Source organism: Scardinius erythrophthalmus (assembly GCF_964197995.2).
Source record: "Scardinius erythrophthalmus genome assembly, chromosome: 2".
Classification (NCBI taxonomy): domain Eukaryota; kingdom Metazoa; phylum Chordata; class Actinopteri; order Cypriniformes; family Leuciscidae; genus Scardinius; species Scardinius erythrophthalmus.
In genome coordinates, this window is record NC_138222.1 from 10,718,749 (window position 1) to 10,777,231 (window position 58,483).

A 58,483-nucleotide genomic window follows, 5' to 3' on the forward strand; every position below is an offset into this window, starting at 1 on the left:
ATTTGATTGAAATGTGTGCTACAATATAAACGTATATTGTAGGCTGTTAACATGAAAATCACTGCTCTGTGTTATTTTTATTTACAGTAGATCGACTGTAATATTTTGTAATAAAATAAAATCATAGTCTTGTTTTTTATGTGTTGATTCTGAAGAGTTAACATCTGATGAGTGATTTGAGTTTCTTCAATAGCTTGACTTTTCACAACGGTCCATATCTCAATATCATATCAATTTGTTGTTTGTGCATGTGCACAAAGTATTGAGAGTATTGTTCTGATATAGAATGTGAGCAACAGTTGGAGAATATGATTACATTTCTTGGTTCTAGTGAGAACTCTAGCTTCTGCATTTTAAATGAAATTCATGAATTAGCTTTTCGCTTTAGAAATAGAGAGTATATGCATAATGTTTTGCTACAAATGCTGTTCTTAGGAGATAATGAAAATCTGGACCAGTATGAAAGTGAAAAACATGGTGAAACAACAATAACTGAGATGTTGCAGTTTTGCTGATTGTCAGTAATATATTCATCACTCAAGTGTTTGGATGTATATTTTATTTAATCACAAATAAACATGCAGATTACATATTCAAAACATTTACATGTGAAATTAAATTCAGTGATATTTAATAAATCTTGCACTGTATTATTCTAGTATTCAATTAAATGTTAATGTAGCACTACTTGTATTGTCGCCTCTCTTATAATTGATTCTGTTTGTTTTATTTTGAAAGCTGCTGGCTAAATCATTTGCTAAATGAATAAACATCTATGTAACATGTACTGCAAACTTAGTGCACTGCGTTTAAGTGCTTTTAGCAACAGACGTAAAGGATATAACGCTTTCATTAGGTGGATCCTACAATGAAATAAAACTTAGCGAGGGGGAATAACGTAATTTTGTGCATAATAAGACCAGAAATATGCACTAAAAGTAAAAAGTGTCTATTTTTATTTCATGTTGACATCAAAGCACTACGATACCACTAATGAGACATGGTGATGGAAAGATTATGAGATGGGATAAGAAATGATTTTGCATTTTCCTGTAAAAATATTGCTTTCACTCATTCTTCCACAAAACGATTGCATTCCCCAGAGAAACTTTGCATTCTTTCACAAAATTATTGCATTCCTCAGAGAAACTTGGCGTTTGCTTTCAAAAGTATTGCATTCCCCCAAGAAACTTTGCGTTTGCTTGCAAAACTTTGCGTTCTTTCGTAACACTATTGCGTTCATCGGGGAAACGTTTAGGTTACGTATGTAGCCCTGGTTCCCTAAGAAGGGGAACGAAATGCCACATCTGCTAAAGACGCTATGGGGAACGCCATCAGCATGACCGGTGTTTGAAGCATGAGTGACAAACATGCCAATTTATTGGCTGTCCATGACGTCACAAGTGGGGCACCTGTAAGTATAAAAGGGTGCCTTTAATACACGTCATCAACTCTTTTGTCTGAAGGAGACTTGCAGGCAAGCCCTAAGCATGGCAACGAGACGCAGTGTCTTGTTCCTCTTCTCAGGGAACCAGGGTTTCATGTGTAACCTAGACATTCCCTTTTGAAGTGGAACTTCAATGCCGCATCTGTTGAAGGCGCTATGAGCATAGCATGATTGACTTTACGGATACTAAGCCGGAGTCAGAGCTTGTCAACCCCGAGGTGATCCTGAGGACTTACATAGACTGTATTGTGGTATTACACCCTAGGCCAATAGCTTCTAATAGTAGGACATGATCCCCAAGATTCTATGCTCTATAGCCAGGGTGTCCAATCCTGTTCCCTGGAGATCTACCGTCCTGCAAAGTTCCGCTCCAACCCTGATCAAACACGCATGAACCCACTGATTAAGATCTTCAGGAACACTTGATAATTACAGACAGATGTGTTGGAGCAAGGCTGGAACTGAACTCTGCAGGTACTGTAGGTAGATCTCCAGGAACAGGATCGGGCACCCCTGTTCTATAGCAAGGGGAGTCCCGGCCTTTACAACCTTCCTCCCTCCATCACGGAACAGGAATAGCCTTATAAGCCCCCGAGAGCAGACCTCTATAGGAATAATGGCTAAGCTATGTCAGCTTCTTCTTTATCTATAATATATAGATAAAGCTCTTAGGAAGAACCAACCAAAGGGAGAATATCAACTTGACCTTTAGTAATACCACTACATCCAGGGGGAGATTGCAACCTTCATTTTAATCCACAAGGAGGAGTGCAAATACAAGAACGGCATAGTATAAATGCCAAATGTTCTTGCCATCTAAACTTAACCCACTATAGGGAACCTGCAGGGGAGAGCACTCACTCCCTGCACGCAAACATCTCCTGGATTGATAAAAGACTCCATTCACTCATATAATTTATAAATACATAATTTATAGCCAACAAAGGGGAGATATGTCTCACAACCTTCATAATAGCCACTGTTGGAAAAAAGGGGGGAATACTATTTCACTTCCATATGAAAAAAGGAAGCAATGAGATCAGGATAAATGCAGTTTACCACTGTCCAAAGTTACTGCCGGATTAGAGGACGGCAAAGACAATGCATCCTGATCCAACTGATCACTCAAGCCCATTACAGAGGAATGAGAAAGATCAATCCTCCTGTCATATTCCTCTGCCAGCTTGACCTGTGAACCACATGACTTTAGCCTTCGCTGAGCCATGAGGCGCAGACGCTCGTTCCTGATTCCTCGAGAAGAGGGCCATCACTATGTCCCTTTAGGGGCTCCGTAAAGCACTGATGAACAGATAGTTAACATGCTAAACCAGGCATTTGAGAAGAAACGCATCAAATAACCTCTAAAACAATAACTAACGTGGTTACAATCCCTATACCAAGTGCTACAACAACAATACAGTTAAACCGTGTCCTCAAGCATTTTTAAGCATCTTTCATTTCACACACATTTCAATCCTCGTTTGCAGTTTCAAGAGCTGCTGTAGTTTCCTCTGGGCTGGGCTCCGGTTCGGATGAAGATGTGGTTTCCGGTGCAGTTGTAGAAACAGGTACATCAACATGGTCAGTGTGATGTATGGCTTCAACCGCCTCTGTAAAAGTGGTATTATCTGATTTAGACGCAGAGTCTGTATGAAACAAAACCTGTAAATTACACCTTCCCCAACAAACACTCACTTTCACACACAAAGCCACATATATGGTTTGTCAGGATGTATGTAATAGGTTTATGTATGTCTGTATGTCTTGTGTATTTCTGCACCTTTTCTCACCTTCCAGCATTGCTGTTATCGTCTTATCGTCCATTGAGATATTTGCAGATTTCTCACCTGGTGTGGGAGTGAAGGGTTCAGGAGTGGATGTATTTGAGATTGAGGAAGTCAGATTAGCTGGGTGTTGGAGAATAGGGGTATCTGAGGTTTGATTTTCAGGGGCTGGGGAACCTGGGGATTGATTTTCTGGGATTTGAGTTGGTGGGGTTGATGGAGTTGGTGTACTTGGGGTTTGATTTTCAGGGGTCGGGGTATCTGTAGTTTTATTTTGAGGGTTTGGATTAGCTGGGGTTGGTGTTTGAGTTGGAGTGACTGGGGTGGGTGTTGTGGGAATTGATCTGGTTGAAGGCTTTGTTGAATGAGAAGTGGGTGCAGGAGTCCCAGGTCCAATAATCACGATTCCATCAGCATCAGCCAGATATGACATCACACCATAATCACCCATGTTTTCAATCGCATTCAACTGGCAAGAGCAAGAAGCACAAATTACATGGATGTACATTATGATTAAATACTATAAATGATTAATCCACATTACCATGAAAGTGTCAATTATTTTGGGGTAATAGTGAAGACCTAGTATATATGTATGTGTGTGTGTGTGTGTGTGTGTGATCTAAATAATATCACTTACCAAGTTTACATAAATATAAAAAGTTGAGAAAATGAGTTACATTATTGCAAATCTAACCCTACGTCTGTGTTTTTATGAAAAAGTATCAATCACTGTTATTGACAGTTGTGTGAATATTTAACCGAACCAATAAACTATAGTGTTAGGTGCAAATTATTTACATATTCACACTTAACTATTGCCCGGCTTCACAGTTAAGGCTTAAGCCTAGTCTCAGACTAAAATGCATGTTTGAGGTGTTTAACCTGAAAGCAACTTGCACTGTCATATCTTAAAATATGTCCGTGCCATTGTTTTGTCTCAAGATGCACATCAGTATTGTTTTTTTCTAAGGCTTATTTATAAGTTACTTAAATGTCCTAATTGAACTAAGGCCTAATCCTGGCTTAATCTAAACCCTGTCTGTGAAACCAGGCCTAACACTCTTACTAAAGGCTGCTTAAACTCAGATTTTTGCCTTGAATTACAATTTTGAGTCAATGCCATTTCCCACAAGTCAGAGCCAGTCTGCAGATTTCACTTAAAATAGTGTAGTGTATATTGGGCACAGATTTTTTTTTTTCTATTCAACCAGAGGAAATCAAACATGTTGGACTGTTACTTTGATCTGATCTCATGCGTCTCCTAACACAAGTTTGTTGTTGGGAAGTTGGGAAGAACTTGAAAGTAATGTAGTGTGTGATCAGTTGTTTAGTTGTAGTGTATGATGGTTTTCTCTTTAACCATTTATAAAGTTGTTAAGTGTGATGCCTAGTGTTTCAAAATCTGTTCAGATTTGAAAAGTCGTGTAGTGTATTCCAGACTTTTTCCCCCAGATTTTCATGACTTGAATTTAGGGATGCACAAATCAAAGTGTTTTTAATTGTGTCATAAATTATTATTTAAAATTAGACCCTTGTATGTTTTTTTTTCAATGCACTAAAAAAGTTTTGCACAATATCCACTTGGATGTTAATAAAAACTAATATTATGAGTATGTTACATGTAGTATTGTTCCTATGCTGTTCTACAAAGTAGTTATTTACCTCAAATTTATTCTGAACATTTCTATTAGGCTATGAAAACGAAATCAGTATTTGTGAACTCAGTTTCTGTGAGAGTGGGCAGGTTAGGTCTGCAGTTGAGGGTAAAGTTAGTGACCGTGTTTAGGTTGGTCCAGGTGTTCAGACGACGAGACAACATCAGCATCTCAGATGCAGGATTCAGGAAGGAGGGATGTGAAAGACGAGGACAGTGCGGAGAAGAAACAAGGGACACACTGAAACCACACAGAGAGGGAGTTGAGAGAATATGTGCTCCGTTTATTGGAAATAACACAGGAAGTCATATCATTATCTGTGAGGTAAAACAGGAGGTGAAGTCATAACTGCTATGCACAATGGGATCATACGTGCAGTGATTTATTAGCAGTGTGAAGTATCCATAGAAACCTTGAAGCAGGGCCAATGATTCATTTAAACAACATTTAAAGTCGTCTTTACAGCATTCATTGTAATGAGAACTATTTAGTGTTTTTTTGTGAATCTAAGCCCCTGCTTTTCAGGACAGAATAATGATAAACTGTACAAAAACGGAGCATCCATTTTTCCCTCAATTCAAAACTGTTGATCTTTTCTGCACATCAGTGCATCGGTTTCTTCTTACAGTAAAACTACATACGGAAAGCCACTCACAATACAACCTGCAGTCAGAACGGCATTCATTTTCAAATCTGGGCTTTAAACTATTTTACTAACACTACAATGGAGAAACGGTCAAGTAAATAATGCTGGTTGACAATTATTATGAAGCTAGATCTATACAGAAAAAGATTGATTAAAACAGTTTGTTTCCAATTAGAGCACTATTTGTAAATGTGGGTACTGGTGGATTAAAACTTGGACCAACACTTTTCAATCTGCAACCAAGATATTAGCACCATTTTGTACACTCCACTAAGGATATAAAACAGTCAAAAGTTCAGAATGCTGATTTTTTACAAACATTTTTGAGCATTGTCTGATCAAAATACAGTAAAGATTATTTGATGTAAGGATCATGTGACACTGAAGACACATCACAGGAATAAATTACTTTTTATAAAAATATATTTCTATAGGTTCTTTAAAATTGTAATAATATTTCAAAATATTACTTAGTTTTTACTGTGTGCTTTGATCAAGTAAATGCAGCCTTGGTGAGCAGAAGAGACTTCTATCAAAAACATTCAAAAATCAGAATTATTCCAAACGTTTGACTGAGTGTACCTTGAGATATTCAATATAATAGGGCGTTATTGTTAAAACTTGTTCTAAATCTTTCAGAATCCTTTCAAATCTTTCATTAATCTTATTGATTTTGTGATTTTCTTTATTTTTTCTTGCCGTGTTCCTCGTCTGGGATGAAGACACTTACGGTGAAATCGCCGCTCTCCGTACCGTACTTGTTCTTTACCAGGATGCTGTACTTTCCGGAGTCAGCCGTATTGACGCCGGTGATGGTGAAACTGGCAAACTTGCCTGACTCAAACTTCAGAATGTAGTGATCGTCCGACACCATCTCACGTTCATTCTTCAGCCAAGTGACCTCTGGTACAGGGTCACCCGAGATATTGCAGGTCAAGTTCAAAGCCTATGAGAGAGAAGGGAAGAGAGACAGATGGAGTGATACTGAAAACAGAACTTTTTTTGTTGTTGTTGCTGTTGTTTTTGTGGGAAAATTCTCTGTGGAGCTGTGCAGAAATGTTGTGGAGAACCATGTACAGTACCTTGCCCTCTTGGATGGTCACAACATCAGGCAGACCACCTGCCACACGAGCACGATCTGAGGAAAACACAAAGATTACAAATATCCGCTACACTCACACCACCTTTCAGAAGATACAGTTAAATTGATGTGTTAAACAAGCATGCATTTCTCCATTCATCTACTCACTTCTTTCTGCGATAGCTGCAGCCCTAAGGAAAAAAATTGAAGAAAATATTTGTCGTTATTCAATTTAGTTCTTCAGTCAGTCAAGCTGAATATTATTCATCACAAATCACAAACCATTTCCAGCTTAAAGGCACTTACTTGAGTCTTTGAAACTCAGCATATGCATCGTCAAATGCTGAAAAGAAAAAAATGTAATGTATATGCATCATTATTTATTATAAAATTTGTTTTATTCCTCATTGGAGCCACAACTTATCGGACACTTTTGCACACTTAACAAATGAAACATGGTTGATGGCAAATAGCAGATTTCTACAACACTGAGAACATCTTGAGACCTTCAGGTGCATCCCATAAATGAAACTTAAATGTCATGTATTTGTTTTGAACATATTTGTTATTACACATTTGTAATGATAAAGTTGCAATTTAATACATTTAAAATATATTACCTGTAATGTAATATCAAATAACACACTATAGTTAAAATTATAATCAAGTACTTAAATGTGCATAAGTATGTTAATCAACACATCAAAATAAGCACCACAAATACACAGTGCTGGGTAGTAACTGATTAAATGTAATCCGGATAACGTAATCAGATTGAAGTACCAGAATGAAGTATTTGTTATTACATTTTAAAGGGACAATAAGTAACTTTTTAGGTATTTTATTATCTAAAATCAATATTTTTTTTCATAAATATGTCCTCAATGGTGTCCAAATACCTCTGCCAATGATCTGACTTATCCTCGTAAACGAAGAATTTATTATCTTTATATACATGGGACGGGTAGGTCCACGGAGGCTTCCATGTAGTTCCGCCATCTTGAAAAACTATAATAGCAGAGAGGGACAAAAAGTACTAGGCCAACGCGTTTCCACAACGCGTTTTCGTTCAGAGCCCGCGTCAAGTGACTGAAACCAGCAGAAACGGAGCAGAGCAGTGAGAGGCGCTTTTGTCACTGCCCCGGCAAGTTTAAAAGGCTGCACTGCACGGTTAAGTCACAGGATAACGAGTCCTCTTAGTCGAAAAACTCCACAATAAGACCGTAAAGGGAAACGTGATCGGAGATTACAAAAACAAGGGTTATTAGCTATCATGTCGGGATAGCTAATGCAGGAGAAAGCTTTCAAAAGAGACGCTGAAGTTGCCTGCTTTCTTCTCGACAGGTAAGTCAATGTTAAGGTCTTAATTACAGGCTTTTTATTTTTTTATTAGCCTATATAGACCAGCGTTTCCCAGCGGGAAACTGTGTAAAAAAAAACAAATCTTTACCATCAATCTCGGATCGTCGGAAGTCTCTAATAACAACAAATAATGCGCACAAATTTATAATACAAATGCAAATCATAAGTTTTTGGCGTTGAATTGCGGAGGTTGCGCTTGCATGTGATTTTATTCCCGTGCGTCATTCATTCCCAGTGCGTCCACATAAAGCTGCCTATTTTTCATTGATGCGCTTACAGTCAAATACACACGAATTGTCACAACGTCCGTCTTGCCGCGTATTCACATCGGTTGTGCTGCTGTCAACGCAACGCGTGCGATTAATATTTTTCAATTTAACACGTTAAAAATATTTAACGCAATTAAAGCAGCATTTTTTTCTGTCATCCTTTGGCTAGCGTTACATTATATAATCACGTTCTTCTTCATGCAAATGCTTCAAACCATGCAAGCGAGAAAATACAAAAGAGAATGCGCTGTCCTGTGATGCTGACACGACGCGCGCCAGACTCGACTTCTCTTTCGAGCTTTCGCTTTGAGTATCCTCATGAGAGCAGTCTTAAATTAGTTAAATAAAGTCTTAAATGAACGTTAAGAGTTGTGAGAAAATGGGACGCGTGTGGGATCCACATGTGACAGTGCAGCAGTGACATCAGAATCAAATAACACTTCATTCATAAAAAGATGCCATTAAACAATTATTTGAAATATACTGTCTTTATGATGTTTCTACATTAATTTGGAGATTTACTGTGAAATTATTAGGCTACATAAAATATAGTAAAAACAAGCTATCTTGTGCAATTATAACAAAATTATATATTATATAAAATTAAAAATGTTTAATTCATTCATTCATTTGTAACATGCATGAACGAAGAAAAAAAAAGGAACAGGAAGAAGAAAATCTTATGGTAGCCTACCTGTCATTTATTTGTGCACATCAAAAAAAAAACAAAAAAAAAAACAAAACCAGCACATTTCAAAGTATAGTATCAAAGTAGTATCGTGACAACACTAGTGTAGGGTGCCACACATTTTTTTTTAAATTTCAAAGGGTGCCTTGACTGAAAAAAGGTTGGGAAACACTGATATAGACAGTAGAACATAGTTAAAGTTAAACAGGCTCTTTGATGAATAGCAGCTATTGAGTAAAGTAGAGATGGTCCTATAAACAAGGTTGTAAGTTTTGTTTGTTCAAAACTGTAACATTCGTTTGTTCGTTGTGTCAAGTTGTAGTTTGTTTGAAATAACAAACCAGTTCACCAGAAGGAAAACTCGACGAGGTGCTATTAGAAGACATCCTGTCAAAGCTTTTTGGTACATATCGCTTACCGTAGATGCAACGCGCATTTGAAAACGCGAGGCGCTGGAGAGCAAAATTAGTTTGATTGCAAAATACAAATTCACCACTAGATGGGAGTAATTCTTACTTACTGCCCCTTTAAAATCAGACTACAGTTATTGATTGCATTATTACATGGTATTCTCACAATGGCAGTGAATTATTCATCATTTATTGATTCTCCCTGCTACTACTTTTTAATATTTTAGAAATTTAAATGTAATTCTAAAAAGCCTACTGCTTATAGATCTTCAGAAAATTGTGATATGATATTTTTCATATCTATTAGACATCAAAGCGTGTGCCTAGTTTTTGGCACAGAGCTATTATATAGTGTGTGTATGAGCATGCGTTTCCTCACCTTGTCCAGCCAGTTCCACAGTTCTGCGCAAACCTCCTTTCCCGTCGAAGAACTCAATGGCATATTTGCCTTTATCTTTCTCGGTGGGCTCAGAGATCTGCAGCCACAGCTGCTCACCCACCACACCACTCTTAATGCGCTCGGTGAATGCGATCGCAGCATCTCTATAATAAAGCACACGTACACACGCACACAGTAAAAACTATACTCTGTCTCAGTCACCAGTAAAACCATGGGTAAAGCGTGTATAATATACAGTAATTACAGTAACATTGCTTGATGAGACTCTTACTTGTGATGCCAGGTGACGTGCAGCTCGTCGTTGTAGTAGTTGACGAAGGAGTAGATCCTGATTCCCTCCTCTGTGCTCTGGATCTTCAGTTGAGTGGAAGAGTTTGCTGGACAAAATGAAAGTCAACATTTGTCCTGCATTGCTAAAACTACATGTTTAAAGGGATACTCCACTTTTTTTGGAAATAGGCTCATTTTACACCTCCCCCAGAGTTAAACAGTTGAGTTTTACCGTTTTCGAATCCATTCAGCTGAACTTCGGGTCTGGCGGTACCACTTTTAGCATAGCTTAGCATCCATCATTGAATCGGACAGGACCATTAGCATCTCTCTCAAAAAAATGACCAAAGAGTTTCGATATTTGTCCTATTTAAAACTTGACTCTTCTGCAGTTACATCGTGTACTAAGACCGACGGAAAATGAAAAGTTGCAATTTTCTAAGCTGATATGGCTAGGAACTATACTCTGCGTAATAATCAAGAAACTTTACTGCCGTACCATGGGTGCAGCAGGCGTAATGATATGACGCAGCGCCTGAAAATAGTCCCCAGCTCTGTAACATCCAACGTGACCGGGACTAAGTTTGTCTAACCTATTAGACCTATTTTCAGGCGCTGTGTCATATCATTACGCCTGCTGCACCCATGGCACGGCAGCAAAGTTTCTTGATTATTACACAGGAATGAGAGTATAGTTCCTAGCCATATCAGCCTAGAAAATCGCAACTTTACATTTTCCGTCAGTCTTAGTACACGATGTAACTACAGAAGAGTCAAGTTTTAAATAGGAAAAATATCTAAACTCTTTTTTTTGAGAGAGATGCTAATGGTCCTGTCCGATTCAATGATGTATGCTAAGCTATGCTAAAAGTGGTACCGCCAGACCCGGAGTTCAGCTGGAACTGAATGGATTCGAAAACGGTAAAACTCAACTGTTTAACTCTAGGGGAGTAGTAAAATGAGCCTATTTCCAAAAAAAGTGGAGTATCCCTTTAAATGTAAAGATGTACTGTGGAGATTTAGAAGACATTTTTTAATTATGTTTACTATGTCCTCATAAAGATCATTTACGCTTGAAAATGAGGTTGTAAATCTTACCGATAACACTGAAAACCTGATTCATCAGGTCTTTGAATCCTGGAAAACAGAAGTTAGACATTTATTTACAAAAGATCGAGTATTATTAGCATCTTTAACATACAGATAAAATCAAGAAAAAATGAGTTTCTTCACAGTTTCCGCACCAATTGTGGGGGAAAATCTGTGACATTCTGGGATATGGATTTAAATAGGATAAAATGTTTGGTAACACTTTATTTTACAGTATCCAAGTTTCACATCTTACACGTACTTACTATAGTAATATCATCAGTAAATTATGCATAGTTGTTAAAATAAAGTGCATAAAGTAGCTCTGGAGAGTTTAATAATAGTAGCTATTAGTACTTTTAAAGCATATTTCTGCTGTTTACCTTGGTCAGTAAGGTTGAGGGTGGAGGTGTCTTTGCCTCTGTCATCCTTCAGAACTACTTCATATATACCAGCATCCTTTTTCGAAATCTGCCGTTGACACAGAAACAAACAAAATTCATCAAAACAATTACATGCCTAACAATTTAAGTATGTGTGGGACCTTTAATCTAACACTACAGGAATGCGCTGGATGCTGTAGGCCACAACAATCTGACAAAAGCAGAAAGAAAATAATGTAACAAGCAAGAAGTAAACTTGAAAGAGTATGAAGACAGATGCACAAAACAACAAAAACAAAAAAAACATGTATGCAAACAGATATTGCTTAAGTTAAAATGATCATGGGAGAGAAGGACTGAAAAGCCAAACTGATAATATGGGATAGAAAAGGTCAGAAAAATAAATCACAAACAGAAATGACAATGAGCAAAACGGAGATATTGTATAATGGGTCAAGAAAGTAAGAGAAAATGTAAAAAAAAAAAACAAGGAAAGTGTTGTGGAAAATAATAAAAACCTATATACACTATCGTTCAAAAGTTTGGGGTCATGAAGACTTTTTAATCTTTTTGAAAGAAGCCTCTTATTCTCACCAAAGCTACATTTATTAGATCAAAAATACTGTAAAAAACAGTAATATTATGAAATACTATTACAATTTAAAATATATTTACATATTAAACAGTTATTTATTCATATGATGGATTAGCTGAATTTTCAGCATTATAACTCCAGTCTTGATTTTCTAATATGATTTGCTGCTCAAGAAAATGATTAATTAACTGTATTAATATCCCATATTTTATATTATTAAACATGAAACAGGTGTATATTGAAGCATTAAAAGTGGTAGACTAGTTTCCTAATATAATTCTAGTATGTTTTATGTCAATATTGTAACCACATTATTTACTGTCACAATTTTACATTTACAAATTAAAATAATGTAAGTCATGTACATTGTTGTTTGTTGTCTGTCCTTTTTTTATCAATTTTATTTCCATTAAAAAAGTTTAATTTAGAAATCACTGAGCATGTTTTATCATTTTTTTTTGTCCTGATTTGAACTAAAACAAGAGAATAAGTAATACGTGGCAATGAATGAACAACAACAGAGTTAATTAATACAATTATGCTTGTAACTTGTGGAAACAATATGGTATATACAGTATAGTCAAATTTATATTCAAATTGAATCATTAAATAAATACTTCTAGATACATATTAACTAAATGTTTGTGTAACTTGCTGACAATATTTTGTGAAGTTATGAGGAGTAATATCTGGGTAACCCACTATAAAAAGATTACTGGAGTACGTTTTGCAAGAAAATACTACAGCACTTCAAAATGTTACATTTGATTCAATGAGTTATTTGCCGTTTCTTGTAAAATTGGCAAACAATTTCTGAGTGAAAATTGTTTCTACACCAAATAATTTTCTCTGCATGAGTGAAATGCTTTCTCACCTGGGTGATCTCCAAAGTTAATACTCCTTCAGAGAAATCCAGTTTCTCATTGACCTTGAGCTCTCGTCCATCCTTATACCACAGGGCCACGGAGTCTTTCTTCATATTACCAACCTAGATCACATGTTAATATGTCACTAACAAAGAAACAGGCAGCACTACAGTTGTGTTTTATTAGAGAGAAGACTCACCTTGCACTTCAGTCTTACACAGCACTCAGGTGTGACTTCATAACCAAGATACTCCACGAAGTGTGGACCTTACAGTGCAGAAACAGCAGTGAATAATGTACAAACACAGTATCTGGAATGACATACGACCATACTATACTACTAGTACTTTTTACAGTTTAATATGTACATTCTATGGATCCATGGAATAACGAGGCCATGTGATGATGTATTATATTACTGTTTGAAACATTTAACACATTGTTCACAAGCTTTTTTTAAAATAATAATATGTTTCTACAGTACTGTAAATATACTCGTACCTTGCTTCCTATGCCATTCTTTTCTCTGGAACTCGGATTCCTTTTGTAATTTCTTGAACACTGAAGGAAATGAGATGCTGTCATTGGTACAAACTCTATAAATGAGATACATATATGTACGTATATATGGACTTTTAGATTAGTACCATCTCCAATTAGCACTAGACTGGACTGGTTAGTGGCTTTGCCATCTTGAAGCTGGAAAGTGAATGTTCCCTCGTCCGCATTTCCCAGAGACTCCATGAACATCTCAATAATGCCAGTATTTTTATCAAAGTTCATCTTGTATTTCTACAACACACAAAAACTATTAATGCAGAAGCAAACCAAATGAGTGTTTCCAAAGAATTTCACGAGTAATGTTTCATGTACTGCGTGTCTGTTTCTGCATTCCTCTCACCTCTCCCTGGGAGATCATATTGTCATTGAACACGTATTCAACTTTTCCATTGGCAGAGATTTTTTCAGCCTGCAACCAGAAGCGAACTCTACCCTTCTCCAGCAGCTCCACGGCCAGCTCTGATTTCAGAGGGATGACTGAAGAAGAGGGATGAAAGTGGATAATAGCAAGTGTAATAACAGAACAATAGAGCAAAACAACAATTCGGTCCTGCATAATGTTCATTGTATTGGAGGCCTATGGAAACCTGGATACTTATGCTCTGGTTTGTATTGAAACAGCGTCTTTAGCAGGCATGATGCAATAAAAGTGACAAGCGATGCATCTTTCAAATGCAACCTAACCATTACTTTGTCCTAAGCAAAGAATAAGCATCACATGACGTGACATTTTGTCTATCTCATTTAAAAAAATCCTACATCACAGAGCTGTATTTTAAAAATCATACTGTAATTTGCTTTCGTTTATATGACAGAACAAAAACTTACTGTTTAGGACACTGTGTAAGGGTGGGACTGTGTAATCAAACTGTTTTTTTACATACATGTTTTATATAACTATCCTTGTGAAAAATAAGTGTGCTTAGTTGTGGAAATCTTAAAAATATTTATTTAAAAAAAGAGAGTGCTGTCTTTAAGCACTTTCATGAGTATGTTCCTTAACACACTTAAGTACACTTTTAATAATGTCAATCTAAAAGTTTTACTTTAAAGTAAATTTTAAATAATTATGTATTAATCTTTTGTCATGCTTTAAAGTACACTTAATTTGATGTGTTGACTAACACACTAAAGCACGTGAAGCACTTGATTACAATTTTAACTATACTCTTATATTTTAATTGTACTAAATTGCAAATTTATTATTAGAAATATATTTAAGGTTACGAAAACATTACATTTCCATTCACACTTAACTCTGTTCTTTTACAGTATATATTATCTCCCTAATAAGTACTCTTAAAAGTATGCTAATGTGCACAGGATAGAGCTAGAGCACATGCATAAAAAAATAAAATTTTAAATAAAAAACTGAGAGTGTGAAACCTTATATAATGTGTACTCACTGGGGAATTTGTGGTCGTGGCTGACCTTCAGGAGCTCTTTTAGAGCTGTAAAGAACAGGACAGTGAAAATGTCACAATCAATAACAATGTTAACTTAGGCACATTTTAAAATACAAAAATGAAAAAGGGAGGTAAAGTTACCTTCTTCAGAGAGTGTGTAGCTGGCAGACACTCCATCAGTGTGTGTCACGAAGCAAGAGTAGATGCCCAGGTCATCTTCTGAAAGCGTATTAAAGATGGCTTTGGACCTACAGATAAATATTGAAGAGTTACTACAAAATGATTTCATGCTAATCTATTTTTTGTTGTTGTAGCCCTAGAAAGGTGATTAAATTGTTTGTTACATTTCATAAATAATATGTTTCAAAGATTTATAAATATGATTGATCAGAAGGTTAACAAGCTACTAGTTGAAGGGATATAATTCACCCAAAAATAAAAATTCAGTCATCATTTACTCACCCTCATGCTGTTCCAAACAAATTTTGTTCATTTTCAGAACAGTGAGCAATATTGTGCTGTAGACTTGGATTAACATGTAGACATTATGCTCAATTCATATGAATTACTTTTAGGATGTTTATGTACTTTTTGAAGCTTGAACATTTTGATTACACTTTCAGTGGATGCACAATATCTTCATTTATGTTCAGAAGATGAACAATAGTTATGGGTTTTGAATGAGATGAGGGTAAGTAAATGACAGAGTTAAAGGTGCAGTAAGTGCTATTGAAAGTGGATCAGACCAAGTGCCACAACACACTTGTAGCCAATCAGCAGTAGGGGGCGTATACACTCACGATGGGGCAGGAGAGAGAGCAAGCAAGAGGAAGATTTGAAGAAGGACTGTAGAAAGAGAGATGGCTGAGAGACATTACAGAAGAGAAATGGTCAGAGGAGACACAGAAGAGGGAAGGCCTGAAAACTGATGCTGAGGTTGCGTTGTTTCTGCTCCATACGTGAGTAACATTAGTTTTGAGTGTGTGCTGCTGGCGACTAACTACACACTTTTGCTTGTATATATTCTTGTGTACTGTATGTTAATTTTTTGTTCTTCTTTGTCATTCGTTCTCTTGGCTTTATTTTGCTTCGATTCAGCTATGATAAAGAAACATCCTTGCATTGCGTGTGCATTTTGGATGCAAAGCAATGAAGGGAGGGGTGTGTCTGTTTGGATTGATTTCAAATATCAACAGTATTCAACAATGATTCTCAGAAATCGCTTACTGCACCTTTAAGACATTATTTTAAAGACCCCTGCCCTGTGGTGAAAATCAAGTTTTTAATGTTGCTTATATGTCCGTAAGGTGTTCTTAATATGCTTTACTGCCGAGTATTTTCTCCTTACAACTGCAGTGTCCCAAAGACAGTCTCAAAAACACGGTTTTAAACCGCCCCTAATTCCAACCATCACAAACATGTAACCAATCCCATCAACGTGCGGGACGGGGCTTTTCCTATCATTATTTTTAGGGATGTTGATTTTTAGAATCAAACAAATAAATATCAATAGTCTCTTTGAGAACCGATACAGTATCGCCAAACATAATATCACAATATTCCCATGAATCAATATTTTCTTACACCCCTAATATGCATAGATCTACCTAAATAAAGCATGGTTACATTCAAGCTATTTTAAGGTATGAAGAAATTATTTTCAAAGTAATTCTTTTCTTTTAAATATGCCATTGTGATTATCATAGATGAGTTTGATTGACTGCAGGAAGACTTTAAATTCAATAATTCATTATTTAACTCATTAGCACGTAAATACTTACTTGTTACCCTTGGTCTCCGTGGTCATGCGTTCAGGTTCTGTCATTTCCACATAGTTCTTGGACCAGACAAATTTGGAGTCAGCATTGAGGTTAGAGCACTCGAAATTTAGTGAAACGACGCCATCATCGTCAACATTCACAACTATCTCGGCAGTACCTGAGAGAAAGAAATAGTTTGTTGGCTTTTGTTGAGGCTAGTTGAGTTTAGTTTATTTTGGTTTGCTTCAAGCTTAGCCTGGATTTAAAAATCACTTTAGCAAACAGATTACTAGATAGCACAATGTTTATTATGTACAGATTATTACGTGTTTGTGTTTGTTCCATTCCTGTTGTTCACTCTTATATAACCATATAATAACAATGGAAATAATTTTATCCATTAGGAATTGATTGGGTCATAAAAAGTGTTTGGAGGATATGGTCGGAAAAATAAGAAGGAATGGTGGTGTCATCCAAAAAGGAAATCATTTCAGAAGCAGATCAAGTTATTACATTTTGAAGAAAGATCATGAAGTGAAAAGTATGAATCTTACACAAACAGGACCAGGAACATGCATTAAGAAAGCACATTTTTATTTCACATTGATTTCAATTTTATCTTCGGTAGCTATTTTTGCAGTACAATAAAACGTTACTCGCAAAATTCTTGTTTGATTTCATTTAGTCCAGTTTAGTACCTGGTTTAGTCACTGCCTCCACCGGTTCTGTAGGCTCTGATGCTTTTCCTACACCGGCCTTGTTCTGAGCGCGTACACGGAAAACATACGACTCCCCCTCCTTTAGATCCTTGATCTAGAACAATGAAGAGGAACAACATTTACTAACATAAACCAACCCTTGTGAAAAAAAAGAAGTGTGCTTAATTGTATTAAATATGCACTTGTGGTGTACTTTAAATCTTAAAAGTATATTTATTAAAAAACTGTACTTGCTGATAATATAATATTAATCAAATAAAAGACCACTTAAGTGTCCTTCAAGAGAGTACTGAAGGGTTGGGGTCAGGATCCCTTGTCTCTTCAATATATCTATATATCCTTTTGAGACTTTACTTTATTCCTATAACAAGTACTAATCAAGTTATACTGTATTCAACAAGTGATTCACATATAGTTTTAAGCATATTTTGTTGTCAGCATTTCTACCAGTTCTTTCAAAGTGCATTATAGTGTCTGTGACTAATCTTTAGTGCCCTGAACGAGGACCTTGAGAACAGGCTCTTTGTATTGGGAAAACAGCTAACAACCTAATAGAAGAGGGCAAGCCTGAAGAAGACCCTCATCAGATGACACTATGTTACAGGGGTCAACCTCTATGTGACTTACGTGATCTGGTTCACAGAATTGTACTTCTTTTATGTGTATTTCACATTATCTGTACTTTCTGAGGGAGGGAAGGTTGTATCAGTATGTTTTGGGTAGTCTGTCCTGATAATAATGAGCTCAGGCCCTCTACAACCTTGGAAGAACTGCTATTCCCTTGTGCTTTTGTGTATGCGTAGAATGCTCTGTACAGGTCTCGTGATATGTAGCAGCAGACTTCAAGACGCCTTTCGACGACCTCCGAGGTCATCACCGGACCAAATCATGGACTCGGATGACAATTATCTTGATTAATGTCGACGTACCCTACTATCTATCCATAAGTGTAGAATTGTTTAGACTTTATGTTCTCTTAGCCAATCAGAAGTAGCAATGATGTAATGTATGTCCTTGGGAAAGGTATAATTGGTGTGAGATTTTGTGTAAAGTAGAGTTGGCTGCGACCTCCTCGTGAGACTTTGACACTGGCTCTACCGATGAAACTGCAAATTATTCTTCAGTAAAATTTTTCTCTTTTTGATTGAACTTCACGACTCCTGGTCTTCTTTCAACATATCTGGTCCTGGGTCTTACAGCTGTTACCCCCCTAACAGTACGCTTTCATTACTATTTTTCTTAACACACTTAAGTACACTTTTAAAAAATGCAGTTTGTATTAATACCAAATCAAGTTTTACTTTAAAGTACAAAACATGTTTTAATAATATTTGGTTGTGCTTTAAAGAAGTACACTTATTTTGATGTATTGAACACACTAAAGCACATTTAAAGTTACTTTATTATAATTTTATCTGTAGTGCGCTATTTAAGATTACATTTAAAGTGAATCTTTCAAAACTGATCAGGTTATCGTCCCAGTCTGCTTATATAACTAGTACTAGTCTGCTTATAGTCTGTAATATTTTTTTTATTTTTTATTAACACACAAAGATTAAGACCTAGTTAATTTTGGTCAAAAAAGCACTCTAAAGTTCAGCTAATTGCATATAATATAAATTTAACCTATAATACATTCTCATTTAGTGTCCAAAAACATTACATTCAGTTCACACAAGTTCTTTTCAAGTATATTATTTCTGTAATAGGTGTTCTTTTTAAAAGTACTTCTTTTTCACAAGAGTATGCAAATCTCTCAACCTTAACAAGCCAACTCCACCGCCCCGCGGTTCCACATACATACAAACCTTCATGAATATCTTGTCATTAGCTTTCTCATTGACCCCTCTCCACATTTCAAAGTCTGCTTCAGTCTCCTTGATGTCGATGTAGTATCCATTGACCTTATCTCGACCCTGGTAGACAGGTGGTTTCCAGAGCAAGACCAAAGAGTCTTTACGCACCTCTTGTACTTGGAGGTCATGGGGTGGTCCTGAAAAAAATGTTTTAGCGTAGTTTAAAAGCGTATCAGTCAGAGCTGATGTGATGAACGAGAAAATGTTGCAAAAACATGCAGTAGAATCTGCAGAATTCTGAAGGATGTAGGCTACTTTAGATCTATATGTGTATTTTATTCTATTGGCAACTATGGGTTCTAAAAGATCTAGGGCCCTATCTCGCACCCAGCGCAATTGACTTTGTACACCGACGCATGTATCATTCCTATTTTGCACCTGCGCAAAGCGGACTTTTCCTTCCACAGAAGCACGTCGCTAAACTAGGGAATGAACTTGCGCTCCCTGGGCGGTTCAGCGCAAAAAAGGAGGCGTGTTCCGGCGCAAACAATCACTGGTGCTATTTTACTGTTCCATAAAACAATTGCGCCACTGGCCAGAAAAAACCTAGTCTAAAATCAGTGGCGCGTTGCGCGTTGTTCATTATGCTATTTTAAGGGCGCATGCTTGACCATAATGTATAGCGTGCACAACGCGCATACACTTTGATTCTCTAATCTACACAGAAGCAGCAGTTTTCATTTTTGCAAATCATATTATTACAAACGATAGATAGATAGATAGATAGATAGATAGATAGATAGATAGATAGATAGATAGATAGATAGATAGATAGATAGATAGATAGATAGATAGATAGATAGATAGATAGATAGATAGATAGATAGATAGATAGACAATTTATTATAAAAGCATACATCTAGCTTACACATTTACCCACATTATTATATACCTGTTTAACCAAAGCTAATTTGGGTGTGTTTCTCCATCCCTAATGTCACTTCTCTCTCTTTTACGGCCGTGACGAGAGCGTTGCTCTCCTCGGCTGTGAACTGCTCCTGGCGCGCGCCTGACAAATCCGCCGTTATAATAGCAATACGCCAAGGAAAAAGCGCGTTTGCTCTTAAAGGGAATGTGAGATGATGCTCTGATTGGTTTATTTCATGTTACGCCCAAACCACACCTATGAATAATGAAGCTACTTCAGACCAACCCATTTTAGATTTGCGCCGGGCGCAAGAGTCATTTATCCCGCCGGGAAAATAGCAACAGCGCCAAGACCCGCCCACAAAGTTACTTACGCTTTGCGCTTTGACACTTGCGTTTCAGATCGTTAAAATAGGGCCCCTAGTTTTTGTTTTGTGTCTTTTTTGGAATCGGTATCTTTCAGTAATAGTTCCAAATTATCGTTTTCATTTCGATTTTTGACTGAGGATTGCAGATTATCAGTGTTTATTATTGTGTACATAAAGATATTGTGGAATCTGGCTTGTCCCGTAGATGGTCTGCTTGCGCGCTTTAACCTCATGCACGAACAGATCCGTTTCCTCTTTGGAGACGCGTTCGGTCTTTCCACTTGCAAATTCTGTCATGTAAATAGCGAATCCACCATGGCCGTGAGCGCAACTGGCTTTTAAAGGGAATGGGAAATGAGACTCTGATTGGTTTATTGCACGTTAAGTCCAAAACACACCCATTACTCATTAAGAGAATAGGGACAACACTTTTAGACCATGGCGACCATTTTTCCCGTCGTTAAACTAGCAAAAGTGAATTCGGACACGCCCTACGTGCACTTGCACCGTGCACTTTAGACCATGCGCTTAAATCGTTAAAATAGGGCCCTTAAACCATATTTCAAAAGACTACTGAAGTAATAATTATGAAATTACATATAAAAATATGTCCCACTTAAGCACTTAAAAGCACTACTTTTTCACAAGGGTCACCTTTATTGTGGGTAAGCATTACAGCTCTGATAATAAAAAAAAAAAAAGAATTATTCGAATTAGTTTGTGCCTACCCGGTACAGCAATAGTCCACTCCTCACACTTGAATACCTCGCTGACAAGAGACGGGATGCCCACACCAGCCATGTTGGCAGCACGCACCTGGAATTGGTACAGCATTTTTTCCTTCAGCTCTGAAACCTAGACGGAAAGAAAAGGTTGGAGATCAAAAATTGCACATCTTATAGCCTATTATTTTGCCTGTTATTACATAAACATGCTACTTACTCTATAGGCTCTCTCACTGACAGACTTAATGTTCGCCTCATGCCATTTTCCCGGGACTCCATCGATGACCTCACGGTAATCAACAAAGTAACCAGTGATGTCAGCACCACCGATGAAAGTGGGTTGTTTCCAGGCTAGTACCATCGAGTCCCGCACACATTCCAACACATTGATGCCATAGGGTGGAGCGGGTGAAGCTGGCATAACAGAACGCTACAGTTAGCAGTGAAGCACTTTTACAGTGTAAAGGAAACTAATGATATAAGCGTGTAGCAGCGTGTGTGGAGCAACCAGGCACAGAATTGTAAAAAAACTGACTGGCACTATATGACATTGCAAGTTGGTGAGCCTAAGGAGTGTATCGTGTGGTAGGGAGGGTGTCCAACATATTGTCAGTTGTTGCTGGTGGCATAAAACAAGCCAAAGAAGATCCCTGGATGCATTTGTGAGGATAGTGATGTTATTTAAGGGCTTAAAAAGGCTGTAGCTGAGAAGACTTACCATATATAAAAGCTCTCTGAGAAGATACCCCATTTGAAAAAAAAAAAAAAACTGATTGTACCAGCATGAAACTATAAAAAACTGGTTTTAGCTGGATTTTCCAATGGGGTTGACTGACCAGTCATTTGCTGCAGTCTATCCAGCATGTTATATTCTGTATAACCACAGCATGACTACAAGGCTGTTAAAACAACTGCAATATGCTAATTTCATGAGAGGTCTTATGTCCCTTGTGAAATAGAAGTGCGCTTAATTGTACTGAATGTGCACTTGTAGTAAAAAATTGTACTTGCAAATAATATAATATTAATGAAATAAAAGGCCACTTAAGTGAACTTAAAGAGTGTACACACTTTTATGACTTTTAATAGGTGTTTTATTTTCATAATGTGAAAAGGTTTACTTTAAAGTACATTTTAAATTATGAAGTTTTAATATTTTGTCATGCTTTCATCATGCAAAAGTATGCTTATTTTCATCTGTTAAATAATAAACTAAAGTAATTGATTATTTAATTGCAGTGTGTTATTCAACATTACATTTTAATATAAGTTAATATATTTCAAATATGCTAAATTGGAACTCCATCATTTCTATTCATGTTAGAAATGACAAAGTATAATTTAGTTTACCATAAAAGCTTGTCAGTGCATTCATCAGTTCACTTTAACCATATTTGTAATACAGTAAGTGGGTCAAAATAACATTCTAAAGTTTAGCTAAATGCATTTAATATAGATTTAAACTGTAATGCATTTTCATTTAATTGCAATTAACATGCAGTTAAGTGTCCGAAAACGTTACATTCAGTTCACACTTAAGTATTTATTCTTTTAAAGTATATTATTTTCAAAATAAGTGCTCATTAAAATAAAAGTATGCTAAAGTGTTCTACTTCTTTCACAAGGGACAATAAGACAAATTGAAAATAATAAGCACATGAATGATTAATGAGTGCACTTTATAGATTGTAATAAAGTGTTTAAAAAAATTCAAGTTGGAAAATGCAAAGAAAAGAATTAAAAATGAATGGGGGGAAAAACAACAACAACAACAAGAAAGGTGAAAATGGAGACAGGCCAACAGTGATGAGGGATGCCGATGGACGACGTTCCAGAGAGGTGGCTTTCTCTCTCTCCTCACCTGAGCCTCTTCGTCCTCTCCCTCGCTCTCCTGCTTTCTCTTGTTCCGGAGGAGAGTTTACCGACGACTTACGATTTTCCGGCAATTCTGTTGCTGACTCCTTTTGGATGAGGTTGGGCTTTAACAATTCATTGCTAGAGTTTTCAACCTTTTTAGAAGTTTCGGTATCTTGCCCACAAGCAGGTTCTGGCGCCCCCTGACTGGCCCTCTTGCCCTGTTTTCCTTCATTTAATGCAACTGGATTCCCTGTGTGGCCAGTGTCGTGACCCCCTCCCTCAACCCTTGCACTAACATTAGCTATGCGTGTTAGAGGCGTGTCAGCAGGAGAGTGAGGCGCCACATGCCTGCCCACTCCACTAGTGCTGTGCTGGGTTAGTCCGACCCCATTACCCCCCGACTCCAGACACACACCATGAAGAATACCGCCCCCTAAAGGAGTTAGCAGAGAAAACAGCAAGAGAAAGCATAAATCAAATTCAAACACTATCATATTCAAAATGCTTCACATTTATTTACTTTTATCTAACTAATCAAGTTCAGTGGAAAACTTAAGCAGAAATCTGTTTGCATGCAAGAGAGAATCAACTTTGCTTTTTTACTGTAAAGAGGCGATGAGTTTTAGGCAACAAAGTTTTATTTAGAATACATGAGCAAGGAGAGATAAAAAGAAAGCTTAGAAAGTAATTTGGGAGAGAGGATGCAGTTAATTAGTGTAGTTTATGCATGTGAATGTCACAGAGGGGATTTGTGCTGACTTTGTGCTGAACCTTTATGAAAAGGTCACACGAGTGTTACATCAAGGCACATGAAATTCACTGAAAGACACAAGATGCTACACACTACTACAACATGTTTGCATGCTGACTAGTTGACCAGCAACCAAAAGTATATTAGGCTAACTAGTGAGTATCTATATTTTTATACTTTTATTTTTAGCATTAATATTTACCATTAAACAGTAATGAACTAAAAGTAGGAAAGAGCAGGAAACAACCTAACACTTTCTGTTTTTGGCCATTTGTTTACATCCACTTAGTGGTTCTCTAACTTATTTTATTTGATCTAATTAAAAAACATGCAAGACAGACTAAAGTATTGTGTAAAAACGATTTATTGATTGCCATATAAAATGACGACAATTTTTACTGATTAAAAATAAACTAAAGCGGCAGCATAGGCATGTGATCAGCCAAGGACAAAAATAAGGAATATATAATATGCATGTTATACGTCAATATGAACATACACTACTACTACTGCTGCTAATAATATTATTAATTATTATTATTATTATTATTTATATTATTCAAAATATTTATATTTTATTACTATTTAAATTAAAAAACCTAAACAAAATAAAATAAATATTACAATTGCAACAACACTGCTGTAGTGTAAAATAAAAAAAAATGCATTATAGATTTGTATTATTCTTATTTATATATATATATATATTTTTTTTTTGTTATTTTTTATTATATTAAAATAATAATAAAATTACAATACTTATATTTATATATTAGGTTTTATATATTAGCCAATATTTTTACTCGCATTTGGCGTTTGGCGAGTGTTTATTTTGGCACTGCTAGTTCTTGAAGTTGGAAGCTATATGTTATTCATGCATGAAATACGTGTATTTTAATGTATTTAAAAAAGCACCCCCCCAAACACTTTTGCCAACCAAAAATATCCAAAGATATTGCATTGCAGCCAATCAATCAAGCAGAGACAAAAACACTATGAAAAAGTAGCGTTATGAGGTTTTAGTTTATGCTGTTTTATGTTGAATTGTGTTTTATTGTCGTATTTACTGTACATTTATCTGTAATTGCTGTTTTGATTAGAAAAAAAGTGTGCATAATAAATGTGCGTTTCATAAAGGATAAGTGAACATGACTTAACACAAAGTCTTATGGTTGTTAAGGTGCATGAACTTAGAAAATGTGAAAGGCATGCAGAAGGGACAGGTGTGAAAAGACTGAGGGAGTGGGCAGGGGTGTACGAGGGTGAGCTGGTTTGTAGTCACCACTACGTTGGATCAGTTGTGACCCAAACTAGAGGAGGTCTACAAGTCCTGACCCCGTCTACTGGGAGAAATGCAGGGAACGGAGCTGGAGTTTGGTGGTTGTGGCCCTGACACTGAAGTGCCATTTAGGACGTGTGAAATGCGTAAGTCAAGAACAGTGGGCAGAATTTAAAGTGAAATCATATTTCATAGATCTGAGTAATATCCAAGTCATATCAATAGGAGTTCACAGATGACTCACCAATAGCAGCTTTAACTTCAATGGCTTCTGATTCTTGTGAGAATTCACTGATTCCAGCAGCATTGACTGCTCTCACTCGGAAAACGTAACTCCCGCCTGTGGTCAAGCCATGACAGACAAACCTGCATAAACACGTGGACAGATTTTAATATGTTACAACAATTAAAATCTCACACAAACAATTATGGCATTTATTAGTGGGGCTCAGTAAGACAAACATAAGTAGTACTGTTGTTCATACTTTAGTTGATTTAACAGACCCTTATCCCTAATTGCAAGTTCACTCCAATATGAACGTTTGTCACGAAAATACTTCAAAGGCCCCCTGGTGGCTGGCTGCAGTATAGGTCATAAACCCTGCCCTCTTCATGTAATTGAATGGGAAGCGAGCCAAACTAAAAAATCAAATTACAAATAATTTTTATCCAAAGATGGTTTCTGTAATTGTAGGTAGTTCTCATCACACTGATGCTTTTCCAATAAGCAGTGATGTCTAACAGTGATGTCTATTGAACACCGCTTTAGCAGGCCTTCATTTGTAATGAAACTGGAGAGGATCCCGAGAGGAGGGAGCGTTGCTTACCCAGCTGCTGTAAGAATGCAAGCCATACAAGAGATAGAGGCAGTGAATCTCGCAACAGTGAAAGAAAAGCAGTGAAACCCGGTTCCCTAACAATATACATCGCAGGTAACAATGCTTGACTCAGTTAGTATAACACAACTGAAGTAGAATAGCACTGTTCAAGCAGTGCCTCCAGTCGCTACAGCGAAAGTAAACGGTGAAAACTGGTTCACTAACACAATATAAGTTGTAAATAATGCTCGTTCAGGGGCTCAACAGCTGCTGTAAATAGCTTTAGAAATAAGCAGCAAATCCCACTGCTTATGAGGAAACCATAACGTATTGCAGCAGAAGCTGTCACAGAGCGTGTATGGGGCAAAGCAACTGTGAAAGGGTAGTGTTCCCCGTAGTTGGTTCACTCAAAGCAAAGGCTGAAAGGGTTATAACCTGGGCTCTGAACAGAGTTTGAACGGAGTTTGTATGTCGTCCACTCGTTTAACCGATACGAGTGCAAGGAAAAGCGCAGTCTTGAAAGAGAGCACCTTTAGTGGAGCCAACTGGAGCGGCTAGAATTCATGAACACGTCAGGGCTTTCAAAACTAAAGCCAAATCCAAAGTGGGGATTGTAGGCGGGTGAGGAGGGTTTATCGGTCTCGCGCCGTGTAAAGATTTGACCACCAGGTTGTTCCTGCCAACTGGCCGACCATCAATTCCTCTATGAAAAGCTGACAGAGCGGCAACGTATACTTTGAGTGTAGAAGGCGCACGGCCGGCATCTAAGAGCTCCTGCAAGAAGGACATAACTGTCCTGACATAAATCTGGAATTTTAAAGGTTCCTCATTCCTGGAGCTGCACAAGCTCTCAAAGACTTTCAATTTATGAGCATAGAGGCACCTGGTAGAAGGGGCTCTTGCTTCAGTACTCATCTTTAACATGTGCTGTGGCAGTGTTATGCCCGCAAGCTGATGCCAGCGCCAGACATGCAGATTCCATAATTCTGGATTGGGATTCTAGACTGAGCACCCCACCTGAGATAGGAGGTCTTTCCTCAGCGGAATGGACCAAGGGATATAAATATGACGGTGACAAGCTGTTGTAACGTCTGTATACTTGAGCATGGAGGGCATACAGTGGCCGTATGGACAAAATGATTGACACGGGGCAATTCACCAGTGCCGTAGTCCCGTGTTCTACACCAGTTAGTAAATGCAACTAACATAAGCAATGTCAGAAAACATCTGAGATGAGAGGCTATTTCAGTGCGCAAGTGTGCTTTTGTGTCGTAAAAATGTGATCGGCAAGCTGAGAGACCATGTACAAAATCAAAGGAAGTACTGTAATTATCAACTGGAGCATTCATAGAAACTATACCTATGAAAAGGTTTTTCGTATCCATATTTGACCTCAAAGCTTATAAGCTTGAGGGCAGTTAGGATCTTCAATGGCTGCTTTTCCGTGTGGGCAGAAGACGCACAGGGGAGCTCGATTGATCCCGTGCAGATCGAACAAGGCTTATAGCCAGCTATCTTCGGTTTATTCTCCACCAGAACGCACAAGGTGATCAATGAAGCGTATTCCGTAATCCACTTTTACCGATGAGTAGGCGCCATTCAGAGGCACATTATATAGGGGGCGTTCCCACCTCTAATTTGCGTGCTCGAACACCATTGGCTGTCGTAGAACAACGGCGTTATTCCAATCAGGCTTCAGCATTTCTAAGAGAAAGTTGTTTCCCCATAATGTCAGCTTCTAATGTAATGTGGAAGTAACCGAAATCAAAAGGGAACATATGTGGCATATTCACGTATTTGTCAGACTGTAAACAAAACTGTTGCTACTACAGCTATTGAAGTAAAAGCTACTGAGCATATAGAGATGGCAGAGCTTTGAATATTACTACATAAAACAAAATGAAAAATTTCCTAGGTCAACAAATTCAAAATTCAGCTCATTGATATCCATGAAATAAACACGTTTTATACCACCAGATATAAATACTGTATGTCTTAGATATACAATTTCGGTGGGTTTACCAGGTTACCATGATACCACCACTACCAAAAGTAATTCATTGTTTAAGCTTTACTATAAAACAGTTATCAATTATCTTTTTTTTATCAGTTATCAATAATTGTGTTTTTTTGTTTTTTTTTGTCTGTTCTGTTTCATCATTAAAATCCATTTTCACAATCATCTTCTTGACTGAGGGGGCAGGATAGTCCGGCGCCGGCCCTGGGCAGGACTTTGATACCACAGCTCAACCACAGGATCACTACTGCGCAGACTCGGCTGCCCATTTTTTTTTTACAGTCTATGGTTCAGACCAATGCAAACAGCTGAAAAACTACAATTTCGCTCTGGGACAGTAGGTGGCGCTTATCGAAAAGCATAAATATCTCAGTTACTCGAGTACACAAAGCACTGCGCAACTTACCTCTTATCACAGAAAAGAAAGGAAGTCTAGCAGTATTTACATGTTTTCAAACAGCTGATCAGATTTTTGTATTCACTATATTTATCAAACAAACCCAAATACAGGAGTAGGCTACATAATAAGATAAGTGAACCTGTTCTCTGCTTATCACTGCCTGCTTAGCAAAATAGCCTGTTCGTCAGTATAATAATAATAATTATTGTTATCTTTGTGGTGTGGACTCTTGCTATTCTTTTACATTTAGAACGATATTGTTTTTTTTTTCTTCTTCTTTTGGAAATATTTTCGTTGGAGGACAAAATACCTAGAAACTGAGCAATTTGTGTCTGAAATGTAAAGGCTGGGACACACCAAGCCAACAGTCCGCCGTCGGGCAATGTCGGGTCGTTTTTGTTCATCGGCTTAGTTTTTTGGTGTGTTCCGTACCGCTGGTTCTAGTCGGACACCGTTTGGGTTTTTTGGGCTGATTTAGCATGTTAAATCGACGTTGGGTCGTCGGGGAGAGAGAGAACTCACATTGGCTGTTCAGCCAAACAAACGAGTCAGTGCACAAGAATAAAACGGAAAGTGATGAAAGCGAGCAAAGGAGTCAAGACAGTACAGAAAGAAGTCTGTTATAATTTTACGTCATATCTAAACATTCGAATGCATGAATAATTTCATAATAGCATGAGCCGACTGGAATGAAGAAAGTGATCAGCATGATTGATGTTCAAAAATGGTACGCAAGCGCTACTTTGTTTACGGTTTGTATATCTGCAGTGCTAGTTTCGGTTTCCCTTTTTGAATGATGAAAATAGACTATTGATACCTGCTATAGACAGATATATACATACACGCAGGCGCAGAGCGCACGTGCTAGTTGACAGTCATTTTACAACAAGACTTGAATTATTAATTATACTGTACGTGTTGTTATACCTTGTGCCTTTAACTGGTTTGTTGTTGCATGGCTCCCAAGTATTGCTCCCCACAATGCTGTTCTCAATGTAGTAGCCCACCAGCTCTTTAGCTTCACGTGACCCTTCCCATGAAACCACCACGGATGTGTCTGTATTGCGGGTAGGCACCACACGGCCAGGGGCTGATGGGATATCTGGTGGCAGGTGACAAAAAAGTTTATTACACCATTACACATTATTTACGCTATAATAGAATTCATGTTATATTCAAGTTCAGCCAACATTTATCTGCATGCTGTAATTATAATATAATTAATATAATATAATATAATATAATAACCCTTTACAATAAGGTTTAATTTGTTAACATTACTGTAACAACAATAGTAAATATGAACTAACAACAAACAATACTTCTACAGCATTTTTGAATCTTAGTGCATGTTAATCTCATCATTTACTACTACTTAGTTATATCAGTTAACTTTAGTTCATGCACTTTGAAAATTAACAATAGTTAACTTATTTATTAACTAACATTAACAAATATTATTAAATGCTGTAAAAATATTTTTCTCATTGTTAGATCATATACATTAATCCAGCTTTACATGACTACTCACCAAATAAATAATTACTTGGACATGAAATATTGATTTGAGTTGAAATTGTTTTAAAATCATACATGTAATATCCTAAAAAAATTATTCCACTAAGAAAAAATAATCCATTACATTGTCCTCCGATTTTTCATAATCATCAGTAATTAAAACACAAGATGGCACTAGTTGCATTAGTATGAATGTTGTAAATGTCATAAATGCTGTGCTGGTTTCAGTTATCCAGATGAGCGAAAACATCACATTTTCCTTGATATTTTGCTTTGCAAAGAGGCTGTTGTTGTATTTATCATACCCAGCTTGTCCCCAACCGTGGTGGCTTCTGTCGGATCTGATGGTTCTCCGACACCAGCTGAGTTGCAGCAACGAACGCGAAAACGGTAAGACTTGCCCTCAGCCAAATCAAAAAGAGCAAAACGTGGAGATTTCACAGGGATTTCAGTGTTCACTCGTTGCCAGCTGTCTGTGCCAGACACACACTACACACACACACACACACACACACACAGATTTTATTGCTAAACCAAACAAAAAATACAACATACTGTATCACTCAAGGCCTATTCCCTTAAAAACACTAAAGCTTTATCAATTGCCACTGGCAGTGGTTATGCAGTTAGAGTGAGTTTTGTACACTGACCTTCTCCACGTAATACATAACCCCTTCATGGCCTTTATCGCCTGGGGGCTTCCAGCTCAACACCACATAGTTTTTAGTGGCTTCAATGACAGTGAGTTCACAAGGTCTGCCAGGAACCACTCCCTCTAAATGAATTAAGGATAAAATATAATCTTATATTGGTTCTGTAGTGTAATTGATCAGTTTTAGGTAATAAACTGCAGTATGGTCAAAGAGAATGTCAAGGACTTGTCAAAAATACATGTAGAGTATTTGACCAACACACATTTCCAGTCGTTTGTGATCGCTGTATAAGGATTTTTTTAAATAATTTAACAGAGATTCCAAATGGAAGCCATTTTCCACCACAACGGAGTAAACATATGACTCTTTAAGACATAATACTAACAAAACATATAATGAGATAATGACTAAACATGATAATTTTTTATAAAGACTTAACATCGAAATAATGACAAACATAATAATGACTTTCTCATTATTACGAGATACTTATGAGAACGTTTCTTATTATTATGAGATGTTAAGTCGTTTTTTATAAAGGTTCTTAATTCAGAGATATTAAGTATTAATATTTGCCACCAAGTGTTTGTTTTCCTACATCTTGAAACTTTTAGTTTTACAAATGGAGACAGTCTTTGGAGGATGAACAAATAATGTTTTTGGTCATCAACATTAAAAATAACATTTGAATTGGATAAAAAAGTTGTGTGAAGCACTTGAAAGTCCTTGAAAAGGACATGATTTCAACATGCGATTCAACATGCTCAATATGAGAAGGTTTCTCATTATTATGAGATGTTAAGTTATTATGAGGAAGTTTATTATTATTAAAATATGTTAAGTCATTATTATAAATAGGTTTCTCATTATTATGAGATGTTACATTGTTATTACGAGACAGCCTCTACGAGATATAATAAGTGTGTGATTTTTTTCTAAACATTATAACAGTTTGTCATAATAATGAAAAACTTTTGCATCATTATGAGTTAATACAAGCCATAATCATATGAAAGGTTTTCATTATAGTGATATAGGGAGCCGTTATGAGAATTTTTCTTGAAAAAAAGTCATAATAGCTCAACTGTGGTGGAAACCAACTTAGGTTTACCTACAATTTAAAGGTTTTAATGATAGTGAGAGCCCTAAAAAATAAGATAATTTTAATTTGAAGCTCCTCACCCACAGGTTCCTCTTCAGTTACAATTATTTGTCCAGTCCAAGGAGCAGAGGCACCTAGAGAAAGAAAGTATATTGTACTGCTTTTTTGTTTTCATTTTGTTTCTGTGTATTTGCCGTGCCAGTCTGGTTACCTTTTCTTGTGCGGTCTGCAGGGTCCATAGCGGCTACTGGTTCAGAGACACGGGATGGATGGCTCATACCAGCCTTATTCACAGCACGCACACGGAACACATAGCTTCGTCCTTCCATAAGACCAGTTACAGGGAAACGTGCAAACTTAACAGGAGTGTCGTTACATTGTGCCCAGTGTGTAGTGCCAACTTCACACCTACACAGGAGAAAAGTCATAAAGGGAAATAAAATTTAATGCATGAAGAAATACAATCTGATGTTACAAAAGAAAATCAGAAAGCAGGGCTGTTTGTTAACAAGCAATAACAAAACAGTCAAGAAATGGTCTAGATGCTATGGAAGCTTGTTTCCACCACAGAATAAAAATGAAAGTAATTGCGACGTTTTATCTCACAATTCTGACCTTTGTCTTGCAATTGCAGTTTATAATATCCAGTTCTGACTTTTTTTCTCAGAGTTGTGAGATATAAACTCACGATTAAAAAAGTAATTGTGACTTCATTTCACAAAAATATATATATTTTTTTTTTGAGGATTGTGAGAAATTGCGAGAAATTGCAAGAAAAATGTCAGAATTGTGAGATTAGTCGCTTTTTTTTATAAGAACCAGAACAAACTACTAAGCTATAGTTGTGAGGACACTGTATACAGCGTACAGAGAGTCTCTAACTTGTACGACATTCCTATTACTTTTGAACAAGTTCAAAATCATCATTTTAGAAAATTCTGCTAGAGAATCCAGCTAAAATCCATGTTTTAGCTGGATTTTCCAGTGATTTGAGATTTAGGGTACGTTTACACAACAACGATGTACTAAAAATGGAAGGAAAAAAATGATGCGTTTTTCGCTTACAGATGACAACGTTGTCAAAAGTGCCTATGGACTGAACACGTAATATGCATGCGCATGACGTCACCTTTTCACAAATTCAATTTTTTTGTAGTTTACATCGAGACAATAATGGTATCGTTTTCAAAAACATGCACTTTCAAATCCCTTTTCAAAAGTTTTCTGTCATTTAGTTGAAAATGTGTCGTGTAAACGGCCCCTCAGTGTTTGGTTCTGGCGTATATGATGTTTATTTACACCAGGGGTTCTCAGCTTTGGCCCTCGATATCCACTGTCCACTGCTCCAACCTTGATCAAAGCATGTAAAAACTGTGTTAACTTTCTGTAAAACTCTGCCTGTAACTTTCAAGTAGTACTGAAGTCCTTAATTAGGTTATAGGGGTGTGCGATATTGACAAAAAATTATGTCTCGATATTTTCTGGGATTTTCTCTAACGATTATTAGACGATATTTTGCTGAGTGTGTTTATTGTGTTGGTACTTTGACAGGTTTAGGACTGCCGTGGACAGCCGACTCCTAAAGTTTTTGATATTCTTCATACTCTGTGTGGTGGTCAGTTCACAGCAGTGACAGAAATAATTTTTTCCAATATGTTTCAATTGATTTTTTTACCTAATATGAGCATTTTTACCTTTATCAAGCCATTTTTTAAACCTAATTATATGCATGCATCAACTTTTGTGTCAATTTCATAAATTTGATCAAATTCAATTATAAAAATAAGACAATAGGGATGTTACCAATCAAATTAAATCAGTATAAACAAAATTCTTGATATTTGAAATTATTTAAAACAAGAAAAGATAAAAAAATTCAATTTAAACCACCAGTAGGTGGCAGCAAGTCACTGTTAATGAGTGAATCATTGAGATTCAACTGATTCATTCAAGGAAAGAAGCATTTGACAGCCTTAATTTATCCTAGTCAACTGATTCTTCAAAAAGCTGATTCACTCAGTAGCCTAAGGAAGCACTGGCGTGTGTGGTTGTTTTGAACTATTTTTATTGGTGAAATAGAGCAAAAACAGGCAATATGGTGTCTAAAATGTAAGTCACTTAATATTAACTTCTTGTTTATTAAACTTGTATAAAATCAATATCACATTTGTTATCATGCTGATATTTGGAGAAAAACTGCACTCTTGTGATATTTATTACTAAATGATATAAATAAAGACTAAATCAGGCAGTGAAAGCGTGCACTAGTCTAATCTACAAGACTACATCGCGTATATGTGTGTGTGTGAGGGACAGGCTATACTCAACAATGTCAAATCGCACATCGTTAAAACAACAATTACAATATTATCGCAGACGATATATATCGCACACCCCTTCAGGTGTGCTTAATTAGGATTGAAATTAAACTCTGCAGGAATTTTGAGCTTCATTCCCAGAGTGGAGAACCCCCGATTTACATTATACATATTTGTATGGCTAATATCTTCATCATGTCTACTTTTTTTTTTTTTTTTTTTTATGATTTTGTGTGATATTTGTATACAGATGCAGTGACCTATCAACAAAGTAGCCCAAAATGGCGCTTCCGCCGTCCACAGCAGGCTGTTTCCAGGTAACGATGACATAATCCTTATTGGCATCCTGACAATATACATCTAAAGGAGCACCAGGAGCACCAGCAACTTCACCATCAGCATCTAGCAAACACACAAATAAAATAAATTCTGATATATTCGTTTAAACGTACTATTAGCTCAAATTCACAATATCACATGCCATCTCTTGTGAAAAAGAAGTGCACTTAGTTGTGTGCACTTGTAGTGTACTTCAAGTCTTAAAAGTATATTTTCAAAAAACTACTTGAAATAAAAGACCACTTGAGTGTACTTAAAGATGATTGTTCTTAACACACACACTTAAGTACACTTAATGACGTTAAAAGTGCACTTTGTAATAATGTCAAATTAAAAGTGATACTTTAAAGTATATTTTAATTCATTATGTTTTAACAATCTGTTGTCGTGCTTTAAAGAAGTATCTTAATATGTTGACTAACAAACTAAAGCACTTGATTATAAATTTAACTGTAGTGTGTTATTCAATATTACATTTAAAGTTAATATATTTTAAATGTACTAAATTGCAACTTAATTACAAATGTTTAACAATAAAGATTGTCACCTTTAAATAAAGTGTAAACAAAAAGGCTCTTTCATTAAAATCTAAATGCAATTCAAGTTTTAAAAGTGTATTGCAACTACTGTTGGGAAGTGTTGAGAACCAACACTTTGTCCAAACAGTCTCACAACTCCTTCATTTGAATGTCATGACAGCATAGACACGGGACGACAAGGATAAATTTAGAATGAAACATGAGCTGAGAAGGGAGGCTCAGAGAGACATGCAAAACTCACACAGTACAAGCCAAAAGAGTTAGTCTAAAGCTCTTTTTCTTGTAAAACAATTAGCACAAAACTAACTGTGATATTACAGTTATCTGTAATAATTTAGAATATTTTGAAACAATATTTTGTACTTGTTTTGTGACTTGTAACTTTCCCAAGTTCATACCATTATTTAAAAAAGTAGAATTATGTGAGTGTGTCTAAATGAACCCCCGCAAACGGCACTTTTTAATATTTACATATTCCATTTGTAGTAACAGAGTTTTAGTGTACCCTAAATACTCTTCATTTAACACATAGTTACTGTATTACCAGCATGAATAAAGTGGCTTGTAATAATGTAGCAGGCTGAGTTAGAAATAGTGCACTGTCGTAGTCCTCACCTCTGACAAAGACATATGCAGAATGTGTCTCAAAGCCAGACTTGGTTATGACACGAAGTGTGTACAGCCCCTCATCTTCCTTGTTGAGGTGTGTGAGAGTGAGTGTGGCTCTGTCGCCGCTCCAGTGCACCTGAACCCATTTTGATGGCACCAGCAGTTTATCTGACACACAAACACATCCATGCATTATGAATCACAAGGTAGCAATAGTAAGCACTGCAGGATAAGCGGAAAATACATTTAGGTATTTAAAAGAAATTGTACTATACCGATCAAAAGTTTGGAATAATTAAGTCTCTTATTTTCACCAAGGCTGCATTTATTTGACAAAAAAAAAACATTAATATTGTGAAATGTTATATTAAAAGTGACAGTAAAGACATTTATAATGTTAAAAAGATCCCTATTTCAAATAAATGCTGTTTTTTTTTTCATTAAACCATTATCACAATTTCTAGAAAATTATTAAGCAGCAAAAACTGTTATCAGCATTGATAATAATAAGAATCATCATTAATAATTGAGCACCAATAATAATTTATAATTGAGTATCAAATCAGCATATTAGAATGATTTCAGAAGGATCATGTGACTGAAGACTGGAGTAATGATGCTGAAAATTCAGCTTTGCATCACAGGAATAAATTCCATTTTAAAATATATTTAAATAAAAAAACATTTCTTTTAAATTGTAATAATATTTTACAATATTGCTGTTTTAATTTTTGCTAGTTTAAAGCTTTGGTGAAAATAAGAGACATCTTTCACAAACATTAAAATCAAAAAACATAATTATTCCAAACTTTTGACTGGTATGTGTAATGCACCAATTTCCAAGAAGTAAAAATTAGATATGTAATGATTGATAACAGGATCACCCAATATTAGCAATATTATCTGATTACATTAATTTTGCAAAAGATCTTATCAGGGCTTATTATTATTATTTTTCTCCCAGACTTACCATCTCTGTACCACTCTATCTCAGGCTGGAAGCGTTGCAGTGAAGGGTAGATGATAACAGAGCAGCCCAAACTCAACGTCTCACCCTCACGTCCAAAAGACACACCAAACTTCTCCACAATGTGCGTCTCGAATGTCACACCATACTCCAGACATGGTGCTGCAGTACACACACATATTCAATTCAGTATTATTTTATGAAAATTCAATGTCGCTGGATAAGATTGGCTCCAGGATTCATCATAATAACGTTTGTTTAATGAAACACACATATGTGTACAATGATTTATTACTCTGGGAAGGGTATGAAGGGTTTTCACATCAAGAGTCGAAAGAAGACTGACAGCAGGCATCATTTAGTGAAATATTGGTTTGACACCAAATTCATAAAATACACAAGACACAACAAGAGAAGAGTGAATGTTAATGAAAGATATTTGCATTAACAATGCTGAATGCATGAAGACATATACAAACACACACTGAAACTGGAAACTGAAAGATATTGTATGTTCTCTGACATACACATCATTTGTCAAAACTTTTAGAGAAGAACTCTACAAACAGATTGTATTTTGCATTTCTTTTTTTCTTTAGGCCTATTGCCAATATGCATTAAAGGAATATAGTTGAAGTGTACGATTACATGTACATTACCGTAAACATGCTTTTGTTTTTTTGTCGTTGTTGTTTCAATTCATTACCCTTTTAATATTTGGATAATATCAATGCAGTTCTCAAAACAGCACATTGTGTCTAACTCGTCAAACCAATCCTGAATGTTATCAACACAATCGGTAAATATGTTCATCAAATAAACAAAGATAGAGAACAAATGAGAAGGGACGATCATGCACGCAAGATGATCAGGGAAACCAGACGAAACTAAAACATCACAAGAACATTACAAAAAAAAAACCTTCACCAAGGTTACCTTTAAAGCTGACCTTTCTGCTTTCTGCACCCAGCGAATTGGAGACAAAATAGCCATTAGCCAGCTGGCATTAAAAACTTTAGTCTCATGCTCAAAGCTTCACACACTTAAAGGGATACTTCACCGATTAGCATTAAGCTTTGTATCAGTAGAAACCCGGCAGTATTTTCGAATGACCGTGCTTCCCTCCCTCATGTCCCCCTGAGACGAGAGATTTCTGTATTGCGTGTCTGGAAAAAAACCTCCGATGACGCAAAAATCGTCATTTTGCGTCATCGGCAGCTTTTTTGGCCAGAGGCTGGAGACTACAGCCAGTAAGAGGAGCTCGTTCCGCATGTTTTCAACCCGCCCATAGGGGATCTCACGATAAAACGGCGTCTTTTCAGTTTCGAGTCAACTAGTAGCCTAGTTGTATAATTTCTTCCGATACTGCCCTCTGTAACCAGTAGGCGTGGCTTGGGAGTGGCCTCGTAGGGCAGCGAAGCAAATACATTCTGGGAGTTGTTGTCGTCTTTCATCCACATGAGCCAAAAATACATTTTCTGGCTTTTCTCAGTCTAGAAGGCACTAACTTCTAAAATAATGTCACATTTCTACTACATAAATGACCCAATTTAAATACACATTCATCTTTCTAGCGGTGAAATATCCCTTTAAGGAAATCACATTTACATTAACTGTGAAATAAAAGAAATCAGCTTGTATCCGATTTTATTCTGAATTACTTACGGAGTCTGGGAGAAGGCAGACACTCATCAAATTCTCCTTTGAATCCTAAACATCAAATGACACAAAAGAGACGATTTTTCTTTCTTTCTGTTTTATCAAATAACTGGGAATGATCCATTTGCCAACTAGTCCTTCTAAAGAAAATTGTCAGCAGCATTCAAATTACTTCATTATTCATCTGTTTCAGATTAAATTCTGATAAGGAGCTCCACCAAATAATTACATATTAAATGCATGTAGTAATGTAAACAGAAAATACAGTAGGTTATTTTGAAACTCTACTCTAAAAGTTGCAAACATTATTATTTGATATTATTTGAGTTCTGTTCTTAATATTAGATGTAATTTAAACTGAAATGTCTGTGTTAATAGATTTTTTTTAATTAAGTTGGAGTAACTTAATTAAATTGTCTTGATGACTTTAGAAATTGGGTTGAACTTATTCAGTTTAAGTTAAGTTTGATATAATCTGGGGCCAGTAACAGTGCATAAACATTGCCATTATGCTAAGACTGTGTCTTAAGAACTAATTTGACCAACAAGCAGTTAATTAGGGGTAATCAGACGTACTTGTATCAAATTAGACCAATCTGCATTTTTGTGTAACTGACAGAAAAAAGTTATGAACTGTCTTAAAGAAAAAAATGTGTCTAACTTGTAAGTCTAGTCTTAGCAGTTTATGCAACTGGTTCATTTAACTTTTTTTCTTAATTTGCGCATTGTCAGTATCTCCCGCAGAACTTTCTTTCCACACCTATCGGTGCTGTAATCATGGAATTGCGTTCTCATGCTAATTGGTTTCTCATAAATCTCATGCTAACTTTTTGCTGAAGAGTATAGAGCTCGATTGTGGCGGTGGCAATACAGAGTATATTTTGTATATTGCTCTATGAGCAATGACTGCGCAATGACATGTAAATTTACATGCTAAATTTGGAATGATCTATGCTAGCTGTTAACTTGAACTTAAATAGAGAAGATCAACTGGTTTCACGGCCACCGCTCCATTTAAGTAAATTATTCTAGTTGGAACAACTTAATTTTTATGAGTAATCAACTTAAAAATTTGTGTTTATGCTACAAATAATTACGTCCCTCTAACTTAATGTAGTTTGTTGGTTGAACATAATTTTATTAGAAGTTATCATAACTTAAAAAGATTGATGCAAACTGTTGCATTTTATTTTATTCAATTATTTTTTAGGCAAAACATTTGTTTTTAGAGTGTGGCAGCATACAATTTTCATTTGAATGAAACAGAGTATAATGCTTTGCTAGAATTAACAATTGAATAACATGATTCTGAGTTTGTGATCAAAATGAAAATATTTATTAAATGTATATTACAAAAAATTATTTTCTGTATTGATATTTTAGGTAACTACTGGGTGCAGTTGCAATCATTGTTTAGTGTTCTAGGATGATTTATTTCAGACCTACTTTTGACGACAACAGAAGCAAAAGCAGAGTTCTCGCCCTTGCTGTTCATGGCTGACACTCGATATTGTGCAGTGTCATCAAAATCACACCTGGAATTGGAGACAGATGTGTTACTCACACAACCATTGCAAATCACTTTGACTGTGCACTTTGAAGTCCATGTGTGATCACCTGTTAATCTCCAGGGAGTGGACATTATAGCTGCTCTCCACTTTGTACTTTCCTGGCTTGGACATAGGATCAATGCTAACATTGTTCTTGTACCTGAAGGAGGAAAAGGATATAAAATACAGCGGGATAATGCAGTTTTTTGACTGAAAAGTGGAGGCTGAAGGCCAAGCTCACCCTCACTGATCTGTTAATATGGAAAGAAATTGCATATAAAATGCAACATTCGAAGTCCAATTGCGCCACCACAGCACAACAAGGGCTGTCCCAAATCAAAGTCTCCTTAAAATGTGGCCTCGAAATGCACGCTTTGTTTCGCGGGCAATGAAAGTTACAACAGACGGGCTGCAACAACAAAGCCTAATTGATCAAATCGACAACGAATGTCATTATCGATTAGTCGCGTCTGCCCACCGTGCACTCAAAACTTCCGCTAGTCACGTCCACGCATTTCTAAGGACAAAATGCATCTAAAAATAGTGACGGAAACAGAGTGAGCTGCTGCGGGAAAGGTATGTGATCCAAGCTGCCCAAAACACAAGAATTCTTTATTTTGGTAGATTGCGTTAGTCATAATGGTCCTGGAAATGAGCTGCTGCGCCTGTGTCTCGCCAGAGGATAGCGCACGCAGCTGAATCATTCATCCATCTATTTTCCAAAAAACTGGTCCAATGTGGCTATAAATTCATAGTATTACACATATATAAATTATTATTCGTTTGTTTAATTAAGGTTTATACATGCTAGTTTCAATGACAGATTTTAAGATAAATATTTTAATTATAGCCTATTGGAGCTGCCAGTCTGCTAAGTTTCAAATGACCATTAAAGGGGCAGTAAGTAGGAATTACTCCCATCTAGTGGTGAATTTGTATTTTGCAATCAAACTAATTTTGCTCTCCAGCGCCTCGCGTTTTCAAATGCGCGTTGCATCTACGGTAAGCGATATGTACCAAAAAGCTTTGACAGGATGTCTTCTAATAGCGCCTCGTCGAGTTTTCCTTCTGGTGAACTGGTTTGTTATTTCAAACAAACTACAACTTGACACAACGAACAAACGAATGTTACAGTTTTGAACAAACAAAACTTACAACCTTGTTTATAGGACCTTCTCTACTTTACTCAATAGCTGCTATTCATCAAAGAGCCTGTTTAACTTTAACTATGTTCTACTGTCTATATCAGTGTTTCCCAACCTTTTTTCAGTCAAGGCACCCTTTGAAATTTAAAAAAAAATGTGTGGCACCCTACACTAGTGTTGTCACGATACTACTTTGATACTATACTTTGAAATGTGCTGGGTTTTTTATTTTTTTATTTTTGATGTGCACAAATAAATGACAGGTAGGCTACCAGTACCATAAGATTTTCTTCTTCCTGTTCCTTTTTTTTTCTTCGTTCATGCATGTTACAAATGAATGAATGAATTAAACATTTTTAATTTTATATAACATATAATTTTGTTATAATTGCACAAGATAGCTTGTTTTTACTATATTTTATGTAGCCTAATAATTTCACAGTAAATCTCCAAATTAATGTAGAAACATCATAAAGACAGTATATTTCAAATAATTGTTTAATGGCATCTTTTTATGAATGAAGTGTTATTTGATTCTGATGTCACTGCTGCACTGTCACATGTGGATCCCACACGCGTCCCATTTTCTCACAACTCTTAACATTCATTTAAGACTTTATTTAACTAATTTAAGACTGCTCTCATGAGGATACTCAAAGCGAAAGCGCGAAAGAGAAGTCGAGTCTGGCGCGCGTCGTGTCAGCATCACAGGACAGCGCAACCGGATTCTCTTTTGTATTTTCTCGCTTGCATGGTTAGAAGCATTTGCATGAAGAAGAACGTGATTATATAATGTAACGCTAGCCAAAGGATGACAGAAAAAAAATGCTGCTTTAATTGCGTTAAATATTTTTAACGTGTTAAACTGAAAAATAGTTGACAGCAGCACGGACATAACCGATGTGTTTATGTGAATACGCGGCAAGACGGACGTTGTGACAATGTTTTCGTGTGTATTTGACTGTAAGCGCATCAATCAAAAATAGGCAGCTTTATGTGGACGCACGGGAATATATCACATGCAAGCGCAACCTCCGCAATTCAACGCCGGGAACTTATGATTTGCATTTGTATAATAAATTTGTGCGCATTATTTGTTGTTATTAGAGACTTCCGACGATCTGAGATTGATGGTAAAAATTTGTTTTTTTTACACAGCACCCCTGCTCTCGCCAGAAGCACCCCAGGGTGTCGCGTCACCCCGCTGGGAAACGCTGGTCTATATAGGCTAATAAAAAAATAAAAATAAAAAGCCTGTAATTAAGACCTTAACATTGACTTACCTGTCGAGAAGAAAGCAGGCAACTTCAGCGTCTCTTTTGAAAGCTTTCTCCTGCATTAGCTATCCCGACATGATAGCTAATAACCCTTGTTTTTGTAATCTCCGATCACGTTTCCCTTTACGGTCTTATTGTGGAGTTTTTCGACTAAGAGGACTCGTTATCCTGTGACTTAACCGTGCAGTGCAGCCTTTTAAACTTGCCGGGGCAGTGACAAAAGCGCCTCTCACTGCTCTGCTCCGTTTCTGCTGGTTTCAGTCACTTGACGCGGGCTCTGAACGAAAACGCGTTGTGGAAACGCGTTGGCCTAGTACTTTTTGTCCCTCTCTGCTATTATAGTTTTTCAAGATGGCGGAACTACATGGAAGCCTCCGTGGACCTACCCGTCCCATGTATATAAAGATAATAAATTCTTCGTTTACGAGGATAAGTCAGATCATTGGCAGAGGTATTTGGACACCATTGAGGACATATTTATGAATAAAAATATTGATTTTAGATAATAAAATACCTAAAAAGTTACTTATTGTCCCTTTAAAGGTGCAGTATGTAAGAATGACAACTAGAGGTCGAAATAGGTACTGCAGTCGAATTCAAAATATTGGAGATCGTCGTTTCTCCCGCCACCAGCTCCTCAGACTGGACGGCGCTCACACTGGTTGCCAGTTTGAGCACACGCAACAGGAACAAGCACAATGGACAATGAAAATTGGCAATGTGCAGTATCACAGATAGCCTAGAAATCTAGACGCACCCTAGCGGCAGCAAAATGTATTTTGCAGCCAGGGTAGTCTAGCAACTCTCCGTTGACTTTCGGAGCTGTAAAAACCTAAATTGGGTCAGGCCAATCACATCGTGTATAGAGTAGGCGGGGCGGGTTTAACATAATGACGACAAAGTTGCGACGGTTCCCTGTTACTTGAAAACAAAGAATGGCGGCTGCTGCTGGCGAACAGTCTTTCGAATCGGCTTTGGCCGCGACTCTGGAGGACTTGGAGTTAAGCTTTTCTTTGAGAAAAGAGCAAAGAACGGCACTTAAGTCATTCTTAAAAAAGGAAGATGTGTTCGTCAAAAGTTGAATCTATCAACTAACGTTAGCTCCGCTGTTGGGAAAACGCTCTGGTTGGTTGAAGCGCTGTCCTATTTCGTGCAGAGGGAATTTGAAAGACAGCCGTTTATCCCGCCCCTCGGATTGAGCCGTGTCTATGGTGAGTTGCCAGACCTAACATCTTGATGTAGGTCTGGCTTGCCAGGCTATATCACAGACCAAAACAAAAACAAACATTCCAGCCTGGAAACGCACATTTCAAAGTAAAATAACTGGCTGTAGAAGTGTTTTTCAGAGAAACAAGTATGTGAACTTAGCATGTTTCCTAAATATCTGCAAACATATGGTATTTTTTTTTTTTTTTTTGCGTTAGTAGAGTGAAAAAGTTACATACAGCACCTTTAAACACAGCAAGAGCAAACTATGGAAAAGCAGCATCCCTTCCGGCGCACTCAGAGTCCGAATTCGCTCACTCGTTTTTATTCACTCCTTCAAGTGGACTATATTAGTGGAGTAATGTAGGGAATAGTGAATGAGGGTATAGGGGGCGATTTCGCACAATTAATTTCCACTCCCATCTGCGCTTTTATGGGATTGTGGTCTAGCTCTAATTTGCCGTTTAATAAATCTGGCCCAATGTGTTAATGATTTTGCTTTTTTTTCTGCCTCTATGCAGTTAATGGCGATATTAACAAATTCTGTTTACTTTTGTATGAAAAACTATTTTGAAATGTAAAAGAAAAGAAAAGAAGAAAAAGGAAGAAGAAATAGGCTACCACAACCACTGGCCTAAGTGGCAATACAAACTATAAAACATTTAAGAGGTAGAACATGTTACAGTTTGATAAAAGATTACATATAAGATTAGATAAAAGATTACTAAGACAAACATCTTTTTCTTTGGAGTAATGTGCACAACAGGGCTTGAATGTATTAAGAAAGTAAATAGGGTCAGTTTTGATTCCACGTTGACTTTAAGGCCAGTAGCAGTAAATTAAGAACAAATGGAGAATGCAGAGATTTGTCCCTTGTCCCCAGGGTTATTACAGTCAACTAAACTAAATCTAAAACCATAAATTTTTTTTTTTTTTTTTTTTACCATTTTATATATATTATATATATATATATATATATATAAAACAATGAGAAAAACACATACTATTGTCTACTAACTAAAAATAAAATGAAAACAGAAAAAAATAAAAATAAATAGGACATTATTACAAACTAGTATCTCAATTATACTAACATAACACTGTTTGTCACATATTATTCTTGACATAATGCAATCATGCACACATGTGTCTTTAAGCATGTGTGTTTGTGTATATGTGCATGCTTGTTTGTGCATACTAACTCACCACACGACGCGTGGTTCAGGCCATCCTGAGATTGTACAGTGCAGCCTCACACACTGTTTCTCCCAAACAGTGTGGGAACGCGGCGCGGTCACAAACTCGGGAGTGTGCATCAGGCTGTCCTCGTTCAGACGCTTATGGTACTCTTCGTTCTCATGGATCTGAGGGCATGCAGCCAATCATATATTGTTTAGAAAGTGGTAACATTCTTCGGTCATAAATGCATTAGGAGCATGCTGATAAACTAAATGTAAGGCATTTATGACCAAACACATTACTATTTTAAACATTTGTTATGTGTGATTAGATACAATCATTGCTAAACTTGTCTGTGCAATGTCAAATATTTCAGCTCATGTCATATCTATCCCTTTTGAAAAAGAAGTACACTTTATCATACTTCTAAAAATAGTCCTTATTATGAAAATAACATACTTTCAAATAATTTACTTAAGTGCGAACTGAATGTAATGCTTTCAGACACTTAATTGCATGTTAATAGCATTGAAATGAAAATGTATTAGTTTAAATTATTTTAAATTCTATCAGCAGAATTATTAGTAGGACTTCATTCATTTTATAAATATAATGAATATAAATATTTGTAAATATTTGTAGAATCATAATTAGTTGGTAATCCATTGGTTTTTGAAATATGGTTAAAGCGTACTGCTGAATGTACTGTCAAGCATTTATACAACTAAGTGTACTTCTTTAAAGCACAGCTAAACATGATTAAACCTATAATTTAACATTGTACTTTACAGTAAAACTTTTAATTTCACATTATTACAAAGTGTACTTTTCAAAAGTGTACTTAAGTGTGTTAAGAAACAGTCATGAAAGTGTACACTTTAAGTACACTTAAGTGGCCTTTTGTTATATTATCTAGAAGTACAGTTTAAAAAAAAATATATACTTTTAAGATTTGAAGTGACATTTAATACAATTAAGCACACTTCTTTTTCACAAGGGGTGTTAAGCTGGTTTATCAGAAAATTATTGTATACAAAAAGAAAATCCACCCAGAGGAACTAGTAATGCATAGTAAACAGAAATTCATCCACTTATAAAGTAGAACCACTACTAAAAGAAAACTTTAAGGTTCACATTTATGTCCAACCCCCCCAAAATGCCTTTCCCTAAAGTCCATTATATTGTTATGACTTTTGTTTTTACAAACTGGGATGAGTTATTGACAGTGGTATGCTATCCCTTGCCACAAATTCTGTCAGAACAAAGAGCGTAATATGGAATGAGGCATCTTTTATTTACATAAAATATAGACAAAATGTATGGAGCATGTATAATTTGTTCTTCACCCGGACTCAGGCTGTTTAACAGAACAGGCAATAGGATCGAGTGCCTCCTTGCAGTCATTGCTTCTGTTTGTCCAGTCATGTCAGTGTAATCATGATCTCCCTGAGGCTTCCCTCAGCTATCAGCACATCACTTGTCGACAACAGTAGTTTCATCGTCACTTTAACACGCACACCACACATGCACATAAAACATTACAACCCTTGAAATCTGGCACCACGGTGGCATGGTTTGTTGGCACCAGGACCAGAACTAAATAAAGTTTGTGTCTTGATACTTTCTTGCTCTTTTTCCTATCTAAAAATAAGGGACGTATACAGGATTTTAATAATGTTACATAAAGCCTACAATGAAAGCAATTCACTAATGCAAGTCTCCTGTTGCACAATTGGTTCACAAAAATACACTTTTCAACTTTTTTTGTTGAGTGTGTAGGCTTCCTGTTTAGTAACATGGGAAAAATCAGTTTGCAAATGTATGAGTTTGGTGTAACAGTTTAAAAACATAAAATGCTACTAAAAATAATTATAAAGTAGGCTACATTTTCTGAATAAAATGTTTGGTGCTTGCTATACAGTTGTTATTCAGTGGCTAGGGTTGCTTCTTCACGTGGTTGCTAGTGGATTGCTTACTGGCAGTAAAACGAGCCCACCTCTGAGTCTACGCTATTCTTGTTGCTAGATACAGCATTTTCAATTTATGTCAATGTCAATATGAGATGTTTTTAATTGTTTTGTTATTCATTAGACATACTGTACAATTTAAGTCCATTGCACAAATTGTGCAGAACAACACACTGAAGTTTAATACATGGGTTAGGTGATTGTTCAAATAGTGATGCTTATACCCTTGTGAAAAAGAAGTGCACTTAATTGTATTATTAAATGTGTACTTGTAATGTACTTTAAATCTTAAAATTATAATTAGAAGAATGGTACATGCAGATAATATAATATTACTACTGATATAAATGGCCACTTAAGTGTACTTCACACTTTTATGACTGTTAAGTACACTTAAGTATACTTTTAAATCAATATTATTTTAATAATCTTTTGTCGTACACTCTTATTTTGATGTGTTGACTAACATACTAAAGCACATGCAAAGTATTTGATTATAATTTTAACTGTAGTGTGATATTTGATATTCCATTTAAAGTTAATATATTTAAAATGTAACACATTGCAACTGTCAATACTTTTATCAACTTTATCAATGTGTTATTACAAATATATTTAAATACATGACATGTAAGTGTCATTAGAAATTGCATTTAAGTATTTTTTGTTTACTATGAGAATATTTGGCAGTTCATTTTAAGTATTTATGAAATTACATGTAAAGATATACTTAAAGCTACACTGTGTTATATTTTTCCCCATCTAGCGGTGAAATTGTATATGACTACCCAGTGAATATTAGTTTCTGTTCCTTTCAATTCCGAGAGCGTTTTAACTCCTACGGTGGCCGTATTATTCCAAGATTAATATGGCTTCCAGTTCGACTTCGCAAAAAATGCGCCTTTAAAACTATTCATCACCTGTGATCCGTCGCAGCACAGATTTATGTTACAAGGTAAACAATACTTTTTCACCGTTGATGCGAGGAAAAGTAACGCAAGTTATAGATAGATATAGAGGTCGTTCTGGCATTATGCACAACCATGCTATGGTTAGACAAGCAACTATAAAACTTCGATTAACGTTACACAAATAGGCTGAATTACCTGTCGAGAAGAAAGCAGGCAACCTCGGCGTCCGTTTTAAAATCTTTGCTCCTCGTGAGCTCCTTCCATCTGGGAAAAGTTACTCCAATATTGACTTTGGTCTTGCTGATTTGCCTATCGCGTTGGCATTTTAATTCTCTCTTTCGCTTCCTTGGCGACTCTGCTACATGTCCTCGAAAATAGACGCGATCCTCCATCTTCAGCAATCTTTCAAATCTGCCGGCAGTCGTGAGTAATTTCCCCCTCGCATTCGTCACGGTGTCACTGAGTGTAATAAACCGCGAAAGGCGAAGCTTGAATTTCCAGGTATGTCCCTCTTTGCCTAATGTATTTTCAAGATGGAGGCGCAACATGGCTGCTGCCATTCGAGCGACTCGCTCGTATGTATTATAAATGGCAGATTTTACGCTTAAGAGAATACTTTATTAGTTGGTGGAAGTAATTACACATGAATGAGCACATATATTTTTGCTAAGAATCAACTTAAAAAGTTACACAGTGTAGCTTTAAGACCTACTTTAAGTGGATCAAAAAACACTCTAAAGTTCAGCTAATTGCATTTAAAGACTTTATAATAGATTTTCATCTAAATGCAATTAACATACAATTAAGTGTCCGAAAAACATCACATTAAATTTGCACTTAAGTTTATTTTTTAAAGCATATTGTTTCCGTAATAAATGTAAAAATAAAGTTTTGCTAAAGTGTACTTCTTTTTCACAAGGGAACTGTTAGACATGTGGTGCAACTCAGTTCAACAATTTGTAGTTGTTATAAATTTAAGTGAGAAGTGTCATTTGACAAATAGTCATTGATTTAGAATGGTTATCAAGAGAAAAGAGATCATCACAACCGTAATCATGAGTTATGTGTTTAGGAACAGGACTTTAGGATCTCCACTGACCCTCTTGTTAAGGGAGATGCGCTCTGCAGACTCCCTCATGACGGTTCTGCGGGACTTGTATTCGGTGCGCTCCGACTCCACACCGCTAGAGAAGAGGTCACGGCGTGCCAGATAGCCAGCACTCTCTTTAGCACGCGCTTCCTCAGTGTCTGATAGGCCACTTTGAAACTCATGACTGAGGGGAGATCATGTAGCATCACATTCGCACACCTCATGAATTAAACAAAGCAATACAACACATATTCTGTCGCATATATACACAAGGGTTTCTGAACAAAAAATGTAATGCCACTTTACATCTGTGTTCTTTAAGAGAACTTCCTGTATCTTCCCATATACACCCTTAAATATAAAGGTTCATCAGTGGTCCTTTGAAAACACTTTTCCTACCAAGAACCACTTTGGCCAAAGTTAGCTGAATGGTTCTAGCTGAAATTAACAGACTGCTCAATGTTAAATGATAGGTTCCATCATAGGCTTTCCCCTGTGAAAAAGAAGTGCACTTAATTGTACTGAATGTGCACTTGTAGTGCATTTCAAACCTTAAAAGTATAGATAAATAAAATATAAAAAATACTTGCAGATTATATAATATTAATTAAATAAAAGGTCACTTAAGTGTACTTAAATAGAGTAAACTTTCTGTTTAAAACACTTAAGTACAATTTATATAGTGTCAAATTAAAAGTTTTCCTTTAAAGTCCATTTAAGTCATACGTTTTAATAATCTTTTGTTGTGCTTTAAAGAAGAACACTTGCTTTGACATACTAGAGCATATATAAAACGACTTTATTATAATAAATGTGTGTATATCTACAGTTAATACATTTTAAATGTATTAAATTGCACCTTTATCATTACAAATGTGTAATTACAAATATTTAAATACATGAAATACAAATTTTACACTGAAATACAAAGTACACTTTAACCATATTTACAAGACAATAAAAGTAATTATAAAATTACAGATGGGTCATAAAAAGCCCTCTAAAGTTCAGCTAATTACATTTAATATGAATGTAAACTATAATACATTTTCGTTTAATTGCTATTAACATGCAATTAAGTGTCCGAAACTATAGTGCTAAGTGTACTTCTTTTTCACAAGGGTTAAAGAACCATGAAACCTTTCTTCAATGGGATCTGACTCTGACTGTAAAATCATATGTGAAGCCTTTTTGTGAGTGTAGGCAAATGGGACTTGTTTGAAGGCATGTGCATATTATTGCAGTGCCTGCTATTAACCCCAATGCATGCTAACAATGGAAAATATAAAGTATAGAACAGCTGCATCATGTGTTTGTTCCAACACTAATAAAACCCATTGTTTTTATTACCTGCCCCTGAAGATGGGCACCACATAACCGATGATCTGGTTCTCCTTGTCCATGGCGAGATAGGTTGGCTTGGCTCTCTTGGGCAGAGGGCTAATCCCCCCCTCTTCTAGAGACGTGTATGTGGCAGCTCTAATGCTACAATGATGCAGAAATGGCAACATACACACACATCGGTGAGTATCCAGCACTTCTTTCACACACTATTATGATTTTTGGAAGGGGTGTGGTGTCGTGAAGAAAGACTGTTAAGGGAGCGGGAGCGAGAGGAAAGATTGTTAAGAGAGTGAATGGGAAGGAGGTTAATCGCCTCAGTGGTCCTATAACAGGACCTGAAGTGCATCAAAGCACCAAAAAACTTCATCAGTGGTGAAACATTTTTAAAGTAATAGAACCCCCCATCTATACTCACTCTTACAAGTCTTTGAACTTTCACATTCACTGCCTTTCAATAGTGAAATGCTTTTCAGTGGTCCAATCTCTACCAAACATAAATCTACTTTTCTACTCTACTAAATGATTCAACACAAAACAGCATTTGCAACCCATTTTACTTTATTAAACGTACAGTATGGCATTTTTCGCCACTAGGGGTCGCTAACCTATTTACAATAACAAAGGCGTAGATTGATGACGCAACATTTGCTAAGAATTATGGATCTTGTCGTCAACGTCAAGCCGACCGATCTAATAATGTTTATGGATGACTGAATACATCGATGTTTTTATCATGACTGTGATATGAAGCAGTTCGGGATTGCTAAGAGACAGCTATCAGCTCCACACGCGACGCGAGTCCCGCGGATATAAAAGGAATATGGACATTTCATTCTACCGAACTACACACAGAATTACTACTCACAGGTCAGTTTAATAGACAAATTAAACTTGTGAGGTAACGCAGCGCTGTTTCACCTGGTCTAACATTACACTAGCACACTAAACTGCATTTGAATGTGTTGAAATGTATGTGTTAGTTTGTCTGTATGAGACTATCAGTAAGCTAGATCAACATTAGAATAACATACAGATCATATTCTGACATTTTATCATTGTTGAACTATAAAACATTGATTAGTTTTATGTAAATGTGCTCACCTGTTTAATAAAGTACATGTAGGAGCAGTCGAAGTCTCGGACGTGGAGCTCTCGTTTATATACTGTCTATGGGAGCTCTAGGCATCTCGAAAACACAGCGCTGATATTGATTCTCATTTTAGTTCTCCTTTTTTTTTATCCAAAGTCTGCTTGCCATGGTCCATAATGTTTGAACGAAACAACAGCGTGCAAATAGACATTGCGAATTACAAAGTTGTCCGCGTCAGTCGCTTTGGTTACTATCAGACGGCTCTGGTTCATAGCTCTGGTTGCCATGGCAGCACGAGCGTAAACCAGGGACAACGCGGATATGACGGCATTGGCGGCGACAAAACGGAAATAAAGAAACGGGACGTTTCTCGAATTAAATTACAAATTTCTCCTGGTTTGAAAGTTGTTGGAAACAGTCGGGATAATGTAAGTACACAACTAAAAAAAAAATATAACATAGTGATTTTTGCTATTTTTAAAGCAAAAAAGTTACATATTGTGCCTTTAACCCTTTAATGCGTAAATTTTCCGCCAATCATTATTACATATTCGGGTCTTTAGCAACCCGGATCTATAACTAACACGGATGGATCTCTAACTGCCGCAATACTATAAAACTCTCTTGATATTTTAATAGCAATCACAAAAGAATAAAATAAAATAAAGTATATTTTGTTACCTTTCGAAACTTGAAAGGGTTAAATTTGTGCAGATGCTTTTTACCATCGTCACTATCATTGTTAGACTCAGAGCTCATTTCCCTGTACATACAACATCAGACTCTTATTCGCAAACTCAAACATATTCTCAAAACTATCATTTTCAGTGTCTTCAAAATCAATATTTTCATCGCTCACCCAATCATTGTGTTTCAAACTTTGAGGAATAAAGGTGAATTGCACTTATTAAATTATCAGACTCAATTGTTATGAAGAAAAAATATATACTTACACTATTACATACCTCGGGTTGCTAGCGACCCTAAACACTTTTTTTTATTTAATTTTTGTTTTACAAAAAATTAGTTAGAAAACCTAGTTAGATTCTTTTATAATTAATAATTATTTTGTTATATTGTTTATTATGAATAGGCTGAGGAATACTAAGAAGGTTAATGTCTAACTTTTAAAAAAGAAAATGAAAGGGAGGGTAGTGAATGACGTCCTGGGTCACTAAAGACCCGAGGTAAGCATTTACTTAATTTTATTGAAAGTTCACTTGTAGTGAAGCCTACTTAAAATCTTTAAAGTATAATAAAAAAAAAATGTTATGCAGATAATGAAATATTAGTCAAATAAAAGGCTACTTAAAAGGAGCACATTTTCATGATTTTGTGTCTTAACACTCTTAAGTACACTTTTAAAAGTGCACTTTGTAATAATGTCAAATTAAAGTTTTTCTTTGAAGGACGGTTTAAATCACTATGTTTTAATCTTTTGTCTTGCTTTAAAGAAGTGCACTTATTTTTGTGTGTTGTAAAAGCACATAGTACCTGTGTTACTGTGTTATTCAATATTAAATTTAAAGGTTATTAAATTCAAAGTTCATATATTTTAAAACTACTAAATTAAAACTTCATTATTCAAATTACATAAAGAAGTACTTAAGTCCTTTAAGTGGGTCAAAAAAGAACTCTAAAGTTCATCTAATTGCATCTAATATAAATTTAAACTACATTTACATTGAATTGCAATTAACATGCAATTGAGTCTCCAAAAACATAACATTAAGCTCATACTTTTATTCATTCAAGTGTCATTTCAAAACAAGTATCCTACTTTAAGTGTGCTCAATTGTACTTCTTTTTCACAAGGGAATAGATATTCAACAGGATATTCAATGCGAAATAAATAAACTTTTCTCTTGATTTGGATTTTGAGTAGTGCTTTCAATAAGACAAGTGGTTGGAGGGGAGGGTGATGTGCAGCGATTACAACAAGATGTGTATAAATGGGGTCTTTAAAAAGCTCTCAACTACATAGGCTACTAACTTAGGCTGTTTGGAACTCGCGCCACTTGAATGACTTGCTTGTGTTATAATATTCCTCATTTGTACAGTAAGTTGGTATGGATAAAGACATCTGCTAAATGAAAATGTAAGCTTAATTTCTGACCTGTGTGCATTCAAAAATGTGTTCAAAAAAGTGTTCATTAGTGAAAAGCATATCCATTGCAACACCCGCAGCAATGCCTGGAGTTCACCACCAGAGGTCCTAGTCACCTGAGTATTGATTCTCATGCCAGTTACTACAAAATAGACTGCTCAGATTTACATTTTGTGAATTTGCATACTTTTTACATCCTGTAGATCATTATTCCTCTGCCCCGTCCTTACACTCATGCCTTTAGAACAGTGAATCTGACAATACAACAATATTCAAAGGCCCCCTCTCACTCACAATTTCTACCGAATAAAATGTTTGAGAGCTTGGCATAGCTAGTATGTTCATTATAAAAACAATCAATTAATAAGAAATATATTGGTTTTTAGTCATCTTGAGCCCCCCTTATAAGTTTGTTGAGACACATAGTGGGTCCCGGCCCCCTGTTTGAGAACCACTGCTTTAGATGACATATAGCCGACACTTCTTATATCCTTCACATATCACTATCTTATCCATGCCTCTCATGAGTGTGTATATAAATAGACATTCAAGGGTTCAGAAGAGATTGGGTGAGGGGGAACTAGGACAGCTAAAGCGATCCACAAAAACTATATTCTCCCAGCATGGAAAATATTTTAGTTTAGACCATAGTGGACAGCATGAGTAATGGGGTTTAAACAGGAGCATTTGTGCCGACCTGCCATCCTGTGACACCTCAAATCCTGCTTAAAATCCTCTACAGCACAGCTCATAAAAGAGGGATCTATTCAGGCTAAAAACAAATGTTTCAACGAGGTCTGCCTATCCCTTTGTGAAAAAGTACACTTTAGCATAGCCTACTTTTAAAAAGAGTACTATGTAAGGGATAATGTACATCCAACTGGTTGTTATCTCAGAGGGGTCTTGCATCAGCCTGAAGTAGGGGTGGGGGCGATATGGCAAAAAATATCTTATCACGATTTTATCATGATTCTTTTTCATGTTGGTTTTACTATTTTGCAAGTGACTGAGCATTACAGCTTAACTAATGTCCCTATTTTAAGAACAAAACCGTAACAAAATATAAAATAAAAAAGAATGGCAGACTTTTAGGCCAAAGTGGCGAAGATAAAAATCTTATTTTTGTCATTATTTTGACAAATGTCATTAATGTCATTATTTTCTTTGTTGTTAAAAATTAAGATCAAAGATACACATTACACATACACAACTTAATATACAAATGAAATAAACAGTGCTTTATTTTTTCAGCTACAGTAAGTGTATTTAACAGCAGCATTGAAGAAAGTAATTAAATGAACAAATATGAAAATAAAACACAACATAGACTTCACTGTATACATTGATTCTTAGTAAAGCTACTATTAAAGTTCCCAGTCAAGAGCAGTGAGTGATTTCCTCCTTGTTTTGTTGTTTATTAACATTAAAAGGGATAGTTCTCATGAAAATTTAAATTGTCATCTTTTACTCTCTCAAGTTGATTTAAACCTGAATAAGTTTCTTTCTTCTGTTGAAAATAAAAGTTTTTCGGAAGAATGTGGGTAACCAAACAGTTGATGTACCCCATTGACTTCCATAGTATATTTGTTTCCTACTATGGAAGTCAATGGGGACAAGCAACTGTTTGGTTACCCACATTCTTCAAAATATCTTCTTTTGTGTTCAGCACAAGAAAGAAATTAATACAGGTTTGGAACAACATTAGAGTGAGTACATTTTACCAGAACAATATGGATAACACTGCTGGAAGACGATTGGTTTTACAACTCTGAAAAATAGATGGTTTCCTCTGCATTAGATATTATTTGTTATCCTTTTGGATATAATCCATTGACATTTTTTATAGATACCATATAGTGGAAAAGACATCTTAAAAAAAAAAAGAATTGCATTGTGGCCTCATTCTCTCTATGTGTAAATATGAAACAAATACACTGTGCAAGTAAAAATGTATGGCAACACTTTATTTTAAGTAGTTTAGATGTAGTTACTACTTACTTACTTAATATACTTAAGTAATAACAGTGAATTATGCATAAATATAAGTAACTAACCCTAAACCAAACCCTAACCATAACTCTATAGTAAGTACATGTAGTTAATCAATATTACTCAGTAGCCTTAAGTACAATGTAACTAACTCAACTTAAAATAAAGTGTAACTAAGTTTTTTTTCTCTTTAACTTTCAACTTTTCGAATGTTATTTATTAAAATAACCAAAGTTCTTCACAATTGTTTTAGCAGAAGAGATATACGTTTTCAACTGAGACCTAAAACCCTTTATAGATGGAGCCTGCCGAATATAGAATGGAAGACTGTTCCACAATTTACTGTAAAAGCTCAGTCAACCTTCTTTGAACGAGTGACTGCCAACAACATTAACTCTAAATCACACACACACATACAGTAGGCTACATACAACGACTCAGAAAATTATGTAAATTCATAATGCATATGACACACATAATCAACATCTGCTTCTGTAGCCTCTATAAATACACCATGATGTCAAGAACACCAAATGAAGTGCCAAGTTATGTTAGGAATGTTATTTATATTACGGCATGAAATCGAGAACAAGAATCCAATAAAAAAAAAATCATGATTTTAATTTGTGCAGATTGTTGTAAGATACTTGAGGGTACAGTAACATTAGTCCCAAACAAGACAGAAGATATAACCTTACATTCTGACATTCAGAGTGACCCAGTAAGCAACTGCTGAGACAAACATGAGCCAACAGTCACATGACCTGAAGTAAATCAAACAAAGTAAAGGCATGGGTCCAAACCACAGAAAGGCCTAAAAAGATTCACAGCAAGTTTTGAATCAAGAAGCAGTCTATCTAGGAACCAAAGTGAAGTCTTAGATGCCCTAACTGTCCATTATTAAAACTCAACTTACATTTTTTTTACACAGGCACAGCAGAACCTACTCCAAATGGCACTATTTTTTAAAGAAATGCTAGTATAGTAGGCCTACACCTTCTTAAATATGATAGTCAACCGAAGAACATTATGAGTGTCAGCAACAAGCACACTGCATGCAGAATATACTTGATTTATTGCACGTTTTATGGAAGTTTTAAGTTTGGGTGGGAAATACTGATTAGCACAGACTACACAAAACAAATGGGGCAACAGTAGTTGGTATTTTTGTGAAGGATAAAGCTGCGGTCACATTCGCGAAATGGCGGGAAAATCATGGGCAAAAAGTCAATATGGCATCTTGCGATGCATGAACAGCTTATGATCTGCGAGGGGAATTTAAACACGTGGATCCCTATTGAAATGACTGGATTTCGCCCGCAAATTTTCACCGATCAACGGTAAACGTGACCGCACCTTAAAGACAAGTAAGGGAATAATGATGAGCTGGCTGCTGGAATGAGTTAAAGTTATGGGAAAGTTAAAGTTATGGGTAAAAGGGATTTAAGGGATTTACAGTTGATCTTGCCATGCTCTCTTACCCCTTGGTGCTTTTGCTGCTTTGGGAAGTATAACTACTAGAGTTCTGCTGGTATTGGCTGATAGCAGACTCCGTCTCCCGGCTACGGTAGCCACGATCATAATGACGGTGGTGTTTCTGGTAGAATGGTATCGATCCCGACATTGTGTCCTCTTTAGCTCAGATACTGTCTTCAGATATGAATCTCTTTTAGTCAGAAGATTCAAAACTTTCTAACAACACATCAAATATGAATATTGCACCCAGTGATTTATCAGTAATAATTTCACAGTAAAGATTTATCAGCGCTTTAACTTCACAATCAAGTTTAACAGAATTTAGTTTAATGTCAATTTGTAGATTACTTTTTTGTTGTTGTTGCTTTGGAGCACTTCTTGTTTTAACAGTTTGCACAGGTAGCTCACGTACGTCTGCAAGTCAGTTTTACGTACATTCTAAATCATAAACATCTTAAAGACATTCTCTCTTTCTCTCTCTCTCTCTCTCTCTCTCTCTCTCTCTCTCTCTCTCTCTCTCTCTCTCTCTCTCTCTCTCTCTCTCTCTATATATATATATATATATACAGACATGCATACAACCTTTTATATAGGCTATAGCCTACTGCTGAGTAAATACAATAAAACCACACTGGTAAGTACAACTAGCCTATATAATGAAATAGTGACTGCAAGGTTACTGTTCTCAGGACATTTTAATGTCACACATTGATATTGCATAGTAGCCAAATTCAATTTAGCTCTTTCATACTTGTTTTTTTGTTTAAATATCGTTAAAAAGATGGTCTATAGGCTAGGCCTACCTCATTCAGATAGATAGATGTTTTTCTTTTCTTTTCTTTAGATATTACTTAATATTTCAAACAAATTAAGCATCAGGTTCCCACTGCCACCATATGACAACATGCCCCACAAAAGTTCAGCCTAAATAAATCTGTTAGAATTTTTTTTTTTTTTCGACAGATAACCTCTTCCCTAAACTAGCACGGATTTAGTAGGCTACACGAGAACAAAAACTCCTGACAAATGTATTTCACCTGACAAACCTCAAGCGTTCATGCAGCGGATCATCTCACCTTGCCAAAGGTCTGCAAACAGCTCAGAGCCGGATCGGAGAGCAGCGCGTCAGGAATACTCAACCAAGATCCAAATCCAAGCAAAGACGCAAACTGGCACGGCGCTCTGAACGGGACCTGCTGTCCACACAACAAAAATAATATTGGCGATGGCAGGAATGTCCAGGCGACTCTCACGACCTTTTAGGGCGACAGGGGCTGTTAAATATAGCCATAGTGCACAGGAGTATCGGTACATTTTACGCGTATGCCTCGTAACGTTAACGACTTTTGACGAGTTATATTGTTTGTTTATATAAGGCTGGCATAGGCTATAACACTTAAAAAAAATTATTGTGTTTTTACATTAGATAACAAATAACCAAGACTTTTGGCACAACATTGTGTTCATGTCACAAAAAATAAGTTTGTAAGGATTTAGGCTACATAAAACAATAGGCTAGATGTTAAAAATTAAGACTTCACACTGTGATCAACTACAGCTGTGTTTTTTTAAACCACATGTCAAAAGCTTTGTAAAGCTTAAACAGAAATGCCTATTCACCTTGTGAGGAAATATTTAGTACACACAAACATGTATCACTACATAAAGTGCCTACAATTTGAATCAAGTGAACCAATTAGTCGATCAGCACTACTAATAAAGGCTACACCTACAGAAAACCTCAATAAAGTATGGTTTGTTCAAAATCAGAGAACTGGTACAGTCAGGGAATTGTACTGTTGTACAAAATCAAAAAAGCTGCCTGATCTCTAACAAGGATGTTGGAATGGAATTTTAAGCCATTTTAACATTATAATTAATTTTTCTTCTTTTTGAATGAAAGTCTATGGCCCATAGAACCATTTGGTAAGAAGTTATGAAAAGTGGTACAGAGGTGGAGGATGGTTGGAGCTTTAATTTGTACTCCTTACAGGAGCATAGTCTGGGGGTTGCCTTTTTTTTCTCCTCAACTCTCCTCATGTTATGTTGTATTTGTTTTCCTAAATGCCCTGTCTTCCTGTCCTGTCTACCCCCTTGTCATATTGTATGTATGTTT

General features: G+C 36.2%; 1 protein-coding gene across 1 annotated transcript; it reads right to left on the reverse strand.

Moving 5' to 3' along the window:
• Positions 1-538: 538 nt before the first annotated feature.
• myom1b (myomesin 1b) lies at positions 539-57,618 on the reverse strand. Its single transcript, XM_081356709.1, has 39 exons — positions 57,444-57,618; positions 56,373-56,583; positions 49,712-49,846; positions 48,371-48,545; positions 44,421-44,578; positions 39,654-39,746; positions 39,483-39,571; positions 38,043-38,087; positions 36,381-36,539; positions 35,417-35,578; positions 34,184-34,325; positions 31,817-32,013; positions 31,686-31,739; positions 30,501-30,625; positions 30,156-30,339; positions 29,260-29,434; positions 25,342-25,463; positions 21,428-21,624; positions 21,214-21,340; positions 19,203-19,387; positions 17,374-17,488; positions 16,697-16,853; positions 15,057-15,163; positions 14,916-14,960; positions 13,850-13,986; positions 13,596-13,740; positions 13,450-13,509; positions 13,148-13,215; positions 12,957-13,070; positions 11,488-11,575; positions 11,114-11,152; positions 10,017-10,122; positions 9,725-9,888; positions 6,923-6,959; positions 6,785-6,807; positions 6,618-6,673; positions 6,266-6,481; positions 3,238-3,700; positions 539-3,093 (listed from the first exon to the last, which is right to left on the reverse strand). The coding sequence occupies exons 2-39, from the start codon at positions 56,513-56,515 to the stop codon at positions 2,918-2,920; spliced, it is 4,983 nt and encodes a 1,660-aa protein (XP_081212835.1). The 5' UTR covers positions 56,516-56,583; positions 57,444-57,618; the 3' UTR covers positions 539-2,917.
• Between the last annotated feature and the right edge of the window lie 865 nt (positions 57,619-58,483).

What these genes read in the sequence shown, in the direction of transcription:
- myom1b (XM_081356709.1), bottom strand. Translation starts at nt 56,515, where the DNA reads ATGTCGGGATCGATACCATTCTACCAGAAACACCACCGTCATTATGAT. An exon ending in TGCTTCTGTTGTCGTCAAAA is followed by an intron (nt 38,088 to 39,482) that starts GTAGGTCTGAAA and finishes TTTGATGTTTAG; the next exon opens with GATTCAAAGGAGAATTTGAT. An exon ending in CGGAGAGCGGCGATTTCACC is followed by an intron (nt 3,701 to 6,265) that starts GTAAGTGTCTTC and finishes TGCTCTTGCCAG; the next exon opens with TTGAATGCGATTGAAAACAT.